We start from the raw sequence: 72,089 nt of genomic DNA on the forward strand, positions 1-72,089 counted from the left end.
CGTTATAGTAATGTTCAATAAACAAATAAGCAAAAACGTTTCTGATACAGGGTGAGTCATGAGGAACTGTACATACTCTCACCTCGTATAGAGGCTCCTATGGGGAATAACAAATGACCATTAAAAAGTGTCTGCTCCCATTGTTTAATAATACACAGGGCGAGTTTCGCATTTTGACAGAAAATTTGTATTCGTCATAATTTTTGAACGGTCATATCGATGTGTCTCTTATTTTGGTCAATCGTTACACTATTACCACCTAATCAACTGATTTATTCAAACTAGAAGAAAATCTGGTCCGGCTTTAAAAAATTAGTTTGTTTGGGTCTTAGAAAAAATTTCACCCTGTATACGCTTTTTGAAAACTCTAATATGAATTCTACAAATTAGACAAACAGGCAATTAAAATGGCATATTTATTTTTTCCTCACACGATTACTTAATTTTTTATTAAAAAAATCAAATTTGTCAAAATCGGAATTTTAACCCAAAAATAAAAAAAAAAATGAAATCACTGTTTAACTCGCTACAACTTTGTTCCATTTTAATTTTTTTTTTATTTTTACAGCACATATCTCTTACCATTGTGAAGACTATGAAAATTGTTGTAGACTTTCAGTCTTCTTCTCGTAAAAGTTTGAATTTTTAAAAATAAAAGGTGCAGATTCGTGAATTGCAAAGTTAAATCGCAAAAATTAAGTGAAAATATTTAAAATTTATCTATTTGATCACGTCTATGTTAAACTATAGAGTCCAAAGAGAAGTGTTATGGGGAGTTTTAGATCTAGACGTGTTATGGAAAAAAATGGTGAAACTTGTAATTTTAAGAAAAACGTTGTTTAATTTCTTTTTATTTTTATGGTAAAATTCCGATTTTGGCAAATTTGATTTTTTAATAAAAAATTAAGTAATGGTGTGGGGAAAAAAATAAATGTGCCATTTTAATTGCCTTTTCGTCTAATTTGTAAAATTCATATTAGAGTTTTCAAAAAGAGTATACAGGGTGAAATTTTTTCTAAGACCCAAACGAACTAATTTTTTAAAGCCGGACCTGATTTTTTTCTAGTTTGAATAAACCAGTTGATTGGGTGGTAACATACATTAAATATTTTAAAAAAAAATTTGTAATAAAAGTAATTTTTTTTAAATCTATGTTTCATTTTACCATACTTTTATTTCATAGTCAAATTTGATTTTTTTTATAAAAAATTAAGTAATCGTGTGGGGAAAAAATAAATATGCCATTTTAATTGCCTATTTGTCTTAGTTTGAACAAATCAGTTGATTAGGTAGTAATAGTGTAACGATTGACCAAAATAAGAGAAACATCGATCTGACCGTTCAAAAATTATAACGAATAAAAATTTCTGTCAAAATGCGAAACTCGCCCTGTATATTATTAAACAATGGGAGCAGACACTTTTTAATGCTCATTTGTTATTCCCCATAGGGGCCTCTATACGAGGTAGGAGTATGTACAATTCCTCATGACTCACCCTATATAAACAAATTCTCTCCCTTCCGACAAATGATTTGACTAAACTTTTTGTTTCTTTACTTCCTCTTTTTCCGGACTACGTGGTCCTCGATTCTCCAAACGTATTCTCTGGATGTTGCGAAAAGGTCCCTCTCGTCCAAACTGCTTTCAAAACAACACACAGGAACTTGCTCGAATTCTCTTACTCAATTTTCTCCTTGCTCGATATCTTGTGCAGATAGATATCAATCAGCTACTCGTTCTAGACAAAACAAAGGAATCTCCTTCGGACCAGGAAAACTAACTTTTCAACCGGTCGACAATTCGGTTTCAACTTATTCTGCTCACAAAAGCCGATCACAACACTATCCACTGATCTCTCACTTTTCGAAACTCGACTGCTCTCCTCAGATATCTATTATACACTGACCCTCTCTTCTCTCGCAAATTGAGCCTCCAACTTTCTACCGATTTCTTCCACCCAATCAAAAACAAGCCTCTCTCAAAACATTTCCTACCCATTTCTCAAGAACCAAATATTTTTCTATATAACTTTCCAATTTGTCAAATTTTAAGAAATATCATAATTAGTTTTTTCCTACATACTACTTTTACTTCTAAAAACTAAAACAAAGTGTGTACCATCGTTAAACCTTCCCGGAAACACTTTAAAAACATTATTGTTTTCGCCAAACGATATGTCCACTTTCTATTCCCGAATTGTTTGTTGGTGTACCAATTCACTTCGTCGAATCATTATCACTAATCGTTTTCTCTTTCCCTAAACACTGCCTAATAGCTAAATTAGATTGGGATGAGAATCTATGATCTGATAGTCTTTGATATAAATTTAATTTTCTTTTTAAATGATGAACTATATTTTTTTTAATTAAAAAAAAGCAATTCTACAACACTACATATAACGTAAATAATTGTAAAGCGGTAACGATTAATTTCATTTGGGGTACTAATTAGTATGAGATTTTCACGATTATTTTTACCGAAGGGTTGCCTAGTTTTAATGCAAGGAACTTTTATAAAAAATAAAGATAAAATTTTTTGCAACACTTAAAAAAAGTTTTAATGAGTTCTCGCCGAGAAGTGCTTCATTTGTTGGTTATTTACATATTATCTTCATTTCAAAAATGTATAATTTTTTAGATAAATAATGTTTGTAATAACTTGTAATAAATGTAATAAATATTTGGAATGCCCAATGAACATCAAAACATCGTAATAAAATTTGACATCGTAGGACAAATGCTTTAAAATTATTATGTTTTGATTTAATAACTCTCTAATGGCTTTAGAAGCAAAATGTCTAAAGAATTATAAACTAGGACTTAACGAAGAGTGAGAAGCCGCCTAAGAAACTTTTCAGAAGATATTCCGTAAATTTTAAGAAGTAATATCTGAGAGCAGCAATATTAGTCCATGATGTGAGACCGCTCGCGCTCCCACATAAAAAAAATTCTGATTACGTTTTTGTGCGGATTCTTGTTCAAAAATATCCCCTTTAAACAAACCAAAAAAGTGCCGGCGGAAATTTTTGGGCAGAAACTGTTTAAACAAATCGAGAAGGTCATCCTTTTTGCTCCGGAAAATATTTTTTTTAGATTTTTTAAGTCATTCTAAACAAACAATATCTCCTCTGATTTTTCTCAAAAGTTGATAGTTTTCGAGTTATAAGATAATGTAATTCTTATTGATGAGGTTGCGAAGTGCCTAAATTGAAGTTTAAACATTCACTTTAAAGATTCTGATGAGTAATCGGGGCTTGTTCCAATATAGACCGTTGTTTTTTAATTGATAATTATGGGCGTCTACTCATGTTTAAGCTGCCGCGCGTCGGATTATATGATGCGTCTCTATCGCACTTATAAATATTATACGTACTTATACAAAAAAAAAGAATGTGTGTGTACTTTGTACGCACGTAAGGAATTATACTTCTATTATATGATTTCAACGAAATTAATATACTTTAAACAGTTTATTTATATTTTATTTAAATATTAAACTAATTTATACTTACTACTTCTCAATTTTTTTGAAACAGTGCCAAAAATTAAAATAATAAAAGAATAAAACACACACAAACACATTGACAAATGCCACCAATGTTGTCTGAACAATAATTGTCGGAAAATTTTTTAACCAAATACGTATTTTCTGAAAAAAAATATATATAATAAATATACTTACAATCATAAAATGTATAAAAAAAATAAAAAAAAACAAAAGTTTCTATTGGGGTTCGAACCCGCTTATCAGCGCAGTTAGTATTGAAATTCATTCACCTTAAACTTTTACCCACGGAGACCATGCGTCATCATGTGCGAAGATCAACTAACTAAACGGATTAAACTTTTGACGGTTCTGAATTTAGCCAAATTGTTTTGATTTTTGTAGAATCTTGAAATATTAAAATACAACAAAATATAGAGTAAGAAAACAATATATTAGGTGAATATTGATAGAAATTTTGATGGTAATCAAATTATGTAAATCAAAGCATTAGGGGAACAAGGGGCTTGTTGTAACAGGGGTAAGTAGTAACACGGCTTTTTCATAGGTTATTTGACCGGTTTTAACTAATTTAGCTGACTCAATTTTATTCTCTTATCGCCGTGCAAATGACAAGGTCTAGCCAGCCATCCTCCGATAGTTGCAAATAGTAGTTTTGTGCACGTGCTTCATTTGGATGAGGTAATTTAAAATTTGACTCTCATAAAATTTTGATTATCGCTATTGTTTTAAACGGAAAAGAAACTTTCGGTAATCATTTCTTTTCTAAATTTAGTTATACTTTGATGTTATTTAAAGATTTTACGATAAGCAAGATAATTTTACAGTTATTTTAATAAATATACAAAAGTGTGCTACGGGGTATGTTGTAACAAAACGTTGGGGCTTGTTGTAACATGTTGCAAATTGCGCTGAATCTTACTAAATTTATGATCTAACTCAATATAAATGAAAATCAGAAAGGGCAACTTAAAGCCAGAAAGTGAAGTCTACGAGTTAGCTGCAGCGGAAATTTTAGATAATCAATGTAGCATAAAGCAAGCAAGTGAAACAGCACGGACTGTGTCATGTATCTTTATACCGATATAAAAAAAAAGAAAAACATTAAGAGTCTAACAAGTGGGCTGTACTAAACCAGGGATAGTTTTTACAGCCGTATAACGACCGGTTTCGCAAAGTCAAGTTAAGAGATAACCAGAGGTCACCACAATATATTATAATGGGGGAACCTCTGGTTATCTCTTAACCACAAGTTAACTTTACTTTGTGAAACTGGCCGTTAGAAAGTAAAATGGTTTCGTATATTCTGAAGTGCCCCGAAATATAATTTGGACTAATTCCCATGAAGATGCGAAAACTGATGCGAAAACTGCCTTAACAATGTGCTGTGAAACTCAGTGCTAAGCAACTTCCTTCTTCGTGGTATCAAAATTATACAGTTGCCCAGATTGGCTCCAAAATTTTATGCGTAGAAATCTAAATTTATATTTAAGAACACCGGAAGCTACGTTTTGAAGTCGAGCAACATCTTTCAACAGGACCAACGTTGGTATTTTCTTCGAAATACTCCAAAGAATTAGAATTTTCGTAATGTTACAACCTGCCCCAATAGATGTTACAACTAGCCCCAAGCGCGGGGTAAGTTGTAACAATGCACTTTTTTTGGTAAAACGCTAGTTGATTAAAAATACCAGTCTTTTTAACTTTTCTTCAGTTCAATTATATTCAGAAAGAATTAAACTAGCGTTTAGTGTTTAATTAGTGAAATTGGGAAAATAGCTGTCAAGATATATTTGATTTTATGAAAATTGTTACAACTAGCCCCCTGCTCCCCTACATACTTTGGTAGGTTCTTTTTAAATTTTACAAATAGGTAGGTACCTATGAAATTTTTTATTAGGATACTGAAACATTTACAATTATTATTATGTACCTGTCGCTTTTAAAAACTATTTAAGAAGTCACTACAATTATAAACCTATTCTCTGCCATCACAACAATAAAAATTAATATACACAACATTAATTTGTTTATCCAAAATCTCCATATTGATTATTGACAGATGATTTTAACACCTAATCAGATCCCGTGTAACGTTTATACCATACTGTCGGTGTGCGCATGCGCCCAGTAAAATCAAAATTTACCCTCGTGCCTAAAGAAGTATAACTTCAAAAATTCCAAACAAATACTTGACATTTATTAAAATTTTATAATTAATTATTAACATAGTTTGTTTAATAATTTATTTATTTATTCAGTTCATTAATACCAACGTGCCAATTAAATACGTCAATGCTATAGTGCAACAGACCCCACTATATAGCACGACGCGCGGATGCGGAGGCTCAAAAGTCGAGTGGACGCGCATAATTAACAATTAAAAAACAACGGTCTAAATTGAAATAAGCCCCGAATACTCATCAGAATTTTGAAATTGAATGTGTAAACTTCAATTCGGGCACTTGGCAATCAATAAGAATTTACATATCCTTGAGTGTGGTCAAACCTTTAAAATGCGTATTTTTGCATTTTTCATATTTTAAATCGCTCCAAAATCCAAGCCTATCAACTTTTGACAAAAAACAAGAAACGTTTTTGTTTCTTCTTCTTCTTAAAGTTCCGCTCCTATCGGAGATTGGAAATCATTCTGGCAATTATAATTTTGTTGGTTACGCGCCGGAATAGTTCAATTGAGCTGTATCCAAACCATTCACGGAGATTGCGTAGCCACGAGATTTTACGTCTTCCTACGCTTCTTCTGCCTTTGATTTTGCCGTGCATTATATTCCTTCGAGAATAGTTCGTATTTTTCACCTCTCATGATGTGCCTCAAGTATTCCAACTTCCTGATTTTTATGGAATTTAAAACTTCGCATTGTTTTCCTAGTTGTTCGAGCACTTGTGCGTTTGTTTTACGATCTGTCCATGATATTTTCAGAATACGTCTATAACACCATATTTCGAATGCTTCCAGGTTTTTAATGTTGGGTTGTTTTAGTGTCCATGCCTCAACCCCATACAAAAGGGTGGAGAAAATATAACAACGAAGCATTCTTATCCGGAGCGTTATATTGATATTGCGATTACAGAAAAGTTTCCTCATTCTGTTAAAAATGGATCGTCCAATTTCAATGCGGCATCTTATTTCTTTTGTCTGAACAGCATTTTCTGTGATCCATGCTCCAAGGTATTTGTACGAAGATATTGGCTCAATTTCTGTATTATCCAGTACTAGTCTAACTCTGATGTTTTGTGCTTTTGTAAATACCATGAACTTGGTTTTCTTCAAATTTATTTTTAGTCCATAATCGTCGCAATGTATATTTAGTTGTTAAGCAAGGTGTTGCAATTCTTCCAGTGTTTCCGCTAGAAGTACGGTATCGTCAGCATACCTTATATTATTAAGTGGCTCACCGTTTATTATTAGGCCCTCATTGACTTCGGCGAATGCTAATTCTGAGATGGCTTCACTATATAAATTAAATAACAATGGTGATAAAATACACCCTTGGCGCACCCCACGGCGAATCTGGATATCCTCAGTCAGTTCATTTTCAACTTTCACTTTTGCTGTTTGATTCCAATAGAGGTTACATATAATTCTAATGTCTCTACTGTCTATGTTTTTATTTAACAAAATTTCTTTGAGACGATTATGCTGCACTTTGTCAAATGCCTTCTGAAAATAAATGAATCAGGCATATACTTCCTGATTCATATTTAGGCATCTCTGTGAAAGAACACTTACTGCAAACAGTGCGTCCCGTGTTCCCAGACCTTTCCTAAATCCCATTTGTGTATCACTTATGACTTCGTCTAATTTCTTATGTATTCTATTGTGAATCGCTTTTAAAAACAATTTCAAGACATGACTCATTAAGGCTATGGTGCGATGTTCATTGCACTCCTTTGCATTGGCTTTTTTGGGTAGCAGTATAAATGTCGATTGGAGCCATTCTTTAGGTATTATACCTGTTATATATATGGTTTTAAATAAATCCAAAAGAATTTTGAGTAATTCGATAGGAACTTCATCAGGCCCGGGAGATTTACCACTTTTAGCTTGTTTCATTGCATATTCGACTTCTTCTCGTATAATGTCAGGTCCAGTATCATCTTTAAATTCTTTTGGTGCTTCTGTTTTCTCTCTGTGTCTTCAAAAAGCTGTGCTATATGGTGTCCATCTCTGCATTTTCTGGTTTATATCTGTCATAAGTGCACCACTTTCATCTCTTAGTTGCCTAGTTTGAAGTGTTTTTTTCATTCCTGTTAGTTCTCTAATTCTTTTATGCATGTTAAAAAAGTCATATTTTTTCTCAAATTCTTCCAGTTCTTGGCACTGCTCATGTAACATTCTCTCTTTAGCTTCTTTTATTTTCTTTTTAATTAATCTATCGGTTACATTATATTTATTTGGATTTTTTGTTTTGAATGATTTCCTTTCATTCATTAATAATATTATCTCTTCAGTGATCCAGTCTTTATGTTTTCTTTTCTTTGGTTTTAAGTTTTCACTCGCTGTTTTAATTACTGCTTGTTTTATATTTTCCCATTTCTGATCCATGTTATAGCTACTTTTATTGAGTTCTTGGGCAATATGTAAATTTTTAGTAAGAGTTTTTACAGTTTGTTCCTTTGTTTGTGGTTCCCATAATCTCTTAACATCCATTCTACTTTGCGTGGGTTTTTTAATCAGCTTTAATTTGATTCGTAATGTGACTACTATGGGGTTAGAATGACCCAAAAAATAAAAAAATATTTTTCAGAGCAGAGAGATAATCTTTTCAATTTGTTAAAAAAGCTGTTTAAAGGGGACATATTTGAAAAGGAATCCGTAAAAAGAACGAACCAAAAATTTTTTCATACGGGAGTGGCCTTACAACATTGGCTATTAAAGAAGCATCAAAACATTCGCTAGAATCGATCACTCGTTTCAATATTAATTTTTGATCTAAGAGGATTAAAACTTTATAATAGAAATTTTAAAAGTTATTTTCCTGAAATAAATTTGGGTATGTATATTCTGACATTTAATTTTTTTGTCAATTTAAACAAGAATAAAAAATCGCTAAACGCTAAAAATAGGGGAGTGCATATAGATTTTCACTTCGGAAAAAATCAAACAAGATAGAACTTTTTGTAATTTCATTAAGAAATGTTTAATAAACAACATATCAAAAAGTTCTACTCGAGAAGTTGGTACTTCATTTTTTATTAAACAAATGAACTCCGAAATTATATGTTTTTTAAATAACTCCGAAAATATAAATTTTAGAAAAAGACTGACTTGACCATTTACCTTACATTTACCACATACCTTATATAAGGAATTTTCTAAAACTAAATCTGCATCTTCTATAATTTTTTATTTATAACGCTAAAGTCAAGCTTCTCACAAACATTGGCGCACTGTAAAATAGCGTAAAAGCATCGGAAGAAGACGAATTTCATGGTTGAGGAACCTGAGAGAGTGGTTTGGATTCAGCTCAAAACAACTATTTAGAGCTACTGCCTCAAAAATTAAAATAGCTATGATGATTGCCAACCTCCGTAGCGGAGATGGCACCTGAAGAAGAAGAAAATAGCGTACGGCGAAGTGCACGCTTGAGTTATTTTAATTAATGGATCAAATGAAATTTTACGAATTGAACATGAAAGAAGAATAATTAAGCTATCTTATCGTTATAATAAAAAGAAATAAAATTTATGGCCATAAGTACGGTGGGGGCGGAAAATGAGCCTTACATGAAGTTTGTTTAAAAATGATTTAAAAATGTGTAACTGATACAATTTTTCTTATAAAACCCTGAATTTTGCAAAATTTACCTTCCAAGCATCTTACTAAATGATGTTTGATTCAAAAAAAAAAATTAATTCAAATGATATGACGTCTCAAAATATGTAACTTTTTGAAATCTTCGTAGTTTTATAGAATTACCACCATTTTAAGACGGTATTACTCAAGTTTGAAAAGATTTATTACAGTTTTATAAGTGCTTTTTTAAAGCTCAGGATGTAATCTTTAAAATGCTCGAAATTATTTTACTTTAGAAATGAAATAGACTTTTTCTTTTTGAGAAAATTAAAAAAGATAACAAAAATGTAATACAAAAACGAAAATTACCAATTAAAAATGTTTATACAAAGTGATCAAAACTTTTTTCTGTAAAACTTACCTAAAATACATTTAATAATAAACTTCAACAATAATAAATGTTCAGCAAAACAATTTTTTAGCTCTTGTACAGTATGTCTGCGTAACTTGAAACATATTGATAAATTTTTTTTATCAGTTTTACGAAAAAAAGTTATTCTTTATAAAATAATCTGCATCATATATAATCTAAGATGCAATCATCAAGTATCAAGTTTGATTATTTTTATGCGAGGTATGTCAAAAAATATTAATTTCACTCAAGAGTAAAGCACCTTTACATTTCACAATATCGAAAATTGTTTATAAGAAAAGTTGTTTGGAATTAAAAAAATTGTTTTAGTGTTCAATTACATCCTTCTAATTAAAATATTGCGAATAATAAAGGCACTTAACTCTTAAGAAAAATTCATATTTTTTACATACCTCGTATAAATTAAAAAAGTTTGATATCTGATGGTTATGTCTTAGATTTTAGACCAGGAAGAGCATTTTACGAAGAATAACTTTTTTTCGTAAAATTGATAATAAAATAGTTATCATAATTATAATAAATTGATGATGAGAATCCGTAATTTGAGAAAAAATTGAAAAACTTTTTTTCGACTGGAATGATGGAATTTTATATTTAAACATAGTTTTTAATTTCAAACAACTTTTCATAATGAAATTTTTTGATATTCTGGAATATAAAGGTACTTTGCTCTTTAACGAAATTCATATTTTTGACATAACTCGTATAAAATTTGATATCTGATAGTTGAGTTTTAGATTTTTGACTATCCAGCGCATTTTATGAAGAATAACTTTTTTTCGTAAAATTTATAATAAAAAAGTTTTCCATGTTGTTCCTAGCTACGCAGACATACTGTATAAGAGCTTCTGTATAAGAATTTTCAAATTGCAATGCCATATTCGGATTCAGCATAATCAAAAACAAAATAGAAACATATTTGATCAAAGTAAAATGATGAATTTAACGATATTTTTAAAATTATTTATACAAAAAAATTGTTATTGTTTAAACAATTAATAAACAATTAGGGGCCAAATTTGCGAGTAGAACTTTTTACTTTAACATGTATATAAACTAACAAAAAAACTTTTAGAAAAATAAAAGCTTGTTTGAATTTTTCCGAAACAATGCATATTTTCGTTCTAATTGCATTCCCATAAAATCTAAAAAATATGTGACGCGAAAATGGATTTTTGTTGTGATGGAAAATAAAATTCTAGTTTGATATTGAAAGAGTTTCCATAATATTTGCTAACTTTGAAGTAAAACGCGCCACAAATGAGCCTCAAAATGCAAACTGTATCAAAGCTACTCTCGATAAACAGAAAAAAATTTAAAAAACAGAAAAGTGGTTAAACCATATAATTTATGACAATCTGCATGTTTAATTCTTACCTTTTGGCGTTCTGGTTTATAGAAATTTAGATAAGTGACGTTATCTTCTTCTAAATTACTCTGGGCTAATTAGCAAAATTCACGGAAAAGTTATTTACCAGCAATTTTATTGCTGGAATCGAATTGTAAGATCCTATATATCAATAATATAGGTATGCAAAGTCCGCAGATAGTGTGCTACTTTTTTTAAAAACAAAATGGCGCCGACAAATCGTATTTTTTTCAATTATTGCTCTATAACTCCGAAGATTTTAACTTTACAACAAAAACACTCAAATAAAAATTCACCGCAATTAAATTCTGCATAGAGATATGTTTTTCACGATTTACTCCGACGAAAATTTTCCTCGGAAAATGCGGGTTTTCCTAACAAAAACTATAATTTTCAAATAAAGTTTTAGGTAAGTAATTATTAATCAATATTTAAATAACTTAGTGACATCAAAGATTTCTTGGTATAGATTGTAATTCCGGAAGCCGGTGAAAATTAAACGAATATTTTAGCAACAATTCAATTGTTAATTAACAATTTACGATCGCAATAATAACCAAAATAATCATGATACATTGATCAAACTTATAAAGATTATAAAGATGAGATGCTTGTTTAATATTTTATCGACAAAATATAAATTTTTCTTTTTTTTGCATAATCTTTAAATTTTGAAAAAAAAAATAGTTATAATACGTTGGTCTAATTAGTAAAGTACACCAGCAATTTTATTGCTTTAATCGAATTATAAGATCTTATATATTATTAATATAGGTATGCAAAGTCCACAGATAGTGTGCTACTCTTTTTATAAACAAAATGGCGCCGACAAATCGTATTTTTTTCAATTATTGCTCTATAACTCCGAAGATTTTAACTTTACACCAAAAATACTCAAATAAATAAAAATTCACCCCAATTTAATTCTACATAGAGGCATGTTTTTCCCGATTTGCTCCGACGAAACTTTTTCTCGGAAAATGTGGGTTTTCCCAACAAAATCTCGAATATTCAAATAAATTTTTTGGGCCAGTAATTATTTATCAATAATTATATAGCTTGGTGAAATAAAAGCTTTCTTGGTATAGATTATAAATTCAGAAGCCGGTTAAAATGAAACGAATATTTTAGCAACAATTCAATTGTTAATTAACAATTTACAGTCGCAATACCAACCAAAATAATCGTGAGACATTGATCAAATTTAGAAAAATTATAAAGGTGTGATGCCTATTTAATATTTTGTCGACAAAATAAAAATTATTTTTTTGCATAATCTTTAAATGTTTAAAAACAATTGTTATAAACAAATTAACATTTCTTAGAAATTGTTTATTATATTCTAATTTTAAAACATACTTAAAATGCGTATTTCATAGGTCTTGAAAATGAATGCTTTAAAAACATTTTCCAACCATTTGCAAAAAAGTTAGGAAACAGCAAAATAAATATACGATATCTCCATTGTTTATAATTTGTTTTAATTGTTTCAAAGCTTAAAAGTGAGTCTATGGTACAATCTAATTACTCACAAAGAATGTCAAAAATTAGTGCAATGGTTATATTTTAATCAAAGATTATAACTTTTTTGCAAATGGTCTCAAAAAAGTTTTAAAGCATTCATTTTCAAGATATTTGAAATGCGCATTTTATCTATTTTTTAAAATTATAATATAATAAAAACTTTCTGAGAAACGTTAATTTGTTTATAACTATTTTTTTAAATATTTAAGGATTATGCAAAAAAATTAAAAATTTATATTTTGTCAACAAAATGTTAAATAGGCATCTCATCTTTATAAGGTTTCAAAGTTTGATCAGTGCATCATAATTATTTGGTTATTATTGCGACCGTAAATTATTAATTAACAATTGAATTGTTGCTAAAATATTCGCTTAATTTTCACCAGCTTCTGGAACTATAATCTAAACCAAGAAGGCTTTTAAATCACCAAATTATTTAATTATTGGTAAATAATTACTTATTTAAAACTTTATTTGAAAATTAAAGATTTTGTTGGGAAAACCCGCATTTTCCGAGGAAAATTTTCGTCGGAGCATATCGGGAAAAACACGTCTCTATGCAGAATTTAATGACGGTGAATTTTTATATGAGTGTTTTTGTTGTAAAGTTAAAATCTTCGGAGTTCTAGAGCAATAATTGAAAAAAACACGATTTTCGGGCGCCATTTTGTTTTTAAAAAAAGTAGCACACTATCTGAGGACTTTGCATACCTATATTATTAATATATAGTATCTTATAATTCGATTCCAGTAATAAAATTGCTGGTAAATAACTTTTCCCAAAAATGGCCTATTCTCCGATAATCAGCCCAGACTAAATGTATGTTTACACTGTTTTACTCATATTTACACTTATATAAATGTATATTTTCTTTTTGTGTATATGTATATGTTTATACAGGGCCGTTTTAACCCGGGGGTGCAAGGGGTGCGAGGCACCCGGGCGTTAAGTCCAAGGGGCGCAAGCCGAACTCTTGCTAGGGTCAAACTTGCGTTTCTTGTCCTTAAAAAAAAAACAAATAACAAAAATATACAACTGCACTTTCGGAATTTTTTACAACGGCATTAGTGCTTACTACACCTACGATATGAAAATATAATATGAAACCCATTTAGATTAGGAGCAAAGTTCTGATTCTGCTGACAAAAGTATAATTGCGGTTTGAGGAGCTATGTATGTAAAAGCGCCGCATTACTAGTCGTTATTTTTTAAAGATGGCGGTAGAATCTTTTATGATGGCCGAAGTTAGTCTAAGTCTAAGTTTTTTACCGGTTACTGATACTTCCGAACAAGGATTAGCAAATTATTTGTTAGAATTTTTGAAATTAATGAATATTGATTTAGATGATTTACGACGCCAAGGGTATGATAATGGGGTAAATATCAGAGGAAAAAATATTGGCCTTAAAAAAAATGTTTAGCCTTAGATTAATCCTAGTGCTCTTATGTTCCTTGTGCGACTCGCAGCCTTAATTTAGTGCTAAGATTATGCTGTTAAATGATCATTGGAAATAATTTGTTTTTTCAATTGTTCAAGAAATTTATGTTTTTTTTTCCTCATCAACATTACGGTTGAATGTCATAATGAATAAGATACTCACTTTTAGAATATAAGTAGAATTGACCCATTAAAAATACTTTGTTTTAATATGAGAAAATTTTACAATGCATTATCCTCAATATTTGACGACAACAACTACGACAATGATACAAGAAACCTCGCAAGCTCATTGATGACAAAATTAAAATAATTTTAAGTTTATCTGCTCTGTCGTGACATGGTACAATATTTTAGCAAAGGTTAATATTATCAACAAAACTTTGCAAACGAGCGATATTCTTATTTCCGAAGCTGTCAAGATGCTTGATTAAGTCAATAAAGATTTAGCCAATAACCAGAGGAGGATTTGAAGGTTTGCTGTCCCTGGGCTATCCAAAATTTGTCGCCCTCCCCTCCGCATTTTTCCTTTTTTTTTCAAAATTTGCCGCCCCCTAAATTCTGCCGCCCTGGGCTATAGCCTATTCAGCCCATATTATGTAAATCCAGCCCTGTCAATAACCACACTGACACTGCGTTTGAGCAGATATTAATTGACTCAGAATCAATTGTTAAAGAACTAGATTGCGAAACTAAATATTCTGAAACTCTTCGTCCATGTCCCCGAAAAATACATCGCAATCTCAATTACAAGGCTGCAGGCGAGCCTCTTTTGGACTCAAAACAAAATTTTAAAGTTAACTTAGTATTATTTATTGGACACTGTCATTGCAAAATTAGGGTGAAAGATTTGAAATGTTAAGCTAACATAATTATAATTTTCTTTCCTGGAAAATGTATTGAGTTGAAACTCCGAAGGAAACTTAAAAACAACGCAATGCTTAAACTGAAAAAAAAAACTGGCGCATGAAAATTGATCTGATATAGATGGTGAAGATCTCTTCCACGAATTAGAATTTCTTACCAATATTTTTTATAAATAAAGACACAACTCCACTCGATATTATCAGTTATATGTATATTCTAATAATTTACTCTCTGTTTTCCCAAATTTTCTAGGTGTCTAAGGATATATTTAACACTTCCAGTCAGTGGCGTACTGAGCATGGTTTCGCGGAACCAGGGCCCGGGCACCACAGAGGTCCACTCTAACCAGATATTTGTTTCTTTTTTTTTTTCTAATTTGATGGGGACATTTTGAACTACACAAGTACCTACACACTAGAAACTGCTTAATAAATGTAACTGCTTAATAAATTTTTATTTTGTCTAGGTACTTATAAATAAAAACGAAGAATACCTATTTAACGAAAAATTTGAAAACAATATTTATTATGAAACATATAGAACACCTTTGTCTTTTTACCTGCTAAACCGAAGCAATGGTTTCAACATTTGTTTAACCGCCTGAACCTGCTATCCCAAACACTTATTGTATTTATATTAGCACGATTTATGAATAAGTTGTAAACTATTGTAAAAGTTCGGAAATTGAGATAATGCAAGTTTTATACGGAGTGTTATAAAAATAATCCCAAGACAATAAACTCGACGTTCGATGATCCTTTTGTTCGTGATTAATTACAAACTGTGATGAATTACGACACGAGGCGAAGGCATCATTACATGCTCATTGAAAAATATACTATTACATTTAATAAATTTTATACTATTTATGCTGTTTTTAAACCAGGAGGTGTAATTAAAATTTACCGCGCCGTAATGCTTGTTTGTAATTGGTGCAACCTGAGGCAAGTTTACTCCACTGTTATGAAATTTTGACGCTATTGTCGTTTATTAAATTTTGACACTATTGGCATTTCATAGGTTAATTAAATTATATCGGCGATATTTTGTGTTTTCTGCGTTATTTCTTTAATTGTTAGATTTTTAGTCTGGTTTTATACAAAAAGCAGTTGTTTTTTTAGAACTCTTCAGCGACATAGTAGTATGAGTAATATAATATTTATTTTACTATCAAGATGTTTAATGTTAGATGTTTAATTTTACTTCTAACTTCCAACCTTAATATATACTACTTTTGTCTAAAATAATTGATACAGTGTCTATTGACTTGGTGTAGCGCAAAAAAGACTACTCTGGCCTACGCATTGTGCCAAGTCGATAGACACTATGCTTTGTTTTTAAACCAGGAGAAGTAAATTTAAAAGACAGATTCACACCAAAGAAGGTCACTAGAATAATCACCAAATACATCTTCCGTTTTGGTTGATCATGTCGACTTTCGATGGTAATCCATATTATAATACCAATATTTATTTAAACTTTACTCTGATTATTGATATAATTTTATTAGATGTATCATATGTAATATTTTTAGACGTTTGTATCCGACCAGATATATCATTTATATTGTTCCACATTTTTTGTGTTTGCACCAGCTTCATAAATTTTATTTTGATGTAAGTCGTTTTTGTTTTTTTAATAAACTTAGCTTTTAATAGCTTATTGCTATAGTTTTTATAATCAGCATTAAGAGCGTAGGCGCAAATATTTACGGATATACCTACTTTTTCTTTCTTTACACAGCAAATTACGTGTAGTAAAATTCTCACTGGTATGGAGATGTAAACATTGGTTGACAATGGCATTGTCAAGATTAATTAGAGATGGCTTTTGAATGTTCTTGAATAACCGTTACTTGTATAATCGCTTAAATTATTAATTCAGTTAAGTAAGTAATATGATCATTTTTCACTAACTATGTATTCAGAGATTACAATAATTTATATACTATACAATAAAAACTAATAATGGAGATAAGAGTAAAACTGATTTTTTTGATAATACATTGTTACTATGGAACGCTTAGATAAATTTTGAACAACAAAATACTTGGATCACAGAATTTATCCTGGTGTATTCTCGGCTTGGCTCTTCCATAAATAATAAACAATAAATATCTTTTTATTAATTTCACGTCTTAAATCAATTATTTATCAAATACACCATCAATATTATTTAATAAATAACTCAAAATATTCCTGAAGCCGTGCCAGTGTCAAATATTTTAGTAACCTTGTTTGTCACTGTCTTGTCACCACATTCTGTTCAACTGATTGCCTTTTATGACAAAGATAGCGAATGTTTTTAAAAAAATCACCACAGACATGGTGTCCATTTTTTTCGAATCCTGAACAAACTAGTTAATATTTTTGAAAAATTTAACGCGGAATGGAAGACTACACTATTCCCGAGGGCCGAAAGTCCCTTAAAATAGATAAAAATTTTCTTTTGAATGAGACATTTGAAATTAAAAATCACACTAAATTTTCTCTTTTTTTCACCCCTGTAACTTAAAATAAACATTAAAGAAGTTTTCAGGGACTTTCAGGCCCTCGGAAATAACGTATTCTTTCATTCTGCGGTTAAATCTTTTAAAAATAAAAATACGAGATCCTTTGTAAAAGGTATATTTAAAATTACCTACATAAGGGTTACATTAAGTCACAGAACGTTTTCGGATTAAGAAATCCATCATCAGTGTTACTAAAAGCCAAAAAATAGCATGCCTGAACCACCAAAATGTTTTGGGTGAAAACTCTTTAAATGTTTACAGTTGTTGTGTTAAACTACATATTAATAAAAATACTCAATGATGTTGCAAATATACCTGGATATTACCCAGGGCAACACAGGACTCTTCCCACGTGGTTCGAATTTGAGGATTAAAACCTCACATATTGAAGGTCAGTGACCAACTTAGTTGGCCAATTAATTGTTTTAAATTAGTTTGAGTTTTTAAAAATATACAGGGTGAGTCATGAGGAACTGTACATACTCCTACCTCGTATAGAGGCTCCTATGGGGAATAACAAATGACCATTAAAAAGTGTCTGCTCCCATTGTTTAATAATATACAGGGCGAGTTTCGCATTTTGACAGAAATTTTTATTCGTCATAATTTTTGAACGGTCTGATCGATGTGTCTCTTATTTTGGCCAATCGTTACACTATTACCACCTAATCAACTAATTTATTCAAACTAGAAAAAAATCAGGTCCGGCTTTAAAAAAATTAGTTCGTTTGGGTCTTAGAAAAAATTTCACCCTGTATACGTTTTTTGAAAACTCTAATATGAATTTTACAAATTAGACAAATAGGCAATTAAAATGGCATATTTATTTTTTTCCGCACACGATTACTTAATTTTTTATAAAAAATCAAATTTCACTATGAATTAAAAGTTTGGTAAAGTGAACCATAGATTTAAAAAAAAAATAACTTTTATTATAAAAATTATATTTTTTTTTGCACAAATAAGTAATTTATGTTACCATCCAATCAACTGATTTATTCAAACAAGAAAAAATCAGGTACGGATTTAAAAAATTAGTTCGTTTTGGTCTTAGAAAAAATTTCACCCTGTATACGCTTTTTGAAAACTCTAATATGAATTTTACAAATAAGACAAATAGGCAATTAAAATGGCATATTTATTTTTTCCCCACACGATTACTTAATTTTTTATTAAAAAATAAAATTGGTCAAAATCGGAATTTTAACCTAAAAATAAAAAAAAAATGAACTCACGGTTTAACTCGCTACAACTCTGTTCCATTTTAATATTCTTTTTCTGAAATTTTTACAGCACATACCTCTTACCATTGTGAAGACTATGAAAATTGTTGTAGACTTTCAGTCTTCTTCTTGTAAAAGTTGCAAACTTGTAAATCGCAAAAATTAGGTGGAAAAATTAAAAATTTATCAATTTGATCACGTCTCTGTTAAACTATAGAGTCCAAAAGAAGTGTCATGAGAAGTTTTAGATCTAGACGTGTTGTAGAAAAAAAAAAATGGTAAAACTTTTAATTTAAAGAAAAACGTTGTTTTTGTAAACTAATTTTTATAAAAAAACTTAATTTTTTTAAATCTATGCAAAAACTTTGCCAAACTTTTTATGCATAGTCAAATTTGATATTTTAATAAAAAAATAAGTAATCGTGTGGGGAAAAATAAATATGTTATTTTAATTGCCTATTTGTCTTATTTGTAAAATTCATATTAGAGTTTTCAAAAAACGTATACAAGGTGAAATTTTTTCTAAGACCCAAACAAACTAATTTTTTAAATCCGGGCCTGATTTTTTTCTAGTTTGAATAAATCAGTTGATTGGGTGATAACATAAATTAAATATTTGTTCAAAAAAAATTCATTTTGCAATAAAAGTTATTTTTTAAATCTATGGTTCACTTTACCAAACTTTTAATTATTCATAGTCAAATTTGATTTTTTTTATAAAAAAAATTAAGTAATCGCTTGGGGAAAAAAATAAATATTCCATTTTAATTGCCTATTTGTCTAATTTGTAAAAATCACATTAGAGTTTTCAAAAAGCGTATACAGGGTGAAATTTTTTCTAAGACCAAAACGAATTTATTTTTTAAATCCGGGCCTGATTTTTTTCTTGTTTGAATAAGTCAGTTGATTGGTGGTAACATAAATTAAATATTTGTTCAAAAAAAATTAATTTTGGTAATAAAAGTTAATTTTGTTAAATCTATGGTTCACTTTACCAAACTTTTAATTCATAATCAAATTTGATTTTTTTATAAAAAAATTAAGCAATCGTGTGCGGAAAAAAATAAATGTATTATTTTAATTGCCTGTTTGTCTAATTTGTAAAATTCATATTAGAGTTTTCAAAAAGCTTATACAGGGTGAAATTTTTTCTAAGAGCCAAACGAACTAATTTTTTTAAAGCCGGACCTGATTTTTTCTAGTTTGAATAAATCAGTTGATTAGGTGGTAATAGTGTAATGATTGACCAAAATAAGAGACACATCGATATTACCGTTCAAAAATTATGACGAATACAAATTTTGGTCAAAATGCGAAACTCGCCCTGTATATTATTAAACAATGGGAGCAGACACTTTTTAATGGTCATTTGTTATTCCCCATAGGGGCCTCTATACGAGGTAGGAGTATGTACAGTTCCTCATGACTCACCCTGTATGATGATTTGTATTTAATGTTTATTAAAAACTTTTGATATACAATGTGTGTTTCTATTGGGCGGGGGGCCCGCATCCCAACTGGAACCAGGGTCCGCGGATCTATCTGCTTCCAGTAACAGTAGCTAAAGAAAAAAGGACTTTTTATAAACTTACATTGATCAAAACTTATCTGCACTCAACAATGGCCCAAGAGAGATTAACAAACTTGTCTCTAATAGTTAAGTATAGAAAAGCAAGTAAAAATAGATACCACTGAAATAATAAAAACTTTTGCCAAATTAAAAGCTAGACAACTTGATTAAGATATGTGTTATCAAATTGATCTTGTTTGAATACTGACACCACATTTTTTTTAATATAGGTACATATAAATAATGAAAGCAAACATAATTAGTGTTCATTTTACTGTAACTATAACCTATATACTCGTCTGACAAAAGGGGCACCAAAAAACGGCCCTGTGTTTATTTAGAAATATGTTTATTTATTACTATACGGGTATTAGTGTGATAAAATACTAAGCTTACATTTCGAATTATGTGAGATTTTATCAAAATAATGTTGTATAAATAAACTGTGACATATTAAATTAAGTTATCAGTAAAGATCTCATCACCAAAGTGTCGTTAATGAAATCGGTCGACTTTTAATTGGTTTGTAGACACGCACGTGAACACGCATTTTGTGATAAAGGTTAGAATGGTTCCGGTGTGTCTAATTTACATATCAGCAAAGGGTATAAAACAGAAATATAGTTCCAGAAATATACTTTTGTAGGGGTTGCTTCTTAACTTTTCGGATCGACGCAAACCGTCACTAAAATCATTCATTATTGTACTCATTTGCCCTCATTTGCAGCAGTAACGTAACACCTTATTATAATCCACAAGGAAAATGTTTTCCTGTAGTTGGCTGTATACCATGTATTACAAAACGACTAAAATCCTTTATAAAAGATATTTTTTTAAATCCCTAAAAAGGGCTACATCACAGAATAAAGTTTAAATAAATATTGGTATTATAATATGGATTACCATCGAAAGTCGACATGATTAACCAAAACGGAAGATGTATTTGATGATTTTTCTAGTGACCTTCTTTGGTGTGAATATGTCTTTTAAATTTACTTCTTCTGGTTTAAAAAAACAAAGCATAGTGTCTATCGACTTGGCACCATGCGTAGGCCAGAGTAGTCTTTTTTGCGCTACACCAAGTCAATAGACACTGTATCAATTATTTTAGACAAAAGTAGTATATAGTAAGGTTGGAAGTTAGAAGTCAAATTAAACATCTAACATTAAATATCTTGATAGTTTTAGATTGGATGACATGTCGTCATCAGTGCTTACGTGATCTAACATACTAACCACCAAAATAAAATATTATAAAAATATATGGGCAAAAACCCATTAAAATTGATCCATCATGGAACCATAGATAAAATATGTTTTTTTAAATTTTAAAATTATTTAGTGTTGCTTTATAATCAAAATTTAACCCTCGCGCACAAGTTATACATACAACTTCAGTGAGAAACGGAGTTTATTTTATATGTACAATTTATTGGCTACAAATAAACTCCATTATCCCAGATTTAGCCATACGGCCCACACTCCCTCTAGCGGGGAAAATTAACTCATCCCAGATACCTAGGGTATCAAAAGGATTGAGCTCTGGTGGGACTCTTTCCGTGTTACCGAGCCCTAGGTGACTTGGTATGCCGGAGTATCTCCCAAAAATGTTCGTACGCATCTGGAAGTCGAGAGTAGCACAGCTTTCTGTATAGTCTTGTAAAGAGGTTCATTTACACCCAGCTTTTTGATATTTTCTATGAGGTTCTTCGGAATGACTCCAGTAGTAGAAAGAATAATAGGTATTGTCTGGGTACTTTCCATTCTCCATTGTCTCCGTATTTGTATTTCGAGATCTCTATACTTGGCAATCTTTTCGTTGTGCTTAACATGCAGATTATTGTTGTTAGGTATCGCCACCTCTATTAATGTTGTTTGCCTAGTAAGTTTATTAACTAGTATGAGATCCGGTCTATTGTGTGCCACTGTTTGGTCTGTGAGCACAGTGCGATCCCAGTATAGCTTGTAGTTGTCATTTTCAAGCATTCTATCAGGGACGTATTGATAATAAGGGAGATGGTCGGTTTGGAGAAGTCCAAGTTTGCTAGCAAGTTTTTTTTGTGAATTTGATGGCCTTGGCTGAGCCAATTAGCCTGACATTTACCGAATTGAATTGAATTGAACCGAATTGAAACATAAGCTGTTTTTTAACTGTATTTATATATAATTTTAAGTAATATTTGATTGATATGTTCGTCTGAATACTTGCTAAACTGCGTTGTTCCCTTTGACAAGTGAACAAAAAAAATGTGTGTCACAATAATTGGCATAAATGTCACTGAATATTTTAATACAAAGATTTGAATTTTGTGTAAGTATTAAAAGTAACCTGTATATCACACGATAGTAAGAATAAATAAGAAAATAATGCTCCAGTTTTTTTGTCAAACTTGGTTCCATTCGGCATTAGTTACTTGAGCCCTCTGGGCTCTCGTGTCTCTTGCCAGGCAACAAGTTTTCGAAAAATTGTCGAATTATAATAATTAATATTATATCATCAATTATTATTATTACCCTGTTGTGATATTAATATTGGAAATCAGAATATAATGAAATCGTAAACAAGGATTAAAAATTATCAATTTCCTACTGAACACTGCAAGATATAAATTTCAATTAATAAAAAATAACGCTATCTTATGTTCCAAGCAAATAACGCTTAATAACTAATCTTTTTCTAAAAGGGCCGACTGGTGTCTTTTGTGAGATAATTTTAAATTGATCATCAATTATTTTTAATCCTGAACGTATTATTAAAAATTACTTGCAAGGAGCTTTTAAATGTGGTATTAGTTGCTGTGCTATTCCATTAAAATTTTCTTACAAAATTGTAATCATACTTTTAATGATAATGTCTTATTATTTTCATCAAAATAAATTGGTTTTAAGGTAAAATTGTGATTTATTTCCAATAAAAGTGGTAAATTGTTTTATTATCAAAAGGACAATTGTTTATCTTCTTAAAATGCCCTCTCCTCAATGCAGGTTGCAAACGGTTCTCTATCTTCGGCTGTTTTTATTAGCTATTCAAAATTTAGTCCTGTCGATTGTCGGATGTTTCTTAGCCACAAGAGACTTGTCCTTCCTAGTCATCTCTTTCACTCGATCTTTCCTTTCACTATTAGTTGAGAATATTCGTACCTATCTAGTATTTCTCAGTATGTGGCCTAGATATGATGATTCTCTTACTTTCACTGGGTTAAAAAGGTCTCGTTCCTTGCTTGTTCTATGAAGCACTTCTTCGTTTGAGGTAAGATAATAATAATATCGTATGGTATTTTTGCCAGGGAGATCCTTTCGGACAGGTTCCTGCGCCATTTACATCTTAACCCTGTTTCAAGTAACTAGTGTCGACGTACACACTAGCCCAGGGGGACCGAAGGCTTAACGTACTCTCCGAGGTAGGGTGAAAAGCTCGTACCATTTTTAGAAATGAAAATGGATTGTCTGTGCCGGGGCTCGAACCCCGGTGCTCTGGCTTATGAGACCAGTTGTCATGCCGCTGCGCTATGGCTGTTCACCGTTTGTGACTCGCGTTCGTTTGAGGTATGCAATATCCATGAAATCTTAAGGATAATTGGTAGTTCCACGCTTTAAAGGCCTCCAATTTATTTACAATTATTGATGTTTTTAAGGGTCCACATTTCAAATGCATAGGGAAAAGTCGATCAGACGTAGCATTTTAATAAAAGTAGTGTTGCCCAAAATCGGTCTTGGTCTTGCAGTCTTGGTCTTGTTCTTGCGTTTTCGCAATACCAAGACGAAGACCAAGACCGCTTTATTTAAGCAAGACCAAGACCAAGATTGACCGTGCAAGACTTGAGCAAGAACAAGACTAAGCCTGCGAGACTCTTGCGTCTTGCAGTTAGGATTGAGTGTCACTTTAGGGAATATAGTAGTTCGGGTATATGCTTAGAGACTATGAGACGCAAAAAGATAAGTAGGTAACAAAAATTTGGAAAATTGGACTTGTGCAGATTATGAACAATACAATAAACATACATAGCGAATCAAAATATTCATTAAAAGAACACTTGACATATTTATTTGACACATACTCAGAGGTCATAATAAATTATTACAATCTAAAAATAAAATATTTTGTAATATGTACATTATTTTCTAGCAGACGACGGCGACGGACGCCTTCGTCGTTATGTTAATTGTCTAGATTTTGAGAATAGCTGTCCTTTCATAAAATAATCTGTGTTTTGACACCGACAGTAATATCCTATTGAAACTTTTTAAAGATATGTCGCCTAAGTTGATAAAAAATATAATACGACACACACTCAATTGTTTTTCCTCATCAGTTAGTAGGATTCTAAATACCACATCGTATAAAGATTAAACATCGTACTTGTAAACTTTCTGCAGAGTGTGCAATTTATATCAATGGATCAAACAAAATTCCTTTCTAGACAGAGAATGTTCTTTAATACAGTCAAGTTTATGCCATTTATTTGGTTTTTTGTGTTTTAACCATGTTTTAGTACATATATAAGCTCCTGAAAATAATCCCCTGCAAAGCAACCGCCCGACTCATAAATACTATGCTCAGCAGTAGAAACTTTCGTGTAACCATGGGAACTACAGTGAGCAAACAGAGAACGCTTAACAACGGCCTCCCCCAGGGCTCCGTACTTGCACCGCTGCTATTTAGTATGTATATAGCTGATATGCCCCCTACCAGATCTAAAAAATTTGGATATGCAGACGACTGGGCACTTGCAACTCAAAACTCCTTAATACAAAACTCCGAGGCAATCCTAACGGAAGATCTGGAACGCCTGGTTAAGTACTTTAAACAATGGAGACTTAAACCTAACCCCAAAAAAACCGAGGTTAGCTGTTTTCACCTGAACAACAATATGGCCCACACAAAACTTAGTGTACATTGATAACCAACTGCTCACGCACAACTATAATCCCAAGTACCTCGGCGTCACCCTGGACAGAACACTCTCCTTTAAGAAACATCTTGAGAACACCGCAGCAAAGCTGAGAACCCGTAACAACATCATACAGAAGCTTTGCGGGACTACATGGGGCTCAAGAGCAAGTACACTTCGGTGTTCAGCCCTTGGACTCGTATACTCCGCAGCTGAATACTGCTCCCCTGTTTGGCTGAACAGCGTTCACACAAAAATTATAGATACTCAGCTCAATGTCGCCATGCGTCTCATATCTGGAACGATCAAGTCTACACCTGTGGAGTGGCTTCCACTACTGAGCCACATACCTCCACCTAACCTTCGTCGTCAGCATGCTCTGCTTAGAGAATTCCAAAAGCTACTTAACAACCCGCAGTTACCTATACACACATATGTCGCCGACGCTAACTCACATCGATTGCGCTCCAGAAAACCTCCGACTAGAGATGCAATAAACTTGAGTTCCAACAATTTCCAAATGAACTCCCAGTGGAAGAACATGCAGAGCGACAGACCGAACCTAATAATGAGAAACACACCATGCATCACAGAAACTCCACCAGGTTTTGACCTCCCCCGAAAATCATGGTCAACTCTTAACAGGATAAGAACGGGTCATGGAGTCTGCGCAGATTCCCTTTATAAATCGAAAATGAGAACCTCTGCTGAGTGCGACTGCGGCGCCGAGAAACAGACCATCCAGCATATGATTGCCGAATGCCCTCGGAGAAAGTATGATGGAGATCCTCTGGACTTCGCCTCTGCAACACCAGCGTCGATTGAATATATTAATACATTAGATGTTAGACTATAACATATGTGTGATAATGTTGTGTATCAAATTTCCATACGCTAAATAAATAAATAAAAATAAATAAATAAATAAAGTACATATATAATATAAGGTTTTTAAATGCAAATGTTTAAAGAAACAGACTGACTCCCTAGTCCAAGTAATGTAGCTTGAAATAGGACAAACCTCGCAATTTTTACAGAATGGATCGATTTGCTTGAAAATTTGAAAATAAGTAGTGGATAGTCCAAGGATCAAAATCTATATGATGCCGAAAGGCGCTTTTACCTTGGGGGTGGTTGCCACCCCCTGTTGGGGGTAGAAATTTTTAATTATATTTTGACCGCAAAAGTTGGTAAAAGCGTTCATTCTAAGCAAAACATGTTCTATACATTTTTTTAATAAAATTATTAGTTTTCGATTTATTCGCTATCGAAAGTGTTAGTATTATATCGAAAAATCAATGTTTTTAATCAGTTTTCTGCTAATAACTCCAAAAGTTTTCGTTTTATCAAAACAACCTTACTTAACAAAAATATATTAGTTGAAAAAATAAACAAAACCGTCTTTTTTAATATTCTTTAAGACCAACAGTAATCAAGATATACTTTATTATATGTTAGCTCTCCTTTGTCAAATGTTAAATATTGTAGTTTCAAAGTCAAAAGACGGGAAAAATATGCATTTTTCGACAATAACTTGTTAAAACTAATTTAAAGAATTTAAAAATATCTATCCCTAGAAATAAAAAATAAGTCTCTAGCTCAAAACTTAAGTGACTTATAATGAAAAGAATGTAAGTCCCTATTTTTTTCAGTGCAAAAGTGGTCGGAAGCAACCCCGTAATCACCACCCTAATTAAAACTAGGCATTGACCTTATTTGGTCTTATTTATTTATGTATTATTAATAAGTTCGAAAAGTTTGACCGACTTAGAATGATTCGTTAAAAAAAAAAGTTAACAGCGATTAACGAATTTTTGTAGTTTCGAAAAAATGGCTTTTCTTCTGAATAGAAAGATTAGCATCAGAGATGTGAAAAAATGTTTAAATATTAAATTGTAGCTAATTTAATTCCCAAGAAATGGGTATAAAAAAATTTTTCTATGACAAAAATTAAGTGAGCTATTGACAATTAAAACTTGTAATAGCATGCAAAAACCACCTTTACCAACCCTTTCAACGTCACCTCTTTTTGTGACTAAGCATTTTAATAATATCTAATATTAATAAACTTGTAGATCTTGTAAAAACCTACAAAATTCTTTTATATCAAACTTTCTAAGATACAAAATAAAAAAGTTACGGTTAAAAAATCAACATATTTTTTTGAGAAAAAAAGGAGAAATTCAATTGTAAGCATAATAATGCAAGTTAGCGGTGTTTTTAGGCGTTGGCCTTATTCATTCTTCTTTATTTGTGTATTATTAATAGATTTTAGAAGTTTGTCTGGCTTAAAATGATTAGTTTTTAAAAAACTGTAGTTAAAAGCGAATAAAGAACTTTTTTAGTTTTGTAAAAAATGCCATTTTCTTCAGAATAGAAAGATTAGCATCAAAGATAAGAAGAAATGTTTAGAAATGATATTGTAGGTTATTTAATTCTTAAGAACTTGGTGTAAAAAATTTTTTTCTACGACAAAAATTGAGTGAATAGTAAATGAGTAGACTATAGAAGAACATTGATTTTTTCCATAAAAAACTAACACTTTCGATAGCGAATAAATCGGAAACTATTAGTTTTATCAAAAAAATGTATACAACATTTTTTGCTTAGAATGAATGTTTTTATCAACTTTTGCTGTCAAAATATAATAAAAAATTTCCACACCCGAGATGGGGTGGCAACCACCCCCATAATAAAAGCGCCTTTCGGCATCATATAGATTTTGATCCTTGGACTATCCACTACTTATTCTCAAATTTTCAAGCAAATCCATCCATTCTGTAAAAATTGCGGGGTGAAAAGCTTCGGTTCCTGGACTACCCGTGGGATCTGGTAGATAGCTCAGTTAGTGAGAGTATAGGCAGGGATAGTTTAGATCGTGGGTTCAAGCCCCACCCGATGTGAGTTGTTTAGACATTTATTAATTTGGTTGGTTTTTACTATGTCTACAGGGTGAGGCAGATAAATGTCCTATTAGAAATATCTCGAAAACTAAAGACAACAGAATCATGAAAATGGAAACGAAGGGGTTTTAAGGAGTGATCTATGTAATGAAAGTATTTTCGTTTCTTCGTATCTTCGTTTTCTTGAATGGGGCACCCTGTATATTTTTACATTTTTAAATTCTCCTTGATGTCTTCGTTGTTAAAATATAAGGTTTTTTAATGTTCTATAGGGTAGTTTAAAAGAGAATTACATTGTTTTTCTTAATTTCGTTGAAAACTCTATTTACGTTCATATGATTTTTAATATAGTCTACTATTGTTAAGAATTGTTAGTATAGCTAAATTTTTAATTTTAGAATAAAGGGTTCGTCGAAACTCGGAATGAGTATTTTCTGAGTTTTCTTAAATGGAACACCCTGTATTTTAGTATTGTAATGAAATGATATGGTACTTTTTTATTTATTAAGCCTTCCCTATACCTAACTGCTTTAGTTTGTGAGGTATTGGTGATTTAAACCAAATATTAATTGAAACAAAAAATAAGTGAAATTTTATTGGGTTGGTCGTGAACATATTCAATCGCAAATAATTTTTCGGAAATAGATACATATTAGGATCCTAGACTGATCCTAAAAATTACCAATAATGGATGAGCTATCAAAATACCTACGTAGTTAACATTGTTGGCACGATTAACAATTAAGCACAAATTAAAGCAATTAGGTACAGGGAATGCTTAAGAAATAAAAAAGTACCGTAAAATATCATTTCATTACAATACTAAAATACAGGGTGTTCCATTAAAGAAAACTCAGAAAATACTCATTCCGAGTTTCGACCAACCCTGTATATCAAATGCAACATTTAGATATACATACTAATAATTTTTATCATTGGAACATAAATAAAGTTTTTGATGTCAAATAACTACAATTCTAGAGGGTGTGAAAGTTGCTATATATAACATTACAAAACCTCATACTTTTAGAAAGAAGACATGCAAGAGAATTCAGAAATGTAAAAATATACAGGGTCCCATTTTAAAAAACGAAGTTATAAGCAACTTCCGGTATAACTTGAAGTAGGAAATATATAAAAATATTTTAATTAAATAGATCACTCTTCAAATCCCCTTTATTCCAATTTTCATGATTCTGTTGTCTTTAGTTCTCGAGATATTTCTAATAGTTATCTGCCTCACCCTTTATGTTAAGTCAAGCTGAAAATGTACCTATACTGTTACGTTGTTCTAATATCTAAAATAACGTTTAATAAATAGCAATATGCTAGTGGGTAACTGCGAGACTTGTAAGACTCTTGCTGCAAGACCAAGACCAAGACCAAGACCGGGAGTGCAATACCAAGATCAAGAACAAGACCTGGGCCCGGATTACGTACACTCGATACGCATCGTATCCGCCATGTTTTCCCATAGCGTCTTACGGGAAACATGGCGGATACGATGCGTATCGAGTGTACATAATCCCTATGCAGGTGTATTGGTGCAAGACCAAGACCAAGACTTTCTAAGTCTCGTCTTGGTCTTGCATTTGGGCAACACTAAATAAAAGTAGTCGAATTTTGAGTTTTATTCCAGAATCATATAGCAGTGTTTTGATTTTTCGATAAATTTTTTTGGTCTTGTGTTTTCTATTCTGAATCTTATTTCTAGGTTATGATTTAGGCTGTTATCGATCCAACATCCAAGTTACTTGAACTTGTTGACCTGTTCTAAAACGTGCCCTTTTATTGTGCAAGATTGACGTACATTTTGGTTTTTCTCGGATTGACATCACTTTGGTTTTCTTAATGTTTGTTCTGTTCTCCATAGTACTCCATAGTGCTGTGGAGTCATATAAATGATAATTTTTTGCATGGTTGCTTGATCAATATAATTGTGTGTGTGTTTATGTTTTATTGGCACTGGTTTAAGCAACCAACTGGCCAGTCAATGTGTTTTGAATTCTCTCTTTTACAAAATATATGCTTAGTATCTAAATTTAAAACTATTAGTACTACTGTTTTTTTTTACTCTGTTTTTTTTATTATTTTTTTTATTATATTTTTTAACATTTTTTTTATTACATTTTTTATTTTTTTTTATTTTTTTTTTTTAATTTTTTTTTTAGTTTTTTTTTTTTTTAGTTTTTTTTTTTTTTTTTTTTTTTTTTTTTTATATTTTTTTATCGCGCTAAGACCTAAACCCGATTCAACCTCGCGGAGGTTTAGATCTTAGTAACTTTTTATTTTATTTAATTATTTTTTTTTTTTTTTTTTATTTTTTTTTCTTTTTTTCTCAGAGCTTTAATTTTAAACAATTAACATGGTTGTACAAAATTTTATAAACATCTAGATTGTTTGATTGTAAAAGGTATATAAGATTAAAAGGAAATTGTACATTAATTTGAACTAGATTGGCAAAAAAGTTTGATATTTCAATAAAATGTAAAGGACATTCTAATAGCATATGTTGTAGATCAGCTAGCTCTCCACATAAACATTCATCATTATCTACAAGTCCTATTTCTCTTTTGTAGACTGGAGTCAGACAGTGATTACTTCTTATTCGACAAATAGTTTTGATAAAGCCTTTGTTGGAAACTTGATTAAACCATGTCTTGATGGGAAGTGTAGGCTGGATTTTTTTGTAATAATTTCCTTTGTCTGAATTATTGTATTGTTCCTGCCATTTCGTCCGTTTGATAGATCTCATAATAGAAATTATGTCTCCCATAGGAAGTTGATAAGTATGCAGAGTGGATTCCTTCGTTGTTGCTTTTTTAGCCAGATCATCTACTATTTCGTTGTTTTTTATACCAATGTGTGCTTTTATCCAACACAATATTATATTTTTGCCCGATTTCAAAGCTTCACTGTTCATTGCTATGATGTCACTGATGATATAATTTTCTGCAAAATTATGTACATTGTATTTCAATGTCTTTACAATGCTTTGGCAGTCTGTAAATATAACATAATTGAGTTCTTTTTGATTAATACATATTTTGTATGCTTCTTTGATTGCAATGAGTTCAGCTGTGAAAATTGTCATTTTATCAGGTAATCTGTTGTTTATTTTTATACTTTTTTGTGGGTAATATATAGCATATCCAACTTTTCCTTCCATTTTTGAACCATCCGTATATAATTTCTGATAACTCCCCCAGTTTTTTTGTACACACTGAAGGTGGTCTATTTTAGTAAGGAAGTCTGTCGCACGAATATTACTTAAATGACAGTTAACTGGAGATAAATAATCTTCATAATTTAGCTTTCGAGACGAGCTTTGTTCAATTTGGTGTATGTCGCCAATGGAATTAGAAACGTTGAGGAAGCTTTCCACAACTAAAAGCAGTTTCTTTTTTTCCCAGTAATAATGAGTTAGGTATGAGGTGGTTAAATGAACAATTTTATTTAATAGCAGTTTATCGTTAACCGCTGTTTTAACTATAAATTTCTCACTTAGGTATTCCCTGCGTAATGAAAGTGGAGGTTCATTAAGCTCACATTCCATGACCAATATAGGTGTGCTACGAAGATAACCAGTGCATAACCTAAGTGCCTTATTTTTGATCCTCTCGATTTTTTGGAGTACAGAGTTTGATGCTGAGCCATAAAAAATAGATCCATAGTCTAAGATTGATCTTATCAAATTTCTGTATAGTAATATTGATATGTTTGGATCAGCTCCCCAGTTACTGACACTTACAGTCTTCATGATATTCATTGCATTTTCCATTCTTCGTAATATGTAATTTGTGTGTTCTTTCCAATTTAATTTGGAGTCTAAAAATACGCCAAGAAATTTTATTGAAGTTTTATAAGGAATACTAGTATTATCAAATTGTAGATGGCTTTGAGGAACATATCGTTTTTTAGTGAAGGTAACAATGGTTGATTTACTCTCTGATATTGTTAAGTTATTATCGGTAGCCCATTTTTTTATAATATTCAATGTCGATTTAAGGTAGTTATTACATCTATCTATTGACTTATTTTCTGCATATATCGCAACATCATCAGCGTTTTGTAGGATTTTTATGTGTTGAGGAAGTTTAGTTTCTAAGTCAGCAGTATACAGTATATATAATATAGGACTTAGGATGCTACCCTGAGGTAGTCCCAAAGATGTGTATCGGGAGTTAGATTGATCTCCATTTAATCTAACGTGAACTGCTCGATTAATGTATAAGTTAATGATGTTCCATGTTACTATCTCGGGTATTCCTATTTCCAACATTTTCGCGTATAGTATGTGAAGATTAACGTTGTCGTAAGCCCCTTTTATATCTAAGAACAAAGCACTAACTGCTTTCTTATAAGTAAAGGAACTATAAATGTCTATTAAAAAGTGGCAGAGGCTATCTTGTGTGGATTTACCTTTTCTAAAACCAAACTGACTTCTTGGTAATAGGTCGTTCTTTTCTAGCCAAAATTCCAGACGGTTTTTAATAAGTCTCTCATATGTTTTTAGTATACAGGAAGCCAGACCGATTGGACGGTAAGAATCCCAATTCTTTGATGATTTTCCTGGTTTTAAAACCGGGATAATAGTGTAAACGTGCCAATCGTCAGGAATCTTTATGCGGCGCATCCAAATTTCATTATATATATTTAGTAGTGCAGCCTTACCAATTCTTGAAAGATTTGATAGCATCGAGTAATGGATATTATCGGCACCTGGTGCTGAATTTGAGTTTTTCTTCAACGCAAAGTTTAGTTCAGTGGCAGAAAATGGTTTGACTAGGAAACGGATTGGTTCTGGATAGTCGTACAGAGCATTTAGTTGTAAATCAGGAATTACTAATTCTGCAGACGGCGGTGTGATATTTTGATGGAACTCTTCTATCCACGAAGCTTCCGACAGAATAACAGGAACTTTGTTCTTTGTTTTTCTATTTTTTATTCGGTTAACTTTTGACCATACATCTTTAATAGGGACTGACCTATTTAGGGATCCGACATAATCTCTCCAGCTATTTCTTTTAGTTTGTTTAGTGATCTTCTTGACATGTGCATCATCTTTTTTATACTTAAGTAGGTTTTCATGGTTTGGATTTTCTTTGAATATACAAAAACTTTCCTGTCTTCTTCTGACTGCTTCTTCACATTCTAAATCCCACCAGTATTTTCCTCTGGAAGTCGGTTTTTTTATTTTAAATTTGGGGATGCAGTAGGATGCAGTTGTATTTATATTGTGCAAAATTTGTTCATAAGAATTTATATCTTTAAATTGAGAGAATACATCTTCCGAATACTGTTCATATAATTTCCAGTCGGCATTCTTTAAATTCCACTTTTGTGAATATGGATTATATGTATGAGTTGGTTGATCCTCTAACTCTACTCTTATAGGTGTATGGTCTGAACCAAATAGGTCTTGAAGTGTTTTCCAAGTGATCAGGTGGTTTAAGTCAGGAGTACAAATGGTCAGGTCTATTGCCGATTTCGAGAAGTTCCTAAAGAAAGTAGGAGAGCCATCATTTTTGAATATTAAATTATTATCGTCTATACAGTCCATCAAGATTTTACCTTTCATATCTGTTTGGTTGTCTAGGCCCCAGGCAATGTGGTGAGCATTAAGGTCACCCCCTATTATAAATGGTCTTTCTATAGATGTTATGAAATTGTTCCATTGTTGTAACAATAACTTGGTTCCTGGGGGAACATACATAGATATAAATGTGACAGTATATGACTTAAACTTTATTTTTATTGCTACTTTATTGACGTTTATTAAATCTACTTTCATGGTGACTTCCTCGTAATATAGGTTTGAATTTATTAAAATTGCTGAGCCACCGCCAACAGTTACTGAAAAGCGGTCGTCTCTGACAATATTGTACCCGTGAAAGTTATAATACTTTTCTGGTTTAAATCTAGTTTCTGATAATAATGCGATATCAACTTTCTGGTCTTCTAATAGGTGGATAAGGTTTTCTCTATTAGAGTTAGCCGATCTACAATTCCATTGACAAATTACCAATCTATTCATTATTATATAAGAGAGAACTTAAAACTGATTGAATTGAATTTACTAGAACTGATTTTTCTGGAATTTCAAAATTTTTGTGATTTATATTAGAGATAATACTTGTAACTATATTTGATATTAATTATGTTAATTCTTTTGATGGTTCATGTATTTTAGATCCTTGTTCTGGATTAAATGTAGATTGATACGAAGAAGAGGTGATAATACCACCAGGTCTGTTGGACATGGGGTTTAACTTTATTATTTTTTGATGTTCCATTGTTACTTGGTCTGGTGAGGAAGAGATAGGTCGTTTGTATTTTGGTGGTTTTATTATTGTATATCTATTTGAAACTGAAGGTAGAGCGAACTGATTGGAAGATGTTTGAGACGTGGACAATTGAGTAAAGGAATATGAAGAGGATGGTGCATTCATATTTGGAGTTTGATGAGAATTTATTGAGGAATTATTGGCTGCTATAGATGCATAAGTTATCTTAGGAAAGAGTTTAATTGTTTCCTTAAAAGATAAGCTGTTTTCAGACATATAATGTTTTATTTTCTTTTGGCGATCAAATTCTGGGCATATCTCCCATTCATTAGTGAAGTGTTCACCTTCACAGGATAGACATTTTTTGTTAAACGATGATAAAGAACAAGAATCGGAAAGGTGAGATTCATGACACTTAAAACAGCGAGGATTACTTTTACACTGCTTACTCATGTGCCCATACCTATAGCAGTGGTAACAGATAATTACCTTTTGCTGGTATTTTTCAACAGTGTGTAAGACATGATTAATTACTACATACTTTGGTATATTCTGGCATTTAAAAGACACAATAACTGATTTTGTTGGATTAAATATTACTTTGTCATCTGCTACTATTTTTCTTGTTATTCGTTTCACATACTCAACCGAGAATTTGCAATGGTGATCAAATTCCTTTATTCTATTTTTAAGATATTCTTCCGATATATCTGAATCTATATCCCTTACTACACCTAGTTTAAACAATTGAAATTTTGGAATGTATGCGGTCAGATTTTTTTGAATAAGGAATTTGGAAGTAACTAAAGCATTTGCGCTACTATAATTTTTAAATGAGACCCTAACTCGGTTGCGTCCGATTGAGTCAATTTTTTTTATATAATTGTCAATTTCTGGATGTAACGTAAATAGGATCTCGCCTATTTTAACAGCGTTTAATTTTCCTGTAAAATTTAAACTGGAGTTTTCAATGAAAATGTAAAAAGGTCCTAAATCAATTTTTTCGTATAAATAAACAGGCCTGGTTTTTTCTGGTTGATCTGAGTTTACTAAAGTATTTTGTTTTTCATTAATATTGTTAAGATTAATACTACTACTTATCTTATTTTGAGGCTGGTTGGGTAGAAATCCATTTAACTCTCGTAAATCACAGCTACTATCCATCGAATTCTCAATATCAGGCGGTTCGCCTCCACTAGATGACTCCATAGAGGAGTTTTCAAGTAACGTTTAACTTATGAACACTTTCAAAATGTAAACTAAATAAGGAAAAGTTTAACAAAACTAAACAAACTAAATTAGAACGGTATAAATCAAATAATCCGCCAAAAATTAATATTTTTCGGAGAGATTTCCAAATTTAAATTAACTTTGACAATTATTTTGACGTATGGATCAATATAATTAAAACTTACAAATTTACAATCTGCTATTAGAAGCTATTAGTAAATGTGAGTATTGCAAATACATAAGGAGAAATTATCCACTGATAACACTCCCAATACTAACACTAACAAATTAAAATAATGTTGAATTATAATTTGAAAGTAGAACTGAAATTAAAATTAAAATAAGAGTTGAAATTTTAGAATAAAGTCTGTTGGCCAATGTCTCTTTAATCTTTGTCTGACTTCTGGTTGGAGGTGTAGTTACCTTGCTTCCTCGTTGGGGTGGGCTGACAGGTATTCTAAATGACTTCTTGTTAGTCTGCTGATTTAGTCTTCAACGAATGGTATACCAGAGTTGTCATGCAGTGATTTATTACTAACGTACAACGGCGCATTGAAAATCATACAAGGCGATATTTTGGATTGGATTCTCTGGATGATTTTGGTATTAGAAGGCTTGGCACTGCCCCTTAGTTGCACTCCATATGTCCATATAGGCTTTATTATGCACTTATACAAGACAAGTCTGTTATCTGTAGATAATTGCGATTTTCGGCCTATTAGAAAACTAATTTGACATATTTTCATGTTGATCGGGTTTTTTGCCAAGATGTGTGTTTTTCAAGTGAGCTCTTTTTGTCAAGTGTCATTCCCAGGTATTTGACTTCTGTTTTCACTGGTAATAATATGTTGTTCAGTGTGATTCTTGAAAATATGATGTTCCTGTTCATGAATGTAATTTGATTAGACTTAGTATGGTTAACTTTGATTTTCCATCTATTCATCCAGTCTTGTAGTAGATTCAGGTGTATTTGAAGGTTTCTTGATGCTACTTGAGGGTCATCATCGACGGATATTATGGTGGTGTCATCTGCGATCATGTCTACTGTGGTCGTCTTTGTTGTTAAGGAAGCAGTGTATAGGAGGTACAGGAGGGGACCAAGGGAAATGTCTTTTAAATTAAATAGTGTTTTTATATAGGATTAAGCCACAATTAATTGACTGTGATGAAAATTATATTTTTAATTAACGTTTGGCGTTTTGATTTCCACTTCAGAACTTGTTTTCAAAAAAAGATTATTTTAAAAATTCTGGTAAACCATCAACTTACAGCAACTAATTTTTTTGAAAACGATTTCTGGAGTGGAAATCGAGAAGTCAAACATGAGCTATGCTAGAAATATTTTAATTAATTGTGGCCTAATCTTGCATCAAAATGTACTTCAGAGCGGGAAACGTTATATTCATTTTTATAAATACTTATTTAGTCCAGAAAGCCACTGCGCATCCGCTAGGAAAAATACTCTGATTCGGATTTTTTGCACAATCTTACTCAAAAAGGACTCCTTTTAACAAATTTGCATGTTGCCAGGACCAAAAAGTGGGCAAAAATTTTTTAAAGGTTTTTTTTGCTTTTTCCTAAAATTATTTTTTTTGCATGGGAAAAGTTTTTGTCGATTTTTTGGATCATTCCAAACAGAAAAGGTATTTAATGACTTTTCTCTAAAGATGATAGTTTTTGAGATATAAGCGATTAAAAATTGAAAAATTGCGAAATCGGCCATTTTTAACCATCAAAAACTATGTGAAAAACTGAAAATTTGAATATTATCAAGGTAGGTGGATATTCTCTAAACATCGACTGATGAAATCCCGAAAAGTTTTTTGCAATACAGTATTCAAAACTCCTTTGTTTTTTAATTGATAATCAAGCGTGCGCGACACTATTTTCCACCGTTGATGTGTATCCAGTATGGTGCAGATGAAAGGAATAAATTCGTTTTTTCGTAAACCGGAGACTTCAAGAAAAAATCCCGAAACAGGTCGATTTTTATTTTTAAGTTATGATATTGTGGCATATATGATATACTAGTGACGTCATTCATCTGGACGTGATGACGCAATCGATGATTTTTTTAAATGAGAATAGGGGTCGTGTGCTAGCTCATTTGAAAGGTTCTTCAATTCTCTATTCAGTAGTATAAACATTTACATAATTATTTATACAGGGTGTCCAAAAAAGTTTTAATTAAATTATTTGAAAAAAAAATATTATTTAATTCAAAATACATTTTACTGTTACCCGAAAACTAAAAAATGTTTATTTCACAAATAAACATTGCTTTTCGATTAAATTAAATGTTCAAGCCAGCTCCCGCCAGCCACCTGCCTCTTGGAACTTTGAACATTTAATTTAAGCGAAAAGCAATGTTTATTTGTGAAATTAACTTTGTTTTCTGATTTTTGAAAGCAGTAAAATGTATTTTGAATTAAATAAATTATATACATTCTTCTTTTTTTGTCCAATAATTTAATTTAATAAAATTTTTTGGACACCCTGTATAAATAATTATGTAAATGTTTATATTACTGAATAGAGAATTGAAGAACCTTTCAAATGAGCTAGCACACGACCCCTATTCTCATTTAAAAAAACATCGATTACGTCATCACGTCCAGATGGATGACGTCACTAGTATACCATATATGTTATAATATACCTTAAAAATAAAAATCGACCTCTTTCGGGATTTTTCCTTAAAGTCGCCGGTTTACGAAAAAACGAATTTAATCCTTTCATTTGCACCATACTGTATACATATTACACTTGCAACGGTGGAAAATAGTGTCGCGCACGCTTGATTAGCAATTAAAAAACAAAGAAGTTTTGAATATTGTATTGCAAAAAACTCTTTGGGATTTCATCAATCGATGTTTAAAGAATATCTACCGACCTTGACAACATTCACATTTTCAGTTTTTCACATAGTTTTTGAGGGTTTAAAATGGCCGATTTCGCAATTTTTCAATTTTTAATCGCTTATATGTCAAAAACTATCATTTTTAGAGAAAAGTCACTAAAGACCCTTTCTGTTTGGAATGATCCAAAAAACCTAAAAAAAAACTTTTTTCCATGCAAAAAAAATAATTTTAGGAAAATAACAAAAAAAAACGTTTAAAAACTGTTTGACCACCTTTTGGTCCTGGCAACATACCAATTTGTTAAAAAGAGTCCTTTTTGAGTAAGATTGTGCAAAAAATCCGAATCAGAATATTTTTCCTAGCGGATGCGCAGTGGCTTTCTGGACTAATTAAAACGTTTATCTTGTGTGCTTGTTTAATCAATTATACACTAACGAACTTGTTTACTTTACAAAAGTCGGGTAATGCATAGATGTGTGGAAGTGTTAAACGGAAGCGCAAGGTCCAAAAACCCCCGTATATAAAACACAGCACGTTCATAAATTGCCGGCGCGAAAGGGTTAATCCCATATTTATTTGAATAAGTATATTGAATAAAATCCTATTTATATAGGAAAGAGACTACCCACATCCCGTTATCTGTGTTCTAAAAATAGATAATAATAACCTACATTTTTAAAACTAAACTTATTGTCCTAATCATACCTTTTTCCGCTGTTGTTTCCGTTCTTGAGTCTGAGGGTCTATCGTGCGAACCGCCCTGGGAGTCGCTAATTTTAAACAAAAACCCTATTTTAATTACAATGGTCCTAATTAAATACAATATGGTATACCAATATCATCCCAAAAGACCTTCCTCGTTAAAAGTGAATTAGAAACGGAATACTCTATTTTTAAATGTGTTTATAGCCATTAGCCCAGTAAATGAACGGGAAATACGGCGATACCGTGTAATTTTCAGGGGCAACTCCGAATTGCATGAAAATTTGGATTTAGGTTCTACTTACCCTTTACTTCAAAGTTGAAATTGTGCTGTTGGTTGCTTTTACTTTGGGGGTGACAGTCACCCCTTCTCGGGGGTGAAAAAACATACGTTCAAGATAAGACCGGAAATGGATAAATTGACTGATTTACAGCAACTTTTGCTTTATAGAGTTTTTTATGTAAGTCAATAATTTTCGAGTTATTTGCGATTGAAAATATTTATATTTCGACAAAAAAACTACGTTTTCAGACGATTTTTCGCAAATAACTCAAAAAGTAAATATTTGATCGAAAAAATGTTCCTAGAAAAAGTGTAACTTATAAAAAAGCGAAAAAAATGTGTATCAGTAAAGTCTATCAATCGAGTAAAAATAAAGTTGTAGCTCATGGAAAACATGTTCTTATACGTATAATTCCAAATCGAATATTTCAAGGAAAATCACCGAAAAATTAAGCACTTTTCGGGAAAAATCCATTTAAATTTTTTAAAGTGTATATAAAAAGCTTTATTCTAATTGCTTATACAAGTTTCTAGCATTAAAAATAAGCAATTTACGCTCAAAATATAAAGTTAGCCCTCTATTTTTTGGTAAAAAATTATGAAAATCTCCCCGTGTTTAGCTCCCCAAATGAAATTAATCGCTACCGCTTTACAAACAATTTACTTACTTATATATTTTTTATTGGATCTGTCGGTCTCACCGGTTTAAAGTGCTTATTTTTGAAAGGGTTATAGTTGAAAAAGCTTGAACGGGTCACTAATCACGAGTGTATGCAAATTTTGAACAGCCATATCTTAACCAATTTTTTTTACTCATGTTTTTACTCGTTAAGATTTTTCTTATCACTATTACTTTTTAAGTTATTTTAAAAAAAAGGAAATTTTTCAAAAAATTTTAGAATTTTTTTTTACTATAAAACCAATTTTTTTCAAAAATAAGCACTTCAAACCAATAAAATTTACAGATCACATAAACAGTCTACATAGAGTTAAAATAAATGGTAAAGCGGTAACGATTAATTTTATTTAGGGTGCTAAATGGAGGCAGGTTTTCAAGATTTTTTTACCAAAAAATGGGCCAACTTTTTTTGTTCAGTGTAACTCGTTTATTTTTGATGCTAGAGACTTTTGTAAAAGACAAATATAAATCTTTTTTTGATATTTTAAAAATGTTAATAAGCTTTTCCCGAAAAGTGCTTGATTTTTCGGTGATGTTGCATTGAATTATTCGATTTGGAATTAGACGAATAAGAACGAATTTTTCATGAGCTACAACTTTGCTTTTACTCAATTTATATACTTTACTGATACACCATTTTTTTCGATTTTTATAAGCTACACTTTTGCTAGGAATGTTTTTGTCGATAAAATATTTACTTTTTGAGTTATTTACGAAAAACGGTCTGAAAACGTAGTTTTTTTGTCGAAAAATCAACATTTTTAATCGCGAATAACTCAAAAAGTATTGACTTACGTAAAAAACTTTATAGAACGAAAGTTGCTTATAATCTGTCAATTTACCAATTTCCGTGCTTATTTTAAACAAGCGTTCTTCACCCCCCGAGAAGGGGTGACTGTCACCCCCCAAGTAATGGCAACCAACGGCACAATTTTAACTTTGAAGTGGAGGGTAAGTAGAACCTAAATCCAAATTTTCATGCAATTCGGAGTTGCCCCTGAAAATTACACTCCAAAACGGTCATTTATTGGGCTACATATCGTAAACAGGTGACCAAACGAGAACACAAAGTTTGCAGTATCTAAAAAACGAACATAAAAATAGTAAAATTGAAATGACTATTTTGTTATTTTTGGCTTTGTTCTTGGGCTGTGCAAAAAATTATTTAAAATTACCTTTCGAATGTGAGTAGTTTACTTGACATATGATTTCAGTTATAATATTGTACAAAAAGGCGCCCATTTTAAATAATTACGTTACTTCTTCTTCTTCCAGTTCCATCTGCTATCGAAGATTAAAAAGCATGATGGCTATGCGAACCTTCTTAACTGCTGCGCCGTTCCAAACAGTTCTGCACTACTGAATTCAAACCATTTGTTCAAGTTCTTAAGTCAGCATATTCTTCGTCTTCCCACAGTTAGTTGTCCTTGAATTTTTCCTTGCTAAAAAGTTGCAGTAATGACAATCCTTCTAGTGACTTCCACGTTTGACATTCTTTGAATCCATGATATTCGTTGGATTCTTTTATAATACCAAAATACAAACACTCAACGAAAAAGGTACGTAATATCAATAAAAATGTTAATTCAGACAACAAACGCAATACTTAAAATTTGTCCAATTCTTGGTTTTATTGGGACAAGAAAACGATGTTCATCAATTCATTCTTTTCGTTCGTTGAGCCAATGTATTACGTTTATTGAATGGATGAACATTCATTATGTATACCATAATATCACTTTATTGGTATTACGAACTCTGTTCACTGAGTCAACGAACACTATTTATTGATATTACGAACTCTGTTCATGAGTCAACGAACACTATTTATTGAAACAACAACGTCGTTAATTGACCGACGAAGACTATTCGTTGTATCAATAACAGTGTTATTTCTCCTAACGTATTTCGTTTATTTCTACAATTATTTCCGTTTATTGTTACAATTAATTTCGTTCATTTCCACAATAAATACGGTTTTTCTTACAAGCAATTCCATTCATTCTTACAATCAGTTTCGTTAATTTCTACTATGAACGTGTTTTATATTAATAATTACTGAATGCAATAGCCCAATATATGATTTTAATTGATTAATAATAATTTTTTAAATCCCCCTTTTTTGTCCTTAACCTAAAGGACTTTACACTGTGTGATTTTTTATATGATTTCACTTATACAGTGTACTGGAATAAGTGTTACACTCCCCCCACCCCTTATTAACTTATTTATTTTTAGCACATAAGCAAAACGCTCGGACAGGTCGATGTTTAAAATAATCAAAGTATATTATAACATCAATGTTTCGAACTTTACACGATCCCTCTTCAGGTGACAGGCGCGGCGTAACTTTGATTTTTTTAATGGGAAAGTACGTCATGTGACAGCTTATTTAAAAGCGTTTGAAATAGTGATTCCAAAGATGTATAACACTTTAATCCTTTTTGAGAGCGCAGGTGCAAAATTTCGATCGAATTCTTTTTAAACGCATTAATTTTTTTTTGGAATTCTGAGAAAACTAATACGTATTTTTGAAAAATTCAAACGCAGAATAAAATATTACATTATTACCGAGGGCAGAAAGTCCCTTAGAATAAACAAAAAGTTTCTGTTGAATCTTAGCCTATTTGAAATTAAAAATCATACTAAATTTTCTCTTTTTTCACCCCTGTGACTTATTAAAATAATCATTATAGAGGATCTCAGGGACTTCAGACCCTCGATAATACTGTAATATTTTATTTTGCATTTCAATTTTCAAAGATAATAATTAGCTGTCTCAGGATTCGAAAAAACTGAATACATTTAAAAAGAATTCGACCGAAATTTCACGATAATAGACACACAAAAACTTCCTTCTACTACGGACTATGCTACGGACTACACTTGAAAACGAAATGCAATTATTATTCGGCACTTCGGTAATACAGAGAAGCTAGGGGTATCACGATAAGGAAAAGCCGTTAACTTTCAAATGGTCAAGCAAAATATTTATTGTCTCAACAACTACGATTATTGTCACCATAAACGCATTGATTGTGGGTATTAAATGCAGTAGTAGATTGATTAGTGCATTCGTTGTCACAACAATCAGTTTACATCTATACAATAATCATATATTACTCTATATTAACAGCATTTGTACATTGTTTTAATGAAATTTGTACATTGTCACGATAAACCAAGGTAATTGCTTGTCATCTACGAAATCAAGAACGTGAGTTGCTGCCAGAATTAAGAGTATTTATTAAATATACGAAACTAAGTTATTGGCTGAATAAATTGAGTGTTATTGATTAATGTACTCTAGTTATTCTCACAATTATTATTCAATCATTGTGACAATAACCAAATACATTCGTCAATGTCTAAAAGTTCGTTGAAACAACAAATTAAATTGTTGTGACAACGAAATACTATTCAGTAATCACTGTTAATCAATATTACGAACTAAATTTTTTTTGCATGAAGGCAGCCAACTTATTTATATTTAGTGTCCACGTTTCCCAGCTACAAACAAGAGTAGAGAATACCGAAGCATTCTTAGGCGTAGTTCTAACCTTATATCCCGACAAAAAATAAACTTTTTAAGTTTAATGAATGATGCACGATATCCATGTTATATTCGTATATTTAGATACCCATATACCCTCAATTTCAGAATACATATTCAATAATCAATTTGATGCCTGCATCTGCTGATGTCATCATCGTGCATTTAGTTTTTTTCAAATTCAAATTAAAGCGTGGCCACACGTTCTGTAAATCATGTCTTTTTAATCGTCATTATTACATACTTTACGGCCCGTAAATCGTTATTCAAAGTTTCTGCATTCATGAGATATACTCTCTATTGAATCTGCGAGTACTGTTTTAAATACCGCTTCAGTGTAGAGTAGGGGTTGAAGAAATGCGAAGAATATCGTACGATAAGCATGATCGGCCATCTCGTTAAATTTTTCTTAAAGATAATCCATAAGAGAATTTACAATTTCTGTGAAAGTCAAGTTTTACCAGGGTCGGGTTTAAGGGGTGGCAGGCTGGGCAGCTGCCCGGGGCCCCGACAAAGCCCTAAGCATAAGAGGTTCATTTAAACAGATATTGGCAGGAGATACAGGAACTCGACATCGACAATGTATGTCAAGTATAAAATGAAGGAGCGTAGGAGTAATAATATAATACATTGTTCATGGTTATGTTTTTCATAGGGCTTCCAATCCCGCAATACCGAGATCTCGGTATTGCGGGATCCCGCGTCATTCTCCAATCCCGCGTGATGCGGGATTACAGGCGCGGGATCCGCGGGATTTGCGGGACTGAAAAAAGTGTACATTGCTGCTGCTCAAAATTATTAGAAAACTGGAAAAAATTATTCAAGGTTAGCTTCAGAATTAGCCTTGTCTTTGCGCCATATTTTACAACGACGCGACGTATAAATGTGACTGCACTACTGATTTATCTCCAAAAGCCTCGTAGTTACCAAGCGTAGTGTGACGATGAAACTTTTCATCTCCCACCGAAAAGTTTACTTCGAAAAGAAATTAATGATTTTGTAACTGGAATGAACTTCAGCCTTTTAAATTCATCTGAGAGCAATGATGACGAAGAGGCTGATCAAGTAAGAAGCACTTGAAACAATGTAGAGGTTCCATCATCGGGTTCCGATCTTGATCTTACATTGCAACAGGAGTTAGAGTTAACTATATCGTCAGCATGTAATATTTATTTGCCCGTCGCCATCTCGAGCTAATACACTTGAGTCCATTATTAAAATAGAAATGACTCTCTATGAATCTTGGGAGTCAATGGGAAAATATCTTTCATTTACGTATAAAGCCTAAAAAGGAATGCCGTCGACGTATGGAAGCCGAAAGGACATTTTCTGCTGCTGGCTATATTGTGTCTAAAATACACAGGATTTTGGCAGATGACAGTTTTGATTTAGATATTGGTTCGTATGAATAAAAATGAGAATGTAGTTTATACTCCAAATTTTAGAGTAAGTACATACTCCACGCGGTAGTATCTACTCTTAGGTACGGTGAGTAGAAACTCATCACATCAACATATTTTTATTGATATGAAATGTAGTATAAACTTTTACTTTATTCTCATACTCATGAGAACGTACTCGGAGTTTATACTCTATTTTTATTCATACCATCCAATATGTTGTGTTTCCTTTGCAAACATTTTTAATTGAAAGCTTTAGCTAAATAATAATAACTTCTTATAGCCAAGTAATATAGCAACTAAATTAGTAAACTACATTAATTTTCAGTTGAAAATGGGTTTTTTGGTTGATTTTTAAAATTTCGTTGGTGTATTTTTTGAAGAAGATAGATTTTTTGTTTTGCAGTATTTGTTACTGTTTTTTGTGAAAAAAAAACAGTTTTAATCTCATACTAATAGTAATACTTAAATAAATGTGGAGTTAGTTGAATAATTTACTGTTTTATTTGCCTTATATAAATATGACTATTTTCATTATGCGGGATCCCGCAAATACCGAGATCCCGCGGGATTGAAAATTCGTAGTCCCGCAAATACCGAGATTGAACTCAGGCTGCGGGATTGGAAGCCCTAGTTTTTCACCTTCCACCGGGTGAGTGTATTGCTTCGTTTGTAAATTCTTATCTAGTGTTCGTACACATTTTAGCCACAGAGGATTTTGTGATTGGAAAAATGCAGATAGTAGGCTTATAGATCACGAAATGTCTAAAGCACACGAAATAATTGGGCGTATTGATACTGAAATAGCAAAACAGGCCGAAGAAATAAAGAATTATTGGAAAATGGTAACTCAAAGACTAATTTTAGTGTTATAAAGTTTATTTATGAACAAGCTTTAGCATTTCGCAGTGAAAATGAGTTGTCGAATTCATCACAAAATGAAAATTATTTGGGAATACTCCTGTCATTAGCTGAATATGATTAATATTTTAAGCACCATATTAATAAATATTCAAATCCTGGAAGCGGATATGTCAACTATCTTTCATCAACTATATGTGAGGAAATTGTACATCCGATGGGTCAAAACGTATTAAATGAAATAGTTTCAAGGATTAAGAAGTCAAAATATTATTCAGTTCATACCAATCAATTAACAATCAATTTCTTAGAATAATTTCTTAGAATTTCTTGTATTTTTCACTTCCTCTACATATGGATACAACTTAACACAATGTTTAAAAGCTGCATCTCTAAACGACAGCAACGCAGACCGTGGCAAAAATATTATTGTTTCTAAAAGAGCAAATACTACTAGATGGTCATGGATGTAATGCCGCAAAAGGACTAGTTAAAGGTTATAATCAGATTGAAGGAGTTATCCAAAATTTCGGAAGACTATGAGCAACAATTTAAAACTCGTAGCATTGCAAATGGTTTGTACCTATAATCGAATGTGTTTACTGGAAACAGAGAGGATATTAGGGAGGACAAACAGCACAAGTCGTATTCTTCAAGATCCAAATATTGACCTTAATTCAGGAGTGGCAGAAATTAGATCACTTAAATAAATTATACAGTCAAGACGTGACAATTTCGAAAGATATGAGAACATCAGAGAAGTTTAGATCTCAAAGTTTCAGCCACTTCATTACCTATTGAAGTCATAGGCTTTCTGCATATGAATCCATTCATTTCAATTTTGGATTTTTACATTATTTGGGAAAATTGTAAAATTTAACTCTCAATGAAATTGAAGCTCACTTACCAACATTATCATCAACTTACCAACATTTATAGCAATGATTTAGATAAAAACTTATGTGTCCATCTGGTACGGCTTGTAAAATTCTTCAATTAATTTAAAGAGGAAATCAGTTCATCAAATATAACCAAAGAACTTCAAATGTACCAACTGCTAAAAGAAAAGAATATGAATGATGCTTTTCCAAATGTTGAGGCGACACTTTGTTTATATTAAGTTGTGATTAGTGATGCTAATTAACTGCAGTGGTTAGAGATCATTCTCAAAATTTAAGTTAATTAAAAATCGACTTCTGCCTATGATGGGCCAAACGTGTTTGAATGATCTCTCTACAATGGGCATTGGCCACGATGTATTAATGTAACTAGATATGTCCCACATAATCAAGAAATTTTCAAGTAAAATCTCGAAAAGTTACTTTATTAGTATTAGTTATTACTTTAACAAGTTACAGCCCTTGTAATTTTTATTATTTAAAATTATATTTATAAAAGTAGATCAACATTTTTTTAATGGTAGGAGGTAGGGCCCCCTCACCAATTTTGCCCAGGGGCCCCCACTGCCTTAAATCCGGATCTGAGTTTTACCAACAAGTTTATGTTCTTAAACGCTGTTAGTGCGAGAGAGGCTTTGTTCTCAATACAAGTCTTATTTTAGAGACACAGAGCCGTCAATTGCGATATATACGCACATCTGGTTGATTACGAGAAAGCGTTTTAAAGAGTATAGAACGCCAAGATGATGCTCATACTGACAGAAGCAGGAATTAACAACCAAGATCTACAAAAAAAATTAGAAACCTTTATTGGAATTAGACCGCAAATCACTGTCGAGGTTAAAGTGAACACACCGAATAAATGCAAAAATCATGCATTGAGTGAGGCAAGGCTGTATTTTGTCGTCTCTAATTTTCAATCTCTAATCTGAACGAAATATTTATCGAAGCTTTGCACAAAACCGAAAAAGGTATTCTAGTAAACGGGTACTGCCTAAACAACATCAGGGATGCTGATGACATCATAGTATCTGCGGAAAATGTAGAGGGCCTATAAGTCCTTATGAACAAAATCACATATTACAGTCAACGCTATGGACTAAATTCATACAAACGTAAAAAATAAAAAGGTTATTAGACTAGGAAGGTTCTGTTTTTAGGTGGATGTGAGAGGTGACATTCGGATTTTGCGGATAAAGTTAGGTGATAACTTCGTTAATAATAATTGACTTATGCTTCTTCTCAAATATGCCAGGAACATTAATAAAATATTTAAAAATTTCAAAACATTTCGTTTTTTTTTTCTACATATATTCTTTGCTTATAACTTTAAAACGATTCATTCTGGAATAAAGTCGTATAGGAATAAAACAAAGAAAATTAAATTTTCTATCAGACACGATGGGCTAAAAATGTCTTAACTTATCATCCTTGCTGCAAAATAGCAATAAATATAAAATAAGGGGGAAAACAAGCCTGTCCTTATTCAATGTTTTTCCATCACTTAGGTTACACTTGGAACCTTTCTAATTCCCTTAGAAAATTTTTGTAATGTGCTAAAACCGTCTACCAAATTTCATTTAAATTGACTTACTAGATTTTGCATAATAATTTTGCAATCTAAACTTTTTTTAAAAAATTAAAATTTTTAAAAATCTTGCACAACAAAAACTAGAACATACAAAGATTTGTCAATTTTTTTAAATATAAAGAAGCACTCCACCTATCTAATGCACTTTACAGAATTGAAATCGGATTATTTAAGCAGCCTCAGCAATGTTTAAAAGTTATAGTTATAAACAATGTTTTGGCTTATAAACAAATTAGTGCTGCGGCCAGGAGGGGGTGCTACGGGCTCCTTTATTTAGATGGACTTACCCAAGATTTTTTATGTATTTTGACCCGTAGAACACGAGTTTTTCGGGTAACAGTTGATCCGGATGTCGATAAGGTTGTTATAAACAAAGAACTTGAGGAATTACATAACATCGATTTTTCGCAAAATAAAACATTTTTTGTATTTCTTGGGTAATTCTAAGCAAAAAATGTTCTTACAAGTTTTTTCTTAGGATGCATAGTTTTCTAGATAAACGCGGTGAAACTTTCAACAAATCGAAAAATTGCAATTTTTGAACGCGAATAACTTTTGATAAAAAAATAAAATAGCAATTCTGCTGACTGCATTTGAAAGTTTAAGTCAAATTATTCCGGTTTTAATTATTTGCATTGCTAAAAATTAATTTTTTTATTATTAAACAAAGCTATTTTTTTATAAGCCAAAAAATTGTTTATAATTTTAAAACATTGCTGAGGCCCCTTAAATAATCCGATTTTAATTCTGTAAAGTGTATTAGATAGGTAGAGCACCTCTATATATTATGTAAAAAAATTAGCCAACTTCTAAATGGTCTACTTTTTGTTCCGAAATATTTTAAAAATTTTTAACTTTTTTAAAACATTTAGATTGCAAATTTATTATGCAAAATCTATTACGTCGACTTTAATGAAATCTGGTAGACCGTTTAAGTAAGTTATAAAAATTTTCTAAGAGAATTACTAAGATTCTAAGTGCCACCAAAGTGGTTAAGAAACATTGAATAACAACAGGCGTATTTTGTCCCCTTATTTTGTATTTATTGCTATATTGCAGAAAAGGTAATACCTTAACACTTTTTTGACCAGTCGTATATCATACAAAATTCAATTTTCTTTATTTTATTTTTGTACGACTTTGTTCCAAAATGAATCGTTTTAAAGTTATAAGCAAAGAAAGCAGAAAAAAATCGATGTTTTTCGAAATTTTTAAATATTTTAATTTTTTTATTAATGTTCCGGGCATATTTGAGAAGGAGCCTAAGTTAATTATTATTACTGAAGGTGTCACCTAACTTTATCTGCAAAAATCCGAATGCCACCTCTCACATTCAAAAATAGACGTTTTTTACAGATTAGTCCTGATAGTCCAGATAATTTTTTTCTTTTTTTAGTACATTTTACATCAGTTCTCTACTTTCATTTGGCATATACAGAATTACCTTCTCTTTATTATTTTCTGTCTTATGTTATTGCAAAATAAAGGTCTTTGTGATAAGCAAATAGAATAACTCTTAAACTAATTAATGGATCGGATCAAATTTTGAGTGGTTTTTAAGCACCCCATTACCCAACTTTGGGTGAAACACTAAAGTTCTAAAGTAGTTTCAGTAAAATTTATTAACAAATAACGATTGTCACTTATTTTGCAGCTTGCGTAGCAACCAATTAACTTTTTAAATTTCAAAAGTCGGACTTTTGATGGTTTTTCAATGTTCTAAAAAATTTAATTTTGTAATTTTATGTCAACTATTTAGGTTTTGAATGGGGTGCAAAAAATAGAAAAAATCGCGATTGTTCACTAAATTGTTAATAATTAAAAAAGGGACGCGATCTCTAGGCAGAAAACAGGTAGGTGTTCTTCCTATAGGTCTACAATAACTAAAAAAAGTAGTCAGTTACCTGGATCTTTGAGTGTCCCCAACATGGTCTATTTCTAGCTTATTTCCCTGGATTATTAATAAACCTTTACTTTCTAACATACTAACTTTTACTGGTCAAAGGGTTAATTAAAAATATTGCCCTTCGGCTCTTGCGGTTGCGTATTTGGGTACTCTTCAATTAACTTACACATCCTTTCCCCAAAATAATTAGTGAAACCAAAAATTGACTAATTTACTATACGCTGAATGACTTACATCTCGCCTGAAGCTGTAATGCCTCAAGGGGCACAATCGTACAAACAATGGACGAATAATTAGTATTTGTTCAAATATTTTTCAGTCGTATAAATACTCGCGCAATGAATTTCAAAAATATATTAAAATTTATAGCCCAGTAAATGACCGTGTTGGATTGTAGGCACGAGAGATTTGCTTGATTATTTCATTCATAGGAGATTCTGACCAATAGAAAGCTACAGAAATCGAAATTAAACTGATAATTTTTGATAATATCCCGTCGTCAAGTATATTACGTCAGATGCTACGAAAAAATACATTCAGTGACATTAATGACAATTAATGTTTTAAAAGATATAAAAGTGATGACTTTCAACCATCAAATATTTATAACAACTGTGTGTTTAATTGTATTAATTTGTACTTACATAAATAAATTACAATATAATGTTGGTTTTGAACAGTTTTATTCATGAAATAATCGTAGCAAATTGCACTCGACCTCTAAAATTATTATCGAATTGTTGCCCTAGTGACACTTTGACATAATTTCACTCCCCTTCGGTTCGTGAAATTAAAACTGTCAAAGTGTCACTCAGGAAAAATTCGATAATTTTAGAGCTCTTGTGCAATTACTACTGATTATTTCATTCATAGGAGATTCTGACCAATAGAAAGCCACAGAAATAAAAATTAAAGTGATACTTTTTGATAATATCCCGTCGTCAAGTATATTACGTCAGATGCCCTTGCTACGAAAAAATACATTCAGTGACATTAATGACAATTCATGTTTTAAAAATTATAATATTGATGACTTTCAACCGTCAAATATTTATAACAACTGTTTATTTAATTGTACTAATTTGTACTTATATAAAGAAATTACGATAAAATTTTGGTTTTGAACAGTTTTATTCATTAAAATAATCGCAGCAAATTGCACTCGATCTCTAAATAAAAATTATTATCGAATTTTTGCCCTCGTGACACTTTGACATAATTTCACTCCCCTTCGGGTCGTGAAATGAAAACTGTCAAAGTGCCACTCAGAAAAAATTCGATAATTTTAGAGCTCTTGTGCAATTACCACTGAAAATTTGGATTTAGGTTCATCTTAGGGCTTGTTCATATGTGGGCGGTTTTGCAGGTATGTTTGTAGGTTCAGGTTTAGGAAAAACATGTCAAAATCCTATAGCAATATTTTGTACTAGGGGATTTTTGGGATAGCTGAACATAAATACGCTATCGGAACCGTTCTCTGGAAAACCGTGTGCCCAGGATTACCCCTAAGGCACGTCATTTAGAGTTTGGAGGGTTTTCGGCACTAAATTGATGCAAAATGATTATTCAAGAAATTTTTGGGGTAGCTGAATAAGAATATGTCATCAGAACCAACCAACCAATTATCTGGTGCCCAGTGTCACTGCTGGGGCACGTCGTCTTCTCGAGTTTAAAGAGTTTTTGGCACTAAATTGATGCAAACAGAACAGTCAGCGGGTTTCTGGAGTTGCTGAACACGAATATTACATCAGATCCGATCCTCACTCCTCAGAGCACCTAGACCTAGCGCCTAGGTTTCTACCATGCACGTCATTTTCATGATTTTTGAGGCTTTTCGACACTAAATTGCAAGTAGAGTACTCGCATATTTACGGGGTGGCTGATTACGATTATGACTTAGATAAAAGCCTCTGAAGTATCTGTCTTTAGTTCCAAAAACTCTCGAAGTCCAGAAGATATTGTTCTGAAGTTATTTGGGAATAAAGCCACAATTTAAGATTGAAATTAATTTATTTGACGTTTCGACTTCCCCTTCGGAAATCGATATCAAAATACACAAAAGAAGATGACGTGCCTAAGCAGTGACCCTGGGCACCATGTGCTCCGAGGGTGCGTTCTGATAGCGTATTATTGCTCGGCGACCCCCAAAACGCGCAAGGAACAAAATATGGGCCTTAGTATTTTAATACGCTGTAAATGCAACTATGAGTTTCCATCCATTTTTCTATCGTAGACTTTTTCCTGGCATGATCCCGAACACAATTAGCCCAGTAAATGACCGTTTTGGAGTGTAATTTTCAGGGGCAACTCCGAATTGCATGAAAATTTGGATTTAGGTTCTACTTACACTCCACTTCAAAGTTGAAATTGTGCCGTTGGTTCCTTTTATATGGGGGGTGACAGTCTCTCGGAGGTGAAAAAACACGTGTCTAAAAAAGCCCGGAAATGTATAAATTGGCTAGTTTTAAGCAACATTCGTTCTATAGAGTTTTTTTATATAAGTCAATACTTTTCCATTTATTTGCAATTTAAAATGGTTATTTTTCGACAAAAAAAAAACTATGTTTTCGGACGGTTTTTCGCAAATGACTTAAAACGTAAATAGTTTATCAAAAAAAATATTCTTAGCAAACGTGTAGCCTATAAAAAAACGAATAATGGTGTATTATTAAAATCTATCAACCGAGTAGAAGCAAAGTTGTAGCTTATGAAATATACATTCTTATTCATCTAATTCCAAATTGAATATTTCAAAGCGAAATAACCGAAAAATTAAGCAATTTTTGGAAAAAAAACTTCTTTTTTTTATTTACATAAAGCCGGATCAACCATGGAAGGTTATTAGCGGATTCGGGAAAAACTTATAAACAATTTTTAAAGTGTTTAAAAAAGCTTTATTTTTTTTGGTCAAAAAAATTGTGAAAATCTCCCTCTATTTAGCACCCTAAATAAAACTAATCGTTACCGCTTTACCATTTACTTTAAATTTATCGCTTATGCACGAGAAAAGTGTCACATTTCAAAAAACTACTGCTGAGATATTCCCATTTTAATGTCATGTCGTTTTTTAATTCCAACTTGTAGCTCCATACAATAAAAATTTACTGTAGAACCTTGGGAATGGTCTTTACAACCTGTACTTATATTGACGGTAAATTACCCAATATTTTTCTATTTCTGGTCAAATGTGTCACTTTTCATCTAAAAAAAATGGGAAGGTTTTGTAGAAATAAGTCAAATATGTCACTTTTCAAGATCAAACTAAAAACAAGCCACATAGCAAATTATTAGAAATTTTAAATATGACGGTTTACTAAAAAAAAATCAGGTTCTTACCTCGACAACGTCTCGCACTCAACTGAATTATGTCGATACATCAATAGACGAACCATCCGACCTCTACACCGGTAACGCGACATTTCCTTCCATCTCACGGAAACTATTCAGAGTTTAGTTATGACACTACGTTCATAAAATTCGCCGTTTTTTTTTTCGATTTTTTGTGTATTTACCTCAATTTGACAAAATTTTGAAATGTGACACTTTTCTCGTGCATAAGCGATATATGTGTAGTAGGTCTGGATCCCGCGTATGAAAAAAAGTTGATTAATAGCAAGCTGAAAATTTGTTAATAGCTTAAGGGTGTCTAGTCGGATAAACTTTGATATATGGGAACACTGGAACAGGGGTAGTTTTAATTGTGGAACAGGTTAAAAATTTGGAACGGTCAGACCACGAAAACGGAACAGAGATTAAACTCTCATGCAAAAATCAGACTGCTATTTATCACCTGTCATAATTCCTGTCATTTGACATATTCTACATGTTCCACTCATTAAAACGCCCATTTTGGTGATAAATAGCAGTCTGATTTTGCATGACGATTTAATCTCTGTTCGGAGAGTTTAAGTCTGTTCTGTCGGACAAAATAAATGTGCCGTTTTCGTGGTCTGACCGTTCCAAATTTTTAACTTGTTCCACAATTAAAACTGCCCCTGTTCCAGTGTTCCCATATATCAAAGTTTGTCCGACTAGACACCCTTAAGCTATTAACAAATTTTCAGCTTGCTATTAATCAACTTTTTTTTCATACGCGGGATCCAGACCTATAGGTATTGTTTATATGATCTGTAAGTTAGACCAGTTTGAAATGCTTATTTTTAAAAAAAATTTGGCTTTATAGTAAAAAAAAATTTTTAAAAATTTTGCAAAAATATCCTTTTTTTAAAATAACAAAAAGTATTAGTGATAAGAAAAATGTCAACGAGTAAAAAAATGTAGGTTTTGTTGTTTTAAATATGCTACTTTCATTTTGTTTTTCTGTAAGACAAAAATTGTTTAAGATATGGCTGTTTAAAGTTTGCTTACACTCGTGATTAGTGACTCGTTCACCCATTTCAACTATAACCCTTTCAAAAATGAGCACTTTAAACCGGTGAAACTGACAGATCATAATATAAAATTGACAGATCAAAATATTATAAAAATTAGATAACTAAAGTAAATTGTTTGTAAAGCGGTAACGATTAATTCCATTTGAGGAGCTAAACACGGGGAGATTTCATGATCTTGTTTACCAAAAAAAGGGGCCAACTTTATTTTGAGCGTAACTCGCTTATTTTTAATGCTAGAAACTTTTATAAACAACTAAAATAAATCTTTTTGTAAACACTTTTAAAAAGTTACAATGGGTTTTTCTCGAAAAGTGTTTTATTTTTTGGTTATTACACGATGAAACATTCGATTTGGAATTGGACGGATAAAAACATATTTTTCATGAGCTAAAATTTGCTTTTGATAGATCTATAGACTTCGCGAATATACAACTCTTTTCGTTTTTGTCTAAGCTACATTTTTTCTAAAAATATTTTTTTCGACAAAATATTTACGTTTTGAGTTGTATGCGAAAAACTGTCTGAAAAAGTAGTTTTTTGTCGAAAAATGAACATTTTCAATCGCAAATAACTCAAAAAGTACTGACTTACATAAAAAACTCTATAGAACGAAAGTTGCTTATAATCAGTCTTTTATCCATTGCCGGGCTTATCTTGAACGTATGTTTTTTACTCCCAAAAAGGGTAACTGTCACCCCCCAAGTAAAAGCAACCAACGGCACAAATTCAACTTTGAGGTGGAGGGTAAGTAGAACCTAATTCCAAATTTTCATGCAATTCGGAGTTGCCCCTGAAAATTACACGGTATCGCCGTATTTCCCGTTGAATTACCGGGCTAAATGCAAAAAGTTGTAAGTCGATAGGTGCTGTATTTAAAAATAAATTATTTATTCCAGTCTTTTTTGTTCCAAATGCCCTGGTCTAATACGATTATTGCGGTAGTCGTCTTTTGGGTGGTTTTTATTGACTAGAAGTTTTTGGGGCTGAACAATTGGAGGAGCTTGGAGGAGTAAGGTCGAACCCGAAAAATGGTCATTTCAAAAACAGTCTCATCTTCCTCACATACTTTCAAAGAATGCGTCTGTATATTATAACAGCATGTTTGGCCCTTCATACTACTAAATTTTCATAAAAAATAATATACCAATCCATTCATGTCAGAAACTGAACTGAATAATTGTCTAGAAGAGTAAGGGCGAACCCACAGGCTTTCGTTGAGTTTCCGTTCAAGGTTCGCCCCTTCTCATCTGATAACGCGCCTGTGTTTCTTTAATTCTGTAGCTTAGTAGCTTTAATTGGTGAGATATAGAAGACGAAGAAACCGTAGACGATGAAAATCAAATTGAATTCAATTGAAGCTTTATTTGTGAAATTTATTAAAATCACTAGGGATGTTTATTTTTATAGAATAAGAAGTATTAAACCTCTTCTTTTATTTCATACAAATCTTGCAGAATCCTCTTTAGTTTTTAAGTTTTTAAGATCTACCTGAAGGATTTCCATACCCTAGGAAAAGATTAGGGTGTTCTTTGCTTAATAGTAGAGAAACTAAATTTGCATAAAGTTTATTGTATATTGTAATTTTTATTAGTACTTGGCGATACACTTTCCGCTTACAAAGGCGCCTTTTATTATTCTGTTCAACACTTCTGAGAAAATATTGTAGTGAAGAACCGATAGAACAACGCGACATCGACAAAAACCATCTTTACAAAGTGAATATAAGGCATAAATAAGAAGGATGATTATAGTAATTTTACAAGTTAATACTTTATTATATCAATTTACTATTTTAGTTGGGAACAAGCCGTAAAATTAAAATAATAATTCCTTTTACACGTTTTATTCACTTTGTAAAGATTTTTTGGCGGCATTTTAACTAATAATACAGATTATACACCGTATCCCTCGGTAGACCGCACGCTATAGTAGAATTGCGACGATAAACCGTATAATCTAGTAGCATCACTCGTTCGCCCTTACTATTCTAACATGTCTGTAAACTTTAATTCAGATTTCCCGAAACATCGTTTTTGCAGTTCGCCCTTACTCCTCCAAGCTCCTGAATTTTATGACATTCGTTTGATCTCACAATAAAACACTGAAAAACGTTTGATTTCTATATTTCCACAAAATTTATTACAACTATGTTATTACTACAGCTGTTTCGGCAAAGTGCCTTTCTCAAGTGATATATTTTACAATGTGTTTGCCTTTTTAAGTCTTTAACTTGTCTAAACATGTAGTCTGGTAATCGTTACATCTAGAAAGTTTATGGAATTATTCTGTTCTGTACACAACAAACATGAGTTCTCCGTATATCATAAACCTACCCATACTGACACAACTATACACAATGCATCATCCCATCCTACACAACACAAATTAGCAGCCTACCATAGCATGATACATAGACTGACAGAAATTCCTATGACAAAAAATAACTTCGAGACAGAGCTAAATATCATTAGACAAATAGCAGTAAACAATGGCTATAACGAACAAACAGTTAACAACATTTTAAACCAAAAACTCCATAAGAAAGCCTTGAAATTAGTGTATCCACCACCACAGAAAGAACCCAGTACCTTCTGCTCTCTCACATATACTGGCAAAATAACAACAAAAATAGCCAGATACATAAAAAAGAAAGGAATAACACCAGATTTCGGAACTAACAACAACTTAAGCAAACATATTAAAATCAATAAAAGCCGAAAGAGAAAGCAACTACAGAGTGGTGTGTACAAACTAACTTGTGGTGACTGTCTGAAAACTTACATCGGTCAAACTGGCAGAACTTTTGACAAACGGATAGCAGAACAAAAAAGGGCTTTCAACAATAGAAAAACAGACACTTCTACATACGCACTTCACCTTCTAGATCATAATCATTCTTTCAATGAAGAGGTTCAAATTCTACATATTCAAAATAAAGGCCTTAAGCTATCACTTTTAGAATCAATGGATATTAATAAATTGAAAAATACAGATATAATTCTGAATGACCAACTCGAGACAAACAGCTCCCCACTCCTCAACCTCTTCAGTTAAAGACTTAAAAAGGCAAACACATTGTAAAATATATCACTTGAGAAGGCACTTTGCCGAAACAGCTGTAGTAATAACATAGTTGTAATAAATTTTGTGGAAGTATAGAAAACAAACGTTTTTCAGTGTTTTATTGTGAGATAAAATGAACTTTCATCAAGTAACGGTCGAATCCATCAAACATTCGTTTGCGTTTAGGGTTTTGTCGGTTATCCGTGTCGGTATGGAAAATTCGGCTCGTCTGGGCAAAAGATTTTATACCTTGTAATGTTATTATTCAGATCTTCCAAAGGACACAAATATTTCCCCTACATGTATCTACATGTATCATATTATATACATATAAATTTTAATCGAATAGAAAACCCTAGAAATCAAGATTTCAGCGATTATCTTTTAATGATTTTAACTTCCAATCGTGTAGTAAGGTTTTTCATCACGTAATTAATTCTGTCGAATCAGATTATTATTATACCGGAAATATTCCACCTACCTCTAATTTCTAGATATTGTGTTTCTGTTTAATTACAACGAGTTTCCTAATTTTGATAACTGTCACATTTAAGAAAATGAATCATAAAACTCACGGGGAAAACACAAATTGGTAATTTTAAGCGGTCGAGTGTACTTCGTTAATATTATTTCATGAATAAAACGATATTTATAAATGAACTGAACTAATATTTTATTGATATCTTTGTCTAAATATTTTCTAAATTGTGCTGTTCACTTTGACAAGCTGAAAAATATGTGTCACATTAATTGGGATAATTTTGTTACTAAATGTTTTTATACAAAGACTTGAATTGTGTATGTAAGTAACACGAGATATTTGTATCACACGATATTTGTATCACACGATGTTTGTATCACACGATAGTAAGAATAAATAAGAAAATAATGCTCAAACTCGTTTCCATTCGGCAATAGTCACTCGAGGCATCCGGACTCTCGTGTCTATTGCCAGGCAACAAGTTTTCTAAAAATTGTCGCATTATTGTGAATTTATTTTCACTCTCTTGTAATATAATTTTTGATAATTATTCTTGTTCTCATGATCATTTTTCAGTGCGTCACAGTTTTTCGATTTCTCTCTAATGCCTTAAGTTAGATGAGACGGAAAAAGCGGTAGCTCCGTGATTAAACACAAAAATAATGCAGCATTACAATGGTTATATACATAAGATGTTTATTCCTAACCTACGTTTGATTCGTTGATATTTAGAATGCGCGTTTTTTCTAGCCAATCAAATACACGTATTACGAACATTTGACGAAAACTTCGTTCATTTTGGCCATTTTTTAGAAGTGTCAAAGAGTCAAGTGACGGTTATTATTCAGGTCAGTATTTTGTGTACCTGTCATTTTGAAATTTAGAATTCGACTTCCCTTGTGTTTCACAACGTCTTTGTGCATTTTTTTGTGTTTTGGTCTAGAATTTAGTTCGTTAAAAGTTAGTCATTGGCGTGAGGAGACTAGAGACATTTGAGATGTACCGAAGAGTGCTAAATATCTCATGAGTAGATAGAATAGCCAACGTGGAGGTAATGAGACTTACGCATAAGGAACGAGAAGAACTAACAAATAAGAAGAAAACTGAGATATATGGGACATGTGATGAGAGATGTATATCTAATACTCCAGGTCATTATGCAAGAAAAAGATCTATAGTAAGGAGACGTAACTCATGGCTGAAGAACCTTAGGAACTGGTTTGGATGTAATAACAATGAATTATTTAGAGCCGCGGTTTCAGAAATAAAGATCGCTCTGATGACTGCCAACTTTTGAAGCGGAGACAGCACCTAGAGAAGGAGATAAAAACACAATTAATGGATAGTTTTGTGTCATTTTTTAATGTTTCCATATTTATAAATTTAATTAACAATATTGTTTACTTTTTAATTTTATTCCCCTTTATAAAAAATACCTACATGTTAACATATTGTGTAAAAATCAAATATACTAAATTACTAATTAGTTTAATTCCACCAGCTTTTCACCTATGGCTAATGGTAGGGGAGCCCAAGCGGGAATTTTTGCAGTTACTCGAGCGCGTCAGATTAGCATATGGGGAGAAACCTGGTACCCTGCAGATGTACCTCTACCATATATTGGCTCTTAACACAGGGGAGTTCGTTAAGGGGGGCCCGAAAAAAAAAATCTATCCTTAAAAATACTCGAAATTGTAAGATTAAGATAAGGTAAGTTAAGTACATGCAAAAGAGTGTATATTTCAAAAATCTGACGATTTGAGCCGGGCGTAAGGAAATGGGTGAGTCCCAAAGTTTCACAAGAAAAAAGCGAATATTTCGCGAAATGAATGACAGATCGAAAAACTAAAAAATATGTGCCCAATATTTTTTAAAAATCTATCGAATGATACCAAACACGACTTACCACGGAGAGGGGTGGGGGTAAATTTAATATTTTAAATACGAATCCCGCGATATTTCGTGAAATGAACATCAGATCGAAAAACTGTAAAATACACTTATTCAATATTTTTGAAAAATCTATCGAATGGCATCAAACACGACCCCCGTGGATGTGGGGTGGGGGGTTACTTTAAAATCTTAAATAGGAGTCCTCATTTTTTATTGCAGATTTGGATTCATTACGTAAAAATAAGTAACTTTCATTCGAAACATTTTTTCGAATTATGGATATATGGCGTTATAATCGGAAAAAACGCTTGTTGGAAAAGGAAAATTAAATTAAATAATGGCAAGCGCCCACTAAAATGGAAAACTCTACTTAACTTTTTTTGGTTTTAGGACCTACTCTTCACAACCCAATAGGTCCCCAAAGCGCTTGAGTGACTGCACATTTAGCATACTTTGCTCCCCTACCATAAGTACGATTCTAGCATCTGTCAGATTCGTCAATAATTACATGAAATAAGTCTCGACACACCCAATACAGTATATGACGTCATAATTAATGACGCATTGAAAAATGATCATGAGAACAAGATACTTGTCATCAAGTCTTCAAGGCAGATGATCTTCGTTGTTACGCAAATTTAAAATTAAGTAAACATTTAGTGACATTTATCACAAATAATGTTTTACAACTTGTCAAAGTGAACAACATGAGCAGGTTTACCAAATATTCAAACAACGATATCAATACAGCGACTAAGGAAGTAATACCAATCAAAACGACGAAGTAGAACAACGACGTTTGGAACAAATTTATGTAATTTTGTAACATTGTATCTACCCTGTTCAACCATCGAATGTTTATAATAATTGTGGGTTTAATTGTACTAATTTGTACATAAATAAATCACAATAAAATTTTTGTTTTTAACAGTTCTATTCATTAAATAATCTTACTGAATTACACTCGACATCTTAATCTTACCGATTTGTACTGCTCTCGTGACAATTTGACGTAATTTCATTCCCCTTGGGGCATGGAAATAAAAACTGTCAAAGTGTGACTCAGGATACAAGCTGGTAATGTTAGAGCTCATGTGTAATTATTCGTGAAAATGACCTGACATGGTTTACGGTACAACCAATAAAAACGATGCACTATCCAAAATTGTAATTAGAAAATTGATTGCATAATTAGAGCCGATAATCAATACCCTGTTCTTAAACTATCTATCTGTCTATCTTCAAGCATTAATCTATCCATCTTTGGACATAGGCCTCCCCTTCTCTTTTTCACTGGTTTCTAGCTAGCGCTTTGGCCATCCATCTGGTTCCGACATGCTTTTTGAGGTCGTCGCTCTATCTCCTTTGAGGCCTGTTTTTAAACTAAGAGGAGTAAACTAGACAAATGACCAGATTCATCTTCTTTTTTGTTTGATCATGTCTGCCTTCGACGGTAATCCATGAATATTATATTATACTAATATGTCGCTAAAGAGTTGTAAAAACAGTTGTTTTTTTATATAAATACACACCAGAAAATCTAAAAAGTAAAGGAATAACGCAGAAAACCAAATAAATCGACGATAAAACTTAAATAACATGAATTTTAAATGCCAATATTTAGTCCAAGTAATGAAGCTTAAAATAGAAAAAAACCTCGCAATTTTTACAGAATGAATCGATTTGCTTGAAAATTTGAGAATAAGTAGTGGTTAGTGCAGGGATCAAAATCTATATCATGCCAAAAGGCGCTTTTACTATGGGGGTGGTCACCACCCCATCTCGAGGGTGCAAATTTTTTCTTATATTTCAATCACAAAAGTTGGTAAAAACGTTCATTCTTAGCAAAAAACGTCCCATACATTTTTTTGACAAAATTTATAGTTTTCGATTTATTCGCTATCGAAAGTATTAGTTTTATATCGAAAAAATCAATATTTTTAATAAGTTTTCTGCTAATAACTCCGAAAGTTTTCGTTTTATCAAAACAACTTTACTTAACAAAAATGTACTTTTTGAAAAAATAAACAAAACCGTTTTTTTTTTTTAATTTTCTTTAAGACGAATAGTAATCGAGCTATACTGTATTATATGTTGGCTCTTCTTCGTCAAAAGCCAAATATTGTAGTTTCAAAGTCAAAAGACGGGAATACTATGCAGTTTTCGAGGACAACTTTTCTAAACTAAATTAAAGCACATAAAAATATCTATCGCCAGAAATAAAAAAAAGTCTCTAGCTCAAAAATTAAGTGACTTATAATGAAAAGAATGTCACTCCCTATTTTTTTTTCAGCGAAAAAGTAATCGCAAGCAACACCCTAATCACCACCCTAATTAAATTAGTCATTGACCTTATTTGGTCTTTTTTAATTATGTATTATTTATAGGTTCTAGAAGTTTGACCGGTATAGAATGATTAGTTTTAAAAAAAATGGAGTTAAAATGAATAACGAATTTTTGTAGTTTGAAAAAAAATGGCTTTCTCTTCAGAAGAGCAAGATTAGCATCAGAGATACGAAAAAATGTTTATATATGAAATTGTAGCTGATTTAATTCCCAAGAACCTGGTTTGCAAAAATTTTTTTTACGGCAAAAATTGAGTGAGTTATTGAGAATTAAAACTTGTAATAACATGCAAAACCCACCTTTACTAACCCTTTCAAAGTCACCTCTTTTTGCGACTGAGGATTTTGAAAAGATTTAGTACCAATAAACTTATAGACTTTGCAAAAAACTAGAAAATTATTTTTTACGAAACTTTCTGCGATTAAAAATAAAAAAGTTACGGTTAAAAAATCAATATATTTTTTGAAAAAAAAAGGAGAAATCCAGTTTGAAGCATAATAACGTAAGTTAGCGGTGTTTTTAGTCATTGTCCTTATTTATTCTTATTTATTTATGTATTATTAATAGATTCTAGAAGTTTGGCTGGCTTAGAATGATTCGTTTTTAAAAAACTGAAGTTAAAAGCGAATAACGAATTTTTGTAGTTTGGTAAAAATGGACATTTTCTTCAGAATAGAAAGATTTGTATCAGAGATACGAAAAAATGTTTAAATATGAAATTGTAGGTTATTTAATTCCCAAGAACTTGGTTTGAAAAAATTTTTTCTACGGCAAAAATTGAGTGAATCGTAAATGAGTAAGTATATCAAAAAACATTGATTTTTCTATACAGAACTAACACTTTCGGTAGCGAATAAATCGACAACTATTAATTTTATTAAAAAAATGTATAGGACATTTTTTGCTTAGAATGGATGTTTTTATCAACTTTTGCGGTCAAAATATAATAAAAAATTTCCACCCCTGAGATGGGATGGCAACCACCCTCATGGTAAAAGCGCCTTTCCGCGTCATATAGATTTTGATCCTTGGACTATCCACTACTTATTCTAAAATTTTCAAACAAATCGATTTATTCTGTAAAAATTGCGAGGTGAAAAGCTTCAATTCCTGGCCTAATTGTCAAAATTTCATAATTTAGTGGAGTAAACTTTCCAGCGATTGGACGAATTACAAACAAGAATTAGGCCGCGATAAATTTGAATTACTCTTCCTAGTTTAAAAACGAGGTATAGTAGTATATATAATATTACCAGGTTTAAATGTGGTTCGGAGATTATTCCCTGCCACACATTTTGTACGGCTAAACAAACAGTGGCTTATAACCAATATTTACAAATGGATCGCCATATCCCGAACATGTTTTGACTAAACATGTTTGTGTAAATATAACTGCTCTGAATAAAAGTGTGCATGCCCCAAAATTGGTTTAGGTACAATATTCTAAAACGTGTAGTGTTTATTCGAAACAAAATTGTGATAATAATAATCGAATATTGTTGATAATCAACTATTATTAATATAAATTTGAAAACATAAAAATGTTAACGAAAATACTAATGCCAATTGATTCACAAACAACAAACATCTAAGCATCAAAATTAACGCAACACCTTAACAATGGGACATTTTTGATGTCTCGTATTTCCTAAACCTGTTGTCTGATTTGAGCGATTTTTTTAGTATATTATAGCTTTATTCTTCAAGAATATCGATGTAATAATATTATTGCTAAACAGTTACCTACAGGGCTGCTTTATCCATTAGGCAATATAGGCAGCTGCCTAGGGCGGCAAATTGTGAGAGGGCGGCACAGGGGCTTGAAATTTTGATTGGGGGGGGGGGGCAAGCATTATATAATATACAATACATTATATTATATGATGTAATGATGAAAACTGAAAGTATTTTTTGTAAATTTCAGTCATTTTCAGTTTCAGGGGAGGGGGCAACTGCCTCCCCTAACCCTATCAAATGACGCCCCTGGGGCGGCAAAAATACTGTACAAAAAAATATTTGTATTTAAAAATTAAAATCGAATAACAAATATGTATATTCATCATTCATCCATCAATTAAATAGAAGTGGGCGTTCGTTTCTAAATAAAAGAAATTGCATTCATATCAAAAATAAAACAAACATAGCATTCTGTTATCTTAAACCTAACACTATTCATCCAAAAAAACGAAAGTCATAAATTTAGTGATTATTGTGCCGCCAGAAGCTCCGCAAAGACGGTGAATTGACTGATCACATCAATATTGCACATATTGCAGAAACTAAAGATTACCAGTAGGAAATCGAGTTAGAGTTGGGATTTTCAAACTGAATTATTACAAAGAGATAATATTCGTGTCGTCGCACTGATATAATACTCCAGCCAGGGAAATAAGCAAGAAATATACCATGTTCGGGACAATGAAATTAATATCAAGGTAGCTGACTACTTTTTAGTTATTGTGGACTTGACCTATAGGATGAAGACCATCATGTTTCCTGCCTAGAGTTCGTGTTTTTTAATTATTAACAATTTGGTGCAATCAACGCGATTTTTTCCATTTTTTGCACTTAATTAAAAAGCTAAGTAGTTGACATAAAATTACAAAATTTATTTTTTTAGAACATTGAAAACCTTGAAAAATGACGATTTTTGAAAATCAAAAAGTTAATTTGTAGCTTCGTAAACTGCAAAATAACTAAAAATCGTTATTTATTAATAAGTTTTCCTAAAACTAACTTAGAACTGTAGTGTTTCGCTTTACTCAAAGTTGGGTATTGGGGTACATAACAAACTCCCAAAATTTGAGACCGATCCATTAATTAGTTTAAAAGTTAGGTATTCTATTTATTTATCCCAGAGACCTTTGTTTTGCAATAACAAATGACAGAAAATAATGAAGATAGGACAATTCTCGATATGATCCTATCAAAATGTATTAAGAAAAGATAAAAAATTATCTAATACAGTAAAAAATACTAGTTTATAAACATTTACAATAACTTTTAAAATTTTGTCCGTAGAAAACATCTTCTTACGTAGGTATTCGGAAAGATGATATTTTACTCGAATTTTTAAAAATGTAGTTCAAATGATGATTAGTCATAGTAAGTGAAGGGGGAGCTTCTGCGTTGATTGAACTAAATTGTTAATAATTAAAAAACGAACGCGAACTCTAGGCAGGAAACGTGTACGTTTTCATCCTATAGGTCAACAATTAAAACAGTTGTCAGCTACCTGACGGGAGCCGAAAAATGCACGAGTTCAAAAACCAAAAAAGCAACTTAAAACTACTACAATTTTCTATATCTTGGGATCTACTCAATGAATTTTGATATTTCTTCTTTTAATTTGTATGTACTTTTGTGTAAATTACAAATATGCAATTTGTCTAGACATTTATTAATTAATAAACAGTCTATATTTTTAAATAATTTTTGAAAAAATAATATTTTCTCAAAAATCCAATTTTTGTAATGATACTATCATTATTAATCATAGAAAAAGTTAAGGTATATTTTAATGAATAAATTATGTTCAATAAATTATTATTTAATAAAAATAATTTATTTATTAAAATATACTTTAACTTTTTCTATGATCATTAATAGTATGATAGAATTGATTCAAAAAATGACATAACCCAGACATCCAAAGTGAAAGTTATCCTCGAACACCAAATTGTTCTATATCGTCCATATTATAATGTTCAGAAAAAAGGTACACTTTTTGAGCGTCGGGTTTGGGGGGGGAGAGGGGGGAGAAGGAGAAATCGGTAAATTCGTAGGTCAATATTTCTAAAACTATGAGGTTTAGCATGAACAACATTTTATACAAAAATGTTCTACAATAAATTTGAAATAAAAAATGTCCTATACATACTCCTTCTAAAATGAATGATTCCAAAGTTACGGAGGTAGTATAGTATAGTTGGTCAAAAAAAGGGCCTAACCTAGACATCCAAAGCAAAAGTTTTCCTCCAACACCAAATTGTTCTATATGATCCACATATTGTTCAGTAAAAAGTTACACCATTTTGAGCGTCCGGTTTGGGGGGGAGATGGGGGAGAAGTCGGTAAATTAGTTATTTCTTTACGTTTTTCGTCAATATTTCTAAAACTATGTTTAAGCGTAAACAATGTTATATACAAAAACGTTCTACATAAAATTTAAAACAAAAATTGTCCTATCCTTAATTGTTATAAAATCAACGGTTCCAGAGTTACGGAGGGTGAAATGTGGAGGTTTTCGATACTTTTTATATTTTTTGGGCAAATGAAGATGATTTTGGGTGGTGAGGTTGACGTTTAATTCTTCAAGGGATTATCACTAACATACCATCGGCCACTGAAATAGCAAATCCTGTTAAAGAAAATTTATTTCAATCAGTAAAAATATTATAAATTGCTCAAAATATATAAAAAGTATCGAAAATCTCCACTTTAACCCTCCGTAACTGTGGAATCGTTGATTTTATAATAATTATGTATAGGACCTTTTTTGTTTTAAATTTAATGTAGAACATTTTTGTATAGAACATTAAAGCATATTTTTAGAAATATTGACGAAAAACATAAAAAACTACTAATATACAGATTTCTCCTCTATTTACCCCCAAACGGGACGCTCAAAATGGTGTAACTTTTTACTGAATAATATGTGGACCATATAGAACAATTTGGTGTTGGAGGAAAACTTTTACTTTTAATGTCTGGGTTAGGCCTTTTTTGGACCAATTATACTATACTACCTCCATAACTTTGGAGCCGTTCATTTTAGACGGATTATGCAGAGGACCTTTTTTGTTTCAAATTTAATGTAGAACATTTTTGTATAGAAGGTTGTTCATGCTAAACCGCATAGTTTTAGAAATATTGACGAAAAACTTAAAAAACTACAAATTTATCGATTTCTCCCCCCTCTCCCCCCCAAACCCGGCGCTCAAAATGGTGTGACTTTTCTGAACATTATGTAGACCATATAGAACAATTTGGTGTTGGAGGATAACTTTCACTTTGGATGTCTGGGCAGTGGCGGCCCGTGAGGTAGTGCCATAGAGCCATGGCACTACCTTGCTAACTATCCATAAACATATTTTTTATCTTCAAAACTTTTTAATTCTTATTAATTTTTTTGTGTGTATTTCTTTTGATCTTCATAAATTATATAAAATATGGCAACTATGGGCGCAATACAATCCGTGCCGACAGCGGAGAGTATTCGACAGGAGAATCTCCTTCGCGCCGAAGTCAGTACTGGCACGAGTAAAGAGAGAAAGATTTTACGAGCATTATATGTAAGTGACAGAGAAAGAGCTATATTGGACTATTAGTATACCTTAACATTAGAATCTCTGTGCCAGGCACGAGGGTATGAAGCCAGGTCTATTTATTTTGAGTTTCTTTACGTGCTGGTTTGTCGCTTTTATTATGTATATTTTCTGTTAAAAAGTTTTTGTATTTATAATTAAACTTTTGGTGCATCATGATCGTGGGTATTTTGATAATATTTTGATTATTTCTTAAGTTTAATTTATTAATTGACAATAAAGATTAGTATTTAAAAAAATTTTTTGGTGGTTTTTCGCTAGAAAAAAAAACTACAAATGTTATAAGGTGTTGTGGAGCTTTCGAGTTAGCTTTAAGAGGTCACGACGAAAAAGAAAATTCAGAAAATAGAGGCATATTTAAGGAGCTGGTCAATTTTAGCGCCGAATTAGACAACGACTTAAAGGTTCATATTATTCAAAGTACCAGATCTTTCAAAGGTCTACCTTCTCCGGACATTTAGTTGCTTCTAATTTATTTATGTCGGAGAAGTTTTCTGCTTATAAGCATCAGTTCTCCGAATCATTTCTTAATGAACCATGGAGACTGGAGACAATTTTAATTTTTAAGCAAAACTCGGTTTAAAACTGAATTAGAAGTAGGTACTGTATTAGCGAGACGAATTAAGTACTACCTCTGGGGCTGTTTCGCTATCGGTTTTATTGTAGAGGAAAGGTTCAAAAAGCACATTTGAAGAAACTATTAAACTTTTAAGTATTTTAGTTACCATTCCTATATCAACATCTGAATCAGAACGCTGTTTTTCGATGTTTACATCGAAACCTAGTGCTTTAGGTATGCTATCTGCAGAAAAGCATTTTGTAAATTGTATTGATAATTTTAATTATAAAGTCATTGAAAACTTTGCAACCAAAAAATATAAGAATGAACTTCATATATCGTAAACTTTAACCGTGACATTACAAAAATTTGTGCATGTGTGTGAATAATGAAATAGTATTATTTTTATAAATTGGTAAATAGAGACTAAATCGTAATAACAATTTTCAAGCACTATCAGCAGTAAATGCTGGTGGTAGGTTAAGAGGTTTTTATTATTAAGTAATTTATGGAACTGTTTTGATCAATGTTGGACAATTGCTTGGCACCTCAGATCAATAAACTTAAGATATGTACATAAGATAAAAGTATCCGCGCATATTTTTTTTAGTTTTTGTTGTCAGTATACCTTTTTTTGACAATATCGTGAATCCGTCACTAAAAATTTTGGCGGCTGCCCGAGTTGTGGCACTACCTTCTTAAAGTGGTACGAGCCGCCACTGTGTCTGGGTTTGGATCTAGTTACACCATACTATAATGATATGATTAAGAAAAAAGGTATTTGGAAAAAAATAATTTTTTCAAGGAATGTTTAAACAAAGTAGACCTTTTATTAATGAATACATTTATAATAAAATTGCGTATATGTAATGTATGTAGAAATTACATACAAATTAAATTGTTAATAATTAAAAAAACGGACGTGAACTCTAGACAAGACACGGGTAGGTTTTCTTCCTATAGGTCTACAATGATTAAAACAGTAGTCAGCTACCTGAGTATTTCAGTTTGTTATGAAAATGATGTAACAGTGTGAAATAGCTTCAGTAAAATAACAGTTAAAAAATAACGGCTACTGCTATCGCAACACATTCCTATCTTATAATTTTTCATTTTTATGTAAAACATTCTGTGTTTATTTTCACCGGTCAAAAGTGAATTCATACAATATTTTGATCAGTGTGATTTTTGTTCGTCTCACTTTTGTAAAATATTATTTTTTATAAATTCTATGTTCCTCATTTTAATACATTTCCAAACAATACATTTCTTATTTAAGGGACCGTTCAAGTATTACGTAACGCAGGTTGGGAGGGGGTCAAAAATCTTCAAAAATTGCGTTACGTAGGGGTAGGGGGGGTCAAAAATCTTCAAAAATCGTCTTACATAATACTTGAACGCTCCCTAAATAAAAAATTCTGCTTTCAATTTTTTTTCGCAAAAATGGTACATGTTTGAAGGGCGGCTAATAGAGAATTGCCTAGGGCGGCAATTGACCTAAACGCGGCCCTGGGTACCTAAGTGCCATTGTATACCGGGTGTAACAATGATAAAGTGTTTTTTCCTCAAACTTTGGAACACCCTGTGGAATATTCTAGCATATATAAAATATTGAAATTATAACTTAACTGTAGCCTTAGGGTTTCTTAACATTTTGCTTTTTGATTCATTCGCTTGTGTGGGATATTAAAAAAGTAAGGTACTTTAACAACTAGCCATGTTATTCATCAATACAGGGTGTTTCTAAATAAGTGCGACAAACTTTAAGGGGTAACTCTGCATGAAAAAATAATGACCTTTTGTTTTATAAGCATATGTCTACAAAAATGATTCGTTTCCGGAATACGGGATGTTGAATTTTTTCTTACAAACTGACGATTTATGTATTGCTCTAAAACTGGTTGAGATATGCAAATCAAATTTGGTAGGTTTTAAGAGGTAATTATTGCGCACTTTTTGACATATAATTACGAATGTTATATTCACCATTGGCGTGCTTACGGGTATAAATATTTTAGATACATCCCGTATGCACGCAAATGGTGAATATAAAATTTTTAATTGTATGTCTAAAAATGCGCAATAACTACCTCTTAAAACCTACCAAACATTTGCATATCTCAACCGGTTTTAGAGCAAGAAATAAATCGTCAGTTTGTAAGAAAAAAATTCAACATCCCGTATCTCGAAAACGAAGCATTTTTGTGGACATATGTTTATTAAGCAAACGGTCATTATTTTTTCATGCAGAATTACCTACTGTATTGATCATGCTGTATTGATGAATAACATGGCTAGTTGTTAAAGCACCTAAATTTTTTATTATCCCGCCTAAGCGAATGAATCAAAAAGCAAAATATTAAGAAAGCCTAAGGCTACAGTTGCATTTTAGTTTTAATATTTTATATACGCTAGAATATTCCACAGAGTGTTTCAAACTTTGAGGAAAAACACACTGTCATTGTTACACCCGGTATACAATGACACTTATCTGTTTAGCAACAATATTATTACATCGACATTCTTGAAGAACAAAGCTATAAGATATTGAAAAAATCACTAAAATCGGACAACAGGTTTAGGAAATATAAGACATTTTTAATGTCCCATGTTTAAGGTGGTGCGTTAATTTTGATGCTTAGTGTATAATAGACGATGCAATCTGCTATTGTTAACTTATATTTTTACAGTTACCTACCTCACATTTGTATAGAACCATAATATCTGATATATATATTCGTTATTCTGTTTGCTGCAATAGAAAAACCCTGATTTACGTTATGCAGGGTGTTTCATTGAGGATGTCCAATCTCTGATGTGTAGATTCTAGACCTCAAACATTAAGATTTAACCCAAATCACGTCTTAAATCAAATATGGCTTCTTACTGACTTACAGAGTGTTACATTTAAAAATTTAAAAACTATTTTTGCTCAGTACTTTAAAACTATTCGACGTATCCTTTTCATACTTGGCAGAAAGTGTAGGTACTATAAAAGCCTATGAGACTATGTTAAATAAACGTTTTTGGCTATTACCGGAGGCGTACGACGGGGGATTTACCGTCCCAAATTCTACGTCACTACCGGAATTGTCATTTTAGTGAAATTTTTGTATTCTAAAATACTCGAGTTTAGTTTTACATTAGTTTTCACGATACTCGAGTTAGCAGAGTTATTTTGATTAATTTATTGTGCAGCTTGATTTTTAATTTCAAATATCTCGAGAACTAATGATTTTATCGTTAAGAATTAATAATACACTCTCCAGTCTTAACGATAAAATCATTACTTTTCGATAAATTTGAAGTTTAAAATTAAGCGGTACAATCAAAATATCTGTGCCGTTATATGTTTAACTTCTAATATCTCGAAAACTAATGACTTTATCGTTACGAGTGAAAAATATGTTAATTACATAGAGAGTATTGGAGAATCTAAAAATTGCGCTAAAATGGCAATTCCGCCTGTAGCGTAAAATTTGGGAAGGATCAACCATTCACTGTCCCCTGTCATACGCATCTAGTAATAGCCTTTTTCTTCTTGTTGTGCCACTCTTATCGGAGATTAAAAATCATGAAGGCTATCCTGACCTTGTTTACAGCTGACCTAAAAAGTTCATTAGTGGTGCAGCCAAACCACTCTCTCAAATTCCGTAACCGTAACATTCTTCTACGGCCTGGATAATAGCCAGAAACGTGTATATAACATATTTCCATAGGGTGTATAGTACCTACACTTTTTATCAAGTATGTTAAGGATACGTCGAATAGTTTTAAAA

This window comes from Diabrotica virgifera, chromosome 4 (assembly GCF_917563875.1).
Source record: "Diabrotica virgifera virgifera chromosome 4, PGI_DIABVI_V3a".
NCBI classification, from domain to species: Eukaryota; Metazoa; Arthropoda; class Insecta; order Coleoptera; family Chrysomelidae; genus Diabrotica; species Diabrotica virgifera.